Here is a 72,089-nt window from a genome sequence, read left to right as displayed (position 1 = left end):
AGAGGACAGAAATGTTGTGGTTCCTATCATAGTTAGCTCTAAGAAATACCTTGAGCAGATAACAACTGTTGCAAGCTCGAAACTGGCTGTCCTAGGTTCATTCTGGGAATCATAATGAAACCTGACCCATGCTGTCGCTCAAAAGCTAAGGCTTTGTCTTTTCACAATGGTGGCTCAGGTTCAATTTTACACCTAGGGAATGAATAATTTCTGTGTGACCTTTGCCATTTGTTGATTCTCTTCCCCTCCATAAACAACTTCTGACTTCCCTTCTTAAATTTTACTTTCTCTGAGCTACCATGGTAGACTTTAAATCTTCTAAAAACTGCTTACCACTTCTTTGAAAACACTTTGTGTACTGTGGTTAAGTCATAACTTTTGTTAAGGCTTATGGGTTTCACCTGGCAGATTACTTCTGGTAAAGTTCAAAGGCCAAAAATACTGGTTGTTTGGCCTGGCTACAGTCAGGTAATAAGAGACTTAATATACATATTATATATATATATAATACATATATAATATATAATATATATATTTTAAAGAGCCCATTGTTAAAAGTCAGCTTAATTAAAAAATAGATATCAAGCTACACACACACACATGCACACACACACGACATTTGTGCTTTTTCTCTTCTTGAATCTTGTTTTATTGAGAAAAGATTTTTGTTTGTTTTCTCCGTCAATTAATTATTTTCTCAGTTTATCTTCTTGCAACTCTCAATGCCCACATGAAAGGACCTGAGATAATTTCTAACAGCCTGGAACTCCTTGGGAAAAACAGGAGGCATCACAGACCTCATTTTAGGAAAAACCTGTTTTCCTCATGAAACCCCAGGAATTGAAGGAGGACATAACTCCTTTCAAAATCTAAGGCTCTGTTCTGTTTTACATTATGTTACCTGACATTTTTTACTTTTAGGGATATCAGAGAATACTTTGCATTATGAAAGAGGGTTTAGCCTCAATGTGTAATAACTAGGTAGGAAATATATCTTAAGGTATGGCTAATTGCAGTTATGTGGGGATACTTGGCGCTTTGCATGCTTGCAGGCTCTTGGGCCACGTGAGAGGTATGGAAACCTCCTCAACCCCAAGTGAGAGATCAGATTCCCATGGTGAATGGGCTGATTACAAAATGTGCTGACTGGCTTTGGATTGCCTTGCAATGAAATGGGCAGTAAAAGCATCGTGCTGTAGCATTTCTTTCTTTTGGGGGTATCTAGGATGTAATATAAAAATGGAACCTCTAATTTTGAGGATCTGTTTTTGCCTTCCAGATGTGCCTGCTTATTACGCCCTAGAAACTGCATACTCTCCTAGCCCTGTTCCTCCAAAGTCTCCACCCTGAGGCCAGTAATCCAATTAAGAATCTGGCAAATAAGAAATTCTTACAACTACTGGATCTTCTGTCTCTCTGTATTTATATGTGTGTGTGTGTGTGTGATGTTTATATTAAAGAGCTCGAATTCATTGGTTTAAAGAAAAATAAATGTTTAACTCAAATTTATTTTCAGAAAAATAGGACCTTTAATGCCTTTTAGTTCATGCGACTTTAGTAATCTCTTGGAAATCAAGACAATTTTAAAGATTATTGGTAAATGTATAATGTCTTCAAAATTTAGACAGCTGGCCTAAATTAGGCAGGTGAGATATTAGGTTTGCTAAATGCTTTAAGGTCATCAAATGCTTCTTTGACAATTGTTTGACTTATCTACTTTAAAGCCATTAGATTCTAGATAAGGCCTGGGGACATATGGAGTTAGCTGTGTCCCCTAATTATGCTGGAAACAGTCAGACTTTATTTGGACTTCTGTCCAATGTCCTAGGCTTCACACCTAGTACAGAATCAAAATATCTTTCAATATTGGGTTTTCACCAAAAATGAAAGTTGCTAAAATGTAACAGTGTGATATGTACTTGAAACTACTGGAAAAACAGTTTTACATGCAAGGTTGCAAGGTCTAGAAGGAAAGTAGAATGCGGTTTTGGTGGGAGATTATAAGAAGGCATGTGGGCCAGGCGCGGTGGCTCACGCCTGTAATCCCAGCACTTTGGGAGGCCGAGGCAGGTGGATCACGAGGTCAGGGGATCCAGACCATCCTGGCTAACATGGTGAAACCCCGTCTCTACTAAAAATACAAAAAATTCGCCGGGCGTGGTGGCGGGTGCCTGTAGTCCCAGCTACTGGGAGAGGCTGAGGCAGGAGAATGGCGTGAACCCGGGAGGCGGAGCTTGCAGTGAGCCGAGATCGCGCCACTGCACTCCAGCCTGGGCAACAGAGCGAGACTCCGTCTCAAAAAAAAAAAAGAAGGCATGGAAATACGGTTTTTGTTCACCAGAATGTAATTTTGTCTAGTTCAGAGGGTTTTGAAGATTGTCTTAACTAAAAGAGTAATGGATAATGCTAAAAGATTAAGATAGTTGAACAGGATTTGTGAAGGATTCATCTTGTGAGGAAAGTGATGTGGGTATGAGCAAGTTAGCTAAGATGTGAAGGGGATTATTTAGATTTTTTCTGTAGGTTGAACATCAAACAAAAGCACACTGATGCAGGGCCAAAATCTCGGCCCATGGGTCCAAATAATGGGGTTTTCTTAAAAAATTAATCTGCAGTTTAACAGAAGATTTCAAAGTGTCCTAAAAGTTTATGAAAATCTTACCTTATGGTCAAACTAATTAAAACTGAATGAATTTACAAAAGTTAATTAAAAACTAGCCTTAGCGTTAAAGTTGCACTAACACAAACATTCAATTTGATTTTCTTTTTTGAAAAACACTTTTATGTTATTTTGATAAACAATAAAAGGTTTTCGTTTGCCTTTTGAGTAAACTACAAAAAACAAGGAGGGGAGAGAGAAGAGACAGATTCAACTGGCCTCATGCTGCCTTCCTTGGGTCTTGTTATTTGGAAAGCTAAGTCTCCTATCACAGTAAAGTTTTTTTCCTTTTTAAAATTTTTGAGTTATCATTTTGGCTGAATGAATGACATATGGTAACCTGAGATTCTATTTTGTGATATCTAGTATTTTTTATTTATTTATTTATTTTGAGATGGAGTCTTGCTCTGTCACCAGGCTGGAGTGCAGTGGCGTGATCTCGGCTCACTGCAACCTCTGCCTCCCGGGTTCAAGTGATTCTCCTGCCTCAGCCTCCCAAGTAGCCGGGATTACCGGCGCATGCCACCATGCCCAGCTAATTTTTATATTTTTAGTAGAGACGGGGTTTCACCATGTTGGCCAGGATGGTCTCGATCTCCTGACCTCGTGATCCACCCTCTTCTGCTTCCCAAAGTGCTGGGATTACAGGCGTGAGCCACTGTGCCCAGTAAATGTCTAGTATTTTAAAACTTTCATATTTGACAAACCTTTTAAGATCAAATTCTAAGTTAAGTTTTAAAAAAAATTAGGTCCTCTAAAGTCCAAAAAAGACACACATTTGGCTTATGTGACATATTAAAATCATGCAGAAACAGTGTCAAATATAAAATTGTGTTTAACTTTCTTTGGGTTATATTGATATAAACATGTTATTAGTTTGTGTTACAATATTTTACAAGATTCCTATAAATTCTGATATGTCTCAGTATATCCTATCAGTAATACTTATAATTGTTATGGTAAATTGTTATGTGTCACAGAGATAATCATATTTCCTTGTTGATTGCATCTTCAACTATGACTGTCCTGAGATTTTGTCATCCACAGACAATTGTTATCTTGTTTTCATTCTTTTCAAAAGGCAGTTTATAATCAGCAATAAGACTCTGATGGGTCCTATCGAATTCAGGTCTCTTATAACTTCAGATACTGTGTGAATGAAATAGAGGAAAGAAACAAACTTCTAGGACTCTCACGGAGAGCTGATTTGTTAAAGATTGCTAATCCTTTTGTTTTACAGAGTCAAAGAAACATTTCTTTTAAACTATTAACAACTCTTAGCAAGTGAGTAAAGTATACTCCTGGGAGCAAAATTTGGAGCATATTGCTTTCTCTCTACCTGATTTCTCTAGAATTTAGAAAGTATTATGAGTATTGTCAAGTTATGGCAGTATAGTAATTTGCATAAATGCAATAAGAGTCTGTTTTCTTTCATAAAAGGACACGATCAGAGAAACTGGTTATTTTATGAAGGCTGTGACTGGAATGGCATGCTTTCTTTAAGGAATCAGCATTGACTTACTGAGTCAATAAAAGCTCCTCAGGAGGCTGGGCTTGTACCTTGTCTACACCGTTCCTGTACATGGTTCCTGACCTGTGGTAAGTTAAGAATGTCACTTTCTGACAGGCCCAGGAGCCTCTGGGACCAAGAGAGGAGGAAAATTTTCTTGGCACCTAGAGAGGACAAAAATTCATCAAACTCATACAGGTATTTGCAGGCATAGGTAAGTCCATGGCTGGGTTTTAAGTGTTTAAAAAGTAAATCTGAGATTTTTCTATAGAACAAAGTTTCAGCAATGCTATTTTTTTAAGCTCCTATATGGCAAATAATTATTCCTACTGCATTTTATGCAAAAAAATCAGGACTATTATAATAAGAATAAAACTTGTTTTGCAAGTAAACTTAACCTACTATGATTTATCTTTAATAAAACGGGGATGGAAGAGAGAAAAAAATATGTTTTTTTTTTTTTTTTAAAAACACTGCAGTACACCTGTTGTTCTTGAGGAGAGTTTTTCAGCAATTTGGACAAAATCTTAAATTCATTGTGCTGACAAGTCTTCAAACTAATGCTTTTAAATCTTTATTTTTAAAACTAGGAATTTCACTTTTTATCCTATTTTTATCCTATTTATTTATTTTATCCTATTGTTTATCCTATGCTATCCATTTTTTATCCTATGTATTTATTTTATCCTATTGTATCCACTATTTACCTTATAGCATGCCATCTGTTTAAATGCTGTACCTAAGCAATAGATGAGAATACTAATGCCTTTGTTATGAAAGCCTTGGAACCCCAGTCTGGCCTGCGTGAATATGTTCAGACAGCTCAGATAGCTGCAAAGTGATTCTACTCCTCTCACCTTGGGGTCAACATCTACCCCATTACCACCCCGTCAGCAGGAAGGTATTAGATCGGTTGTCAACCTTTTTCTATCTTTATTAGCCCACACCTTAAGATGAAAATGTTATAAAATGCAAAGGAAGGAATTACAACCACCTTTGCAAACATTATAACGAAAGTAATTATGACAGTGAAAGAGATCAGGCCTAGCCGATTCCATTTTGCTTCTAACCTTTAAGCTTTCCTTGTCCATTCCTAGGTGTTCCTTTGGGAGGGACATAGTTTATGGTGTAGCTTTGAAGCAGACAGTAATACCTGTTTCCCAAAACACACCCCCTTCTTGCCTGGGGACCAGTTTGCCATTGTAGGACTAACAAATTAGCTCCAAGACTTTAAATTACAATTTAGGGGCCATGCAGCCTCTGACTCCAAGAGTCTGAAACTCTCCAAAATGTCCATGGAAAAACATCATCATTGTAAAACCTAAAATCAGTGCTTGAGATATTTAGCAAACCTTGTGTTCCAATGTACCACCTGACACCACCCAGACCAGTAATCTGGCTCAACCAGTTCCACGATTCCAGTCAGGAACAGAAGACAGCAAGAAAAACTTACTTGGACCCACCGTGATTTCATCTCCAGCCCAAACAATCAGCACTCCCCACTTCCCGAGCACCTACCTGCAAAATTATCCTTAAAAACTCTGATCCCTGAATTCTCAGGGAGAGTAATTTGAGCAATAATAAAACTCTGGTCTCCTACACAGCGGTCTCTGAGTAAACTTCTCTTTCTCTATTGCAATTTCCTTTCCTTTTAAATGTGCCCTTTCTAGGCAGTGGGCAAGGTGAACCCATTGGGTGATCACAGAATTCCACATGAGCTCAAGCAATACTTCTGCAAAATTTCCAGGCAGCTCCTTGTGTTAGCCTGGAGTCTTGTGAGTGTTGAGGGCACCTCTATAACTAGAATTAGAAATTTTCATAATAGAAATGTGAAACTGTGGGCGTCTCACTCCATTCTTTTATCAGGAAGCTTCTCCCGGCGCCACACCAGTCCCAGTTCAGCAGGCTACCGAACTTCACTTTCTTTGCTTTCTATAAATCCTGTTGATTCTCTGATAAATTCCAGTGTGCTCTCTTACATGATCTATTTGAAGTGTAACTATTTACTTGCTATTTTGATTCCTCTCTGAGAAAGTGGCACTGACTAGCTGCTAGTCAGCCATCTGAAACCAGAAGCATTTTGTTTTTTAATGTCTTATTGCATATTTTTTAGTACAATGTTAAAAAATAGTAGTGAGGGAGGCACACTTGCCATGTTCCTGATATTAGTAGGTAAGTTTAGAATTTTTAACCAATAACATTGTTATCTGGCATTGTTTTGTAGTTATTCTTTATCAGGTTGATGAAGTTATTCTCTATTACTTGTTTTCTAAAATATTTTTATAAGAACTAGTGTTGGACTTTGTCAAATGCATTTAGTTGATCTATTGATACGATGATATTTTTTCTTATTTAGCCTGTTGATATAACAAATTGCATGAATTGATTTTCAAGTGTTGAAACAGCTTTGCATAAGTTGGATAAATCTCACTTCATGTGGTATATAATTTTTTATACATTGTTAGATTCAATTCGCTAATACTTCCTTGAGGATTTTTACCTCTATGTTTTAAAAATATTGCTTTGTAGTTTTGTTTTCTTGTCATCTTTTTCCTGATTTTCATATTTGTGTAATACGGACCTCATAGAATGAATTAAGAGGTATTTTGTCGTCTCTGTTTTCTGGGAGAGATTGTGGAGAACTGGCATACTTTATTCCTTAAAAGTTTGGTGAAATTTAATAGTGAACACATGTAAGTCTTGTATTTTCTGTTCCGAAAGGTTACTAATTATAAATTCAAATTTTTTAATATATATAGGCCTATTGAGATTATCTATTTCTTCTTGCATGAGTTTTAAAATATGATATCTTTCTATGACTTGGTCTATTTCATCTAAGTTATCAAACTTGTGGACATAGTGTTGTTCACAGCATTAATTTTTAATGTCTCTGTGATATTTAATGATACTCCCTCTTCCACTTCCAATATTAGTAATTTGTGTTCTGTCTCTTTTGTCTTGTTCTGGCAAGGCTTATTGATTTTATTTATGTTTTCAAAGAACTAGCTTTTAGTTACGTTGGTTTTCTCAATTGATTTGTTTAAAACTTCATTGACTTCTGCTATTATTTTTATTATTTTTTTCTGCTTAGTTTGGATTTAACTTTCTTTTCACGTTTGCTAAGATAGGAACCTAGATTATTGCTTTTGAAGCTTTCTTCTTTCCTAATGCATACATTCAATACCATAATTTCCCTTAAACACTGCTTTCACTGTATCCCTCAGATTTTTGGAAGTTGTGGTTTTGTTTATAATATTTTAAAATTTATTTTGAGGTTTTTTGGACTCATATTACTTAGAAGTATGTTTTTAAATCTCCAAGTATTTGGGTATTTTTTCAGCTGTGTTTTTGTTTAATTCCATCATACTCTGAAAGCAGACATTGTATGATTTCTAATCTTTCAAATTGTTCAGGTGTGTTTGTGACTTGGAATATGATGTATCTTGGTGAATGTTCCACATAAGCTTCAGAAGTATGTGTTCTGTTGTTGCTGGATGAAGTTTTGGATAGATATCAGTTATCTCCATTTGGTGACGTTGAGGCAAACAATGTGCCTACTAATTTTCTGCTTGCTGGATTTGTTCATTTCTAATAGAGAGATGTTACAGTTTCCAACTGTAATGATGGATTGTTTTATTTTTTCTAATGATTATATTAGTTTTTAATCTCACATATTCTAATGGCTTGTTGGTGATTGTGTACACATTAAAGATAGTCAGGTATTCTCGCAGAATTTCTATTTTTGTCATAATGTAATGCGTCACTGTACTCCTGACAACTTTTGTTACTCTGGTCTGCTCTATCTAAATGTTTAATAGAAAATTATAAAATGTTATAAATATTACAATTTATTTTTAAATGGCGCATATAGAACCCTGATGTTTAAGTTATCAACCATATTTGTTTGTTTTCTGTTTTTTGTTCTTGTTCTTTGTCTTGTTTCTGCTTTGTCTTATCCACTTTTTTGTCTTGTGGTTTTTAATTGAGCATTTTATATAATTTTTTTTCTTTCTTTGAATATCAATTACACTTCTCATTACTTCATTTAGTTTTTGCCCTAAAATCTTTAATATAGATTCACAAGCAATCCAAATCTACTTCAAAAAATACTATACCAATTTATAGGTGGCATAAGTACCTTAAAACAAATACTCCCAATTCTTTCCGCTTATCATTTGTATAGTTGTTGTCATTTATTTCACTTATAAATAAGAATATATGAGTAGTGCCGGGCGCGGTGGCTCATGCCTGTAATCCCAGCACTTTGGAAGGCCGAGGAGGGTGGGCGGATCACGAGGTCAGGAGATCGAGACCATCCTGGCTAACACGGTGAAACCCTGTCTCTACTAAAAATACAAAAAATTACCTGGGCATGGCGGTGGGCACCTGTAGTCCCAGCTACTCGGGAGGCTGAGGCAGGAGAATGCCATGAAATCAGGAAGCGGAGCTTTCAGTAAGCCGAGATCCCGCCACTGCACTCCGGCCTGGGCGACAGAGTGAGACTCCGTCTCCAAAAAAAAAAAAAAAAAAAAAAAAAAAAAATATATATATATATATATATATATATATAAGCATTAGATGTATTTGTATATTTATAGACAGATATGAATATATTTGTAAGCATATATAATTGAAAATATTATTGCTCTTATTTTAACAAATGTTAGATTAGTTGAGAATAAGAAAAATAAAAGTATTTTCTTTTTGATTACTTATAACTGATGATCTTTTTTGAATATACATTTATGTATCTGATCAACACCTTTTTTTTCCCTAAAAAAGTTTTGTTTGTTTTTTCAACATTTCTTGCAAGATAGGTCTTTTGGCAAAAAAATGTCCTCAATTCTTCTCTTTTCTAACTTACTGTTCTCTTTTCTAGGTGAAGAATAATTTTGCAGGGTGTAGAATTATAAGTTGACGTTTTTGTTCTTTCAATACTTCAAATATTTTACTTTTCTCTCTTCTGGATTGCATGATTTCTGATAAATTAGAAATAATTTTTATCCTTGCTCCTTTATAGTTAGTGACCCCTCTTCTACTCAGCCTTTTTTTTTATATATACTTTAAGTTTTAGGGTACATGTGCACAACGTGCAGGTTTGTTACATATGTATACATGTGCCATATTGGTGTGCTGTACCCATTAACTCGTCATTTAACTTTAGGTATATCTCCTAATGCTATCCTTCCCACCTCCCCCTACCCCACCACAGGCCCCAGTGTGTGATGTTCCCCTTCCTGTGTCCATGAGTTCTCATTGTTCAATTCCCACCTATGAGTGAGAACATGCAGTGTTTGGTTTTTTGTCGTTGCAATAGTTTACTGAGAATGGTGGTTTTCAGCTTCATCCATGTCCCTACAAAGGACATGAACTCATCAATTTTATGGCTGCATAGTATTCCATGGTGTATATGTGCCACATTTTCTTAATCCAGTCTATCATTGTGGGACATTTGGCTTGGTTCCAACTCTTTGCTATTGTGAATAGTGCCACAATAAACATACGTGTGCATGTGTCTTTATAGCAGCATGATTTATAATCCTTTGGGTATGTACCCAGTAATGGGATGACTGGGTCAAATGGTATTTCTAGTTCTAGATCCTTGAGGAATCGCCACACTGACTTCCACAATGGTTGAACTAGTTTACAGTCCCACCAGCAGTGTAAAAGTGTTCCTATTTCTCCACATCCTCTCCAGCACCTGTTGTTTCCTAACTTTTTAATGATCGCCATTCTAACTGGTGTGAGATGAAGGGATGTCTAATTTTATTGAAGGTCTTTTCTGCATCTATTGAGATAATCATGTGGTTTTTGTCATTGGTTCTGTTTATGTGGTGGACTATGTTTATTGTTGAACCAGTCTTGCATCCCAGCAATGAAGCCAACATGATCGTGTTGGATAAGCTTTTTAATGTGCTGCTGGATTAGGTGTGCCAGTATTTTATTGAGGATTTTTGCATCGATGTTCATCAGGGATACTGGCCTAAAATTTTCTTTTTCTTTGTTGTGTCTCTGCCAGGTTTCGGTATCAGGATGATGCTGGCCTCATAAAATGAGTTAGAGGGGTCCTTCTTTTTCTATTGTTTGGAATCATTTCAGAAGGAATTATACTAGTTCCTCCTTGTAACTCTGGTAGAATTCGGCTCTGAATCCATATGGTCCTGGACATTTTTTGGTTGGTATGCTATTAATTACTGCCTCAATTTCAGTTCTTGTTATTGGTCTATTCAGGGATTCGACTTCTTCCTAGTTTAGCCTTGGGAGCGTGTATGTGTCCAGGAAATTATCCATTTCCTCTAGATTTTCTAGTTTATTTTCATAGAGGTGTTTATAGTATTCTCTGATGGTAGTTTGTATTTCTGTGGGATCAGTGGTAATATCCCTTTTAACATTTTTTATTGTTTCTATTTGATTCTTCTCTCTTTTCTTCTTTATTAATCTGGCTAGTGGTCTATCTATATTGTTAATCTTTTCAAAAAACCAACACTTGGAATCACTGACCTTTTAAGGTGTTTTTCTTGTCTCTATCTCCTTCAGTTCTGCTCTGATCTTAGTTATTTCTTGTCTTCTGCTAGCTTCTGAATTTGTTTGCTCTTGCTTCTCCAGTTCTTTTAATTGTGATGGTAGGGTGTCGATTTTAGATCTTTCCTACTTTCTAATGTAGGCATTCAATGCTACAAATTTTCCTCTAAACAATGCTTTAGCTGTGTCCCAGAGATTCTGGTACATTGTGTCTTTGTTCTCATTGGTTTTACATAACTTATTTACTTCTGCCTTAATTTCGTTATTTACCCAGTAGTTATGCTGGAGCAGGTTGTTCAGTTTCCATGTAGTTGTGTGGTTTTGAGTGAGTTTTTAAATCCTGAGTTCTAATTTGATTGCACTGCGACCTGAGAGACTGTCATGATTTCCATTCTCTTGCACCTGCTGAGGAGTGTTTTACTTCCAATTATGTGGTCAATTTTAGTCTAAGTGCTATGTGGTGCTGAGAAATATGTATATTCTGTTGATTTGGGGTGGAGAGTTCTGTAGATGTCTATTAGGTCTGCTTGGTCCAGAGCTGAGTTCAATTCCTGAATATTCTTGTTAATATCCTGTCTAATTGATCTGTCTAATATTAACAATGGGGTGTTACAGTCTCCCACTATTATTGTGTGAGAGTCTAAGTCTCTTTTTAGGTATGCAAGAACTTGCTTTATGAATCTGGGTGCTCCTGTATTGGGTACGTATGTATTTTTGATAGTTCTTGTTGCAATGATCCCTTTACCACCTTTACCATTATGTAATGCCCTCCTTTTTTTTTTTTAATCTTTGTTGCTTTAAAGTGTGTTTTACCAGAGACTGGATTGCAACCTCTGCTTTTTTTTTTTCTTGGGAAACCTTTCTCTGTCCCTTTATTTTGAGCCTATGTGTGTCTTTGCATGTGAGATGGGTGTCCTGAATACAGCACACCAATGGATCTTGACTCTTTATCCAATTTGCCAGTCTGTGTCTTTTAATTGGGATGTTTAGCCAATTTACATTTAAGATTAATATTGTTATGTGTGAATTCGATCCTGTCATTATTATGCTAGCTGGTTATTTTACCCATTAGTTGATGGAGTTTCTTCATAGTGTCGATGGCCTTTGCAATTTGGTATGTTTTCGCAGTGGCTGGCACCAGTTTTTCCTTTCCATATTTAGTACTTCCTTCAGGAGCTCTTGTAAGGCAGGCCTGGTGGTGACAAAATCCCTCAGCATTTGCTTGTCTGTAAAGGATTTTATTTCTCTTTCACTTATGAAGCTTGGTTTGGCTGGATATGAAATGCTAGGTTGAAAACTATTTTCTTTAAGAATGTTGGATATTGGCACTAACTCTCCTCTGGCTTGTAAGGGTTCTACAGAGAGATACACTGTTAGTCTGGTGGGCTTCCCTTTGTGGGTAACCTGACCTTTTTCTCTGGCTGCCCTTAACATTTTTTCCTTCGTTTAAACCTTGGTGAATCTGACGAGTATGTGTCTTGGGGTTGAGGTTCTCGATGAATATCTTTGTGGTTTTCTCCGTATTTCCTGAATTTGAATGTTGGCCTGCCTTGCTAAGTTGGGGAAGTTCTCCTGGATAATATCCTGAAGTGTGTTTTCCAACTTGGTTCCATTCTTCCTGTCACTTTCGAGTACACCAATCAAATGTGAGTTTGGTCTTCTCACATAGTCCCATATTTCTTGGAGGCTTTGTTTGTTCCTTTTCATTCTCTTGTCTCTAATCTTGTCTTCATGCTTTATTTTATTATGTTGTTCTTCAATCTCTGATATCCTTTCTTCTGCTTGATCTATTTGGCTATTGATACTTGTGTATGCGTTACAAAGTTCTTGTGCTGTGTTTTTCAGCTCCATCAGGTCATTTATGTTCCTCTCTAAACTGGTTATTCTAATTACAGTTCCTGTAACCTTTTATCACGGTTCTTAGCTTCTTTGCTCCTTTAGCTCGGAGGAGTTTGTTATTACCCACCTTCTGAAGCCTACTTCTGTCAATTTGTGAAACTCATTCTCTGTCTAGTTTTGTTTCTTTGCTGGAGAGGAGTTGTGATCATTTGGAGGAGAAGAGGCATTCTGGTTTTTGGAATTTTCAGCCTTTCGGGTTAGTGTCTCCTCGTTTTCGTGGATTTATCTATCTTTGGTCTTTGATGTTGGTGACCTTTGTATGGGGTTTTTGCATGTTCGTCCTTTTTGTTGATGTTGATGTTACTGCTTTCTGTTTGTTAGTTTTTCTTCTAACAGTCAGGACCCTCTTCTGCAGTTCTGCCGGAGTTTGCTGGAGTTTCACTCCAGACCCTGTTTGCCTGGGTATTACCAGTGGAGGCTGCAAAACACCAAAGATTGCTGCCTGCTCCTTACTCTGGAAGCTTCATCCTAGAGAGGCACTGGCCAGATGCCAGCCAGAGCTCTCCTGTTTGAGGCGTCTGTCAACTCCTGCTAGGAGGTGTCTCCCCATCAGGAGGCACATGGGTCGGAGGCCCATTTGAGGAGGCAGCCTGTCCCTTAGCAGAACTTGAGATCTGTGCTGGGAGAACCACTGTTCTCTTCACAGCCGGCAGGCAGGAAGGTTTAAGTCTGCTGAAGCTGTGCCCAAAGCTGCCTCTTCCCCCAGGTCTCAGTCCCAGGGTTTTATCTATAAGCCCCTGACTGGGGCTGGTGCCTCTTTCAGAGGTGCACTGCCCTGAGAGGAGGAATCTAGAGAGGCAGTCTGGCTACAGTGGCTTTGCAGCACTGGGGTGGCCTCTAGTCAGTCCGAACTCCCTGAGAGTTTTGTTTACATGGTGAGGGGAAAACCACCTACTCAAGCCTCAGTAATTGTGGATGCCCCTCCCCACATCAAGCTCAAGGGTCTCAGGTCCACTTCAGACTGCTGTGTTGGCAGCAAAAATTTTAAGCCCCCTTTCCAGGGGAGTGAACCATTCTCCTGTCTCACTGGTTTTCTAGATGCCACTGGGGTATTAAAAAGAAAAACCTACAGCTAGCTAGATGTCAGCCCAAACGGCCGCCCAATTTTGTCCTTGAAACCCAGGGCCCTGGTGGTATAGGCACTTGAGGTAACTTCCTGGTCTGTGGGTTGTGAAGACCTTGGGAAATGTGTACTGTTTAGGCCAGCTAGCACTTTCCCTCACAGCACGGTCCCTCAGGGCTTTTCTTGGCTAGAGGAGGGAGTTCACCAACTCTTTGCGCTTCCCAGTTGAGGCAATGCCTCACCCTGCTTCTGCTGGCCCTCTGTGGGCTGCACCCACTGTCTAACCAGTCTCAATGAAATGAAATGGGTATCTCCGTTGGAAATGCAGAAATCACTTGCCTTCTGTGTTGGTCTCACTGGGAACTGCACACAGGAGCTGTTCCTGTTCAGCCATCTTGCCCAGGAAGCCCTTGGTTTTTTACTTAATGTTTAATATTATTTGGTGTAGTTCTGGCAGTTTCAAAAAATACAGATGATCTAAATTTAAATTTTCTGAATTTATATATATTATAAACATAAATGTGCTCTTGAATTATACAATTACTTTGAATACTTTGTTAGTTACAAACATAAATATCTTAAATAAAATTCTGAGGCTTTAGACAGGTAAACGGAAGCAAGAGTATAATTAGATAAAGATTTGTATATTTTCCAGAAATATTGCTTCCTAGTTATAATTATTGCTGATGGCATTTACATTATAACATAAATAACTCAACGCTCACTATTACTAACATCCTATTCTATGATACCATCTTAGGGAAAGTCTGTCATGCACCAGTGGAAAGTTTCTCAAATTTGGGGTCATCTTTTGTACCAAATGCACCTAAAGAACAATTATTTTTAAAAAGCTTTTCCGATTTATCATGTCATTCTTTGTGCCTTACTTGAAATAAATATCTGTGTATTTTTTCTAAGGTGATGAAAGGAAACCACAAAAAACAACTATAAAAATGAGCTATAAGACATCCTACAAGACACATGTCCAAAAATATTTATTCATTGCCCAGTAAGTCCACATTACAGAATATATTGAGCTTTTAGAATAATTTTGTCAGAAGTTAGTTTTCAATATTGACTGGATTCTATTAGATAGTTTGGTAGAAAAATAGCATGCATGTGATTTTGTTCTCAAGACTTTGCTCTGAAGGTGCTTATCTTTATAGAGATTTGAAAAAGTGATGCATGAAAGCATGCTATTAAATTACAAGTAATGTATTGATAGTATAAATAAGTAGTTTGAGAATTAAAGGGACATAATATGGTTATATCAAGGACAACATCTTAAATAAGGCCTTGGATGATCATTATGTCTCAGAATAATTGAAAGAAATAATGAGATTTTACAGACACATCGGGCACCAACTCTGTAACAGGTATTCTTGTCAGCACATTACATGCATCAACTATTTAATTCACGTAAAGATTTCATGCAGTAGAAATTATATCATTTTTACTAATAAACTGAAGTTCAACGAAGTTAAGTTCTTCTAAATCATGCTTAATAACCAGCAGTGTTAGTTTTACATTTCAAAGGTGTTTTAAAAATTGAATGAAATCATTTATATAAAAGCCATCTATAAATGTATAGTACCATTATTTTGAAAAGCCTGGCAGTTCTGTATACAACCTGTTTTAGAAATTGTGCATGGCTGAGATTTAACCATATTTGAAAGCTAACAAGTCATCTTTTCAGTTTTATAGATACTGGTAGAAGATATGAGACTCTCAGGTCAGAGACAAAGGACAGCTTATTATTCACAGCAGTAGCTAGAGTAAAATCATTGATTCTTTGAACCTCAATTCTCATAGTGTTATGCAATAATTGCCAGGTGATACTTACACATTCAGTAGAATATGTTACAGGAAAGGAACCGTAAAATTAAGAAACCTTGAGCTTATATATGGGGCTGCTGGCAAACATGACCAAACTGCTATAGAAGGAGGTATATCTGATTTTCCTGGACATTAAACAAATCTCTTTCAGAGAGAGACACTTTCTCTATATTATGTGAATGATTGTTATAAAACATTATTGAAAAGTTAATCCAGAGAAAAAAATCTCCTAATATTCTTATATAGGAATGTGTAGACATGTGAGGAAAGAATTGTCTCTAGGCTCCTGTATCTATAACCTTCTTATTTTTTAAAAAACAGGGTCTCAGTCCATTGCCAAAGCTGGAGTTCGGTGTTGCAATCATAACTCAATGTAACCTCCAACTCCTAGGCTCAAAGATCCTCCCATCTCAGCCTCCTGAATAGCCAGGACTACCACATTTGTCTGTTTTGTTTTTGGCTTTTCATAGTGACAAGGTCTTGCTATATTGCCACAGCTGATCTCAAACTCCTGGTCTCAACTGATCCTCCCATCTCTGCCTCCCAAAGTTCAGAGAAAACAGGCATGAGCAACTGTGCCTGAACCTTATAATCTTCTTTGTTATATAAAATAGATGAGAGAATGCTAATTAACAGTGTTCTCAGGGAAATAACAGAGCAATCAAAATGCAAAATAAAATGACAATAAAAATAATCATTGTATACTAATAAAATAAAACAATAAATTGTTTAGTATGACAGACTCAATATTTTAAATGTTTAAATGTTCAAAATATTTGCATGGCTAAACTAAGAAAATCATACAATCATTTCGATGAAAAATGCTCCATCTGGGCTGGAGGTATTAGAAAATAATATTCGGAATAGCCTGACTCATGGTAGTCTTCCTTGGAAAGGCGAGGGATAACAGAATGAGGTCAACTTTGATACAAACAGGACTCTATACCAGGAAGTACAAGGAGACGTAATTGTGGGACATCTGGAAAAAAGTAGTTCTGGTCCAATAATGGAATGTGAGGTCATGGATCAGTAAGCACACTCGAGTTAAGGTAATGGAACAGCAATCCATTTCTGGACTCCATATCTAGTGATGGTACTTTAAATATACAAACACATAAATTTAACATTAATTTAGTGTCTGGATAGAAATGAATCTTCAAATAGTACAACTTCTTACTGACAATTTGATAAGGAAGGAGATGGCAGGAATTGGTCTGAGAACAAGGAGTTATGTCCAAGCAAATCAAAAGATGGTTAAAAAAAATAGTTGAAGAAATAAATTAATCCTTCATTTACTTCCTGTAACTTCCCTAATTGTCATGTAGACAAAAATTTTTACTTTACATAAGTGTCAGAATAACATTCTGCTTGATACATTAGTAAGCGTTGGATTTAAAAAGTATTTTGTGGAAAAGAATTAAAGTGAGGTAGAGAGAGTAATTTGGATATGAAATTATTTTTAAAAATTTTCCTTGATTTAGAGACAGTATATAATCAAACCCATATTTACCTCTATTCTCCTAGATATTATGACTTTCAACTTATAAAATATTTAAAGGAGTTGGAATTCAGGGTTGTGGCATAAAGAAGCAAACCACATTTAATAATCACAATCAACAATGTGCTAATGAAAAACTATAAATAAAACGTACTTCAGTTAAAGAGAGTGAAGCACGAACAATTGACAAAAAAGTTAAAAATCTAACAATTGAAAAATAAGTTCATTCTCACTATTTATAATAGAAACTGAATTTTAATAAATGTTTTATAAAACCGTTACAAAGTTTAAAATAAAAGTTTTTGTGAGGGTACAATGGGAAAAAATGTATTCTCATAGACCGCTAGTGGAAATGTAAACTCATGCCAACTATCTGGAAGTAAATTTGTCAAGTCAATATATATTTACTGCCTTGAATAGGCTCATACGTTGTGAATAAGTATTCATTGTCCCAGAATTTATACTCATATACTCAAGTATTCTCAGTAAGTTCCTAAGCAGAATGTTTTAATCATGTGGAACAGAATAGGTTTTATATATATATATATATATATAATTTTTATCTATGCTGCTTCTGGAACATCAGCTCTTGTGATGAGTAGGTCATTTATCATAAAACATATGTTAAGTGTGTGCAGAGAAAATGGTTGGTATTGGCTAGGCTGTGATCTGATCTGAAGACTGAAGATTCAAGCAAAGTTGTACTGAGTTTGACCACAAAAGTAAATTAACTTGACATCAAGAGGCAATGACATGATGCAACCAACTTGCTAGTATGTGTCAGGGTAGGGTTAGTGCAAGAATAACAAGAGAAAAGAAGATGAAAAGAAAAACAGGAGCAAAGAAGTATGCACTTTGGTGCATATATAGTCAATCCATAATATTTGTGAATCTCATATTTATGATCCACCTAATTTACTAAAATGTATTTTTAATCCTAAAATCAGTAGTCATGGCACTTTCATGGTCATTGACAGGTATGTGCAGAGTAGCAAGACATTTGAGCTGACCAACCATGCAGATTTCCAGATGAGGCTGAACCAGGCAACGTTCTTTCTTTGTGTTTCAGCTTTCATACTACAAAAAAAGTGTTCTTTTTGTAGTTTATTTAGTGCTGCATTTGTCACATTTTTTGTGGTTTTTGTTGGTGATTTTGCTGTTTTAAATGACTTCCAAGCATAGTGTTAATGTGCTGTGTAGTGTTTCTAAATATGAGAAGGCTGTGACATATTTTGCTGAGAAAACATGTGTTAGATAATTTTCGTTCAGGCACGAGGTATAGTGCTGTTGGTCATGAGTGAATTGAATGTTCATAAATCAATAATATATACTATGTTTTCTTTAATGCAAAACAGATAAAACAATTGTATAAATTAATCAGTTAATAAAAATGTGATCAGAGGCTTACATGGTCCTAATTATTCCCAGGAATAGTGGTTCAGAATTCAATAATTCCGTGTTCATTGTGACTCCATGTATATTTATAAAACTGCTGTGTCTGTTTCTTTGTGTGTTTGTATACATACATATATACAGAAACATAGACATATACACATGTATAACAAATATATAAATAATCATTTAAATAAATATTGAATGGCCAGATTATAACTGATGTAGATGCTTTTTAAAATTTCAATAATTTCCAAATGTTCTACAGTTACCATTATTTTCACGTCCAAATAAATATACCTCACTTTTGAATTATAATCACCTGTCACCATTTAATCAGATTATTAAGAAGCCTAAGCCTTTTGACCTAAATGTATACTTTTAGAAAATTTTATTCAATATGAAATATAAAGAGGCATATGCAATTTATGAATGAGTGTATGCACTGCTATATCACTTATAAAAATAGTATAGTATTGGAAGCAATTTGAATATTGTTAAGTAGCATATGGAATATACATTTGATTAGATAATTATTTCACAGAACCTTTTACAATAAGAAAAGAGTAAGTATATATGGTTAATTGTATAAAGAAGGTCACAAAGCAGTTTTAACATAGAATACAGATACTGTTAATGTATGTAATATTAATATATTTCTGCATTTATTATATGGTATATAATGAATACTGTTAAAATGCATCCCGTAATACCATATATGTTAAATAATGTTATGAAAGTTACAGTAGGTTTCTCTTTATTGTGAGTTTTTATTCATTTATGTCTACATTATATTAATTTGTTTTTATTTCAAATGATATGTGTTTCTTTTATAATATAAATATGAATTTGTGACAACACTCAAAATGTTCTAGTGGTTAACTTTTATATTAGTTTTTAAAGACACTACAAAATATTTATTACAATTCTGTAATAATAATGCTTTCAGTGTTTTAAGGAATAATAAAATGTAACATGTTTGATCAGCAAGTTTACATAAGTGTGGTTTTGCTAATCCTGACAGTGCAACTCTAAAGTCAATGTACATTACTGCTATGGTTTAAATATCCCCTGGAAAGTCTATGTTGAAATTTAATTAACATTGTAACTGTATTAAAAGTTTGGACTTTTTAAGATGTGAGTAGGTTTTTAGGGCTCTGACCTCATAATCATGGGAGTAGGTTCATTATCATGGGAGGGGATTTTTTTTTTCAAGCTGAGTTCACACCTCTTTGCCCCGTCTCCATCCCTCTCTCATGCGCTCTTGCCCTTCTGCCTCCTGCTCTGAGAAGATGCAGTAAGGAAACCCTTATCTGATGCCAGTGCCATGATCTTAGACTTCTCAGTCTTCAGAATCCTGAGCCAATAAATTTCTGGTCATTATAAATTACTCAGTCTGTGGTATTCTGATACAACAGCATAAAACAGACTGAGACAATTAAGAAACATAGATATTATGAAAAAACATGAAAAAGAATGTTTATAGTCCCGTATTGATAGTGTAAAAGTGTATTGTATTGCAAATAAAAAGATATAATTATATAAATAAAATTTATGAACTATTGTTCTTTTCAATATTTTAAAAATAGAGATTTAAAGAGAAGTATGGAGTCTCTCATATAAGATACATCATTTCCCCAGGACATTATAAGAAATTGAAGCAAGGTTTAAATCAGCATTAACTAGGATTAAAGTAATGCCAGGTCCTGTTGCCCAGAAGAAAACAGGTAGGAATAAAGGAATTGCTTTTAACAAAGAAATGTGTAAGGAGCTTTCAAACCCAAGAGTCAACTTGTTGATTTATCTTTGATTGAAACTAGAATGCATTGAAAAGAAAGAAGTTGCATTAAAAGCCATGACTCAGATATAGGGGAGATTTATACTCAGAAAAAATGAAAATGAGAATATTTCACTGAGTTTTGGACTTTGCCAGTAATTTATCCTAAAAGCAAATTAGCAACATAGTTTACATTTCTCTAGTTTTGATTAATTGTATCTCTCTTTAGCTTCTTTACTTGCCTGTGCACGGGAAGTACATTTTACAAAAGTATACCCTTCCAAATTTGAAATGCCACTTTAGAACTTTTTATGAAAACACAAACAACTAAACGTAATGATACTTAGATGTCCAATTTTGAGAAGGACCCTCTTCTTTCTACTACCTGGGAATAGTAGCAGCTAATATGTATTGAGTATTTACTGTGTACCAGGCACTGTAAATGCTTTATATATGTTAATTCATTAGCTATTTTATAAATTTGGCACTTCTTTATTCTATTTGTTATTTTTTTAATTTTAATTGATACATAATATTTGTACTTATTGATGAGGTAAAATGGGAGGTTTAAATTCATGTGTACATAGGAAAATTATCAAACTGGGGTAATTACCATATCCATCACTTTAAACATTCATGATTTCTTTGTGCTGACAGCACAAATAAATCTTTTAGATTTCTTGAAATAGATACTACATTATTATTTGCTGTAGTAATTCCACCTTTTGTTAGAATATCAAAAGGTTTCTTCCTATCTAATTATAACTTTGTATCTGTTGGTTGACCAACCTTTCCTGGTCCCTGCTTCTTGCTATGCTCCTATACTCGCCAGCCTCTGGAATAGCCACTGTTTTATCCTATACTTCTATGGATTCTGCTTTTTAAAGTTCTACATATGAGTGAGATGATGCAAGGCTGTTGTCTTTCTTGGCCTGGCTTACATTTCACTTAACCATTTAATATAATGTCCTCCAAGTACATCCATGTTGCCACAAATGACAGGACTTCATTTTATTGTATGGCTGATTGAATCCATATCTCAACTATTGTGAACAGTGCTGCAATAAGCATGGATGTGCAGATGCATCTTCAACATCCTGATTTCATTTATTTTGGACACATATCTAGTAGTGGGATAGCTAAATGTGTTAGCTGTTTTTTCAAATGTTTGAGGAACCTCCATACTGTTTTCCATTCCTGTCAAGAGTGTATGAGTTCCCATTTGTCTGCCTCCTATCCAGCATTTGCTGTTTTTTGACTTTTTCTTAATAGCCATTTTAACTGGGATAAGGTGATTTCCCGTTGTAGTTTTGATTTGCTTTTCTCAGATGATAAGTGATATGGAGCATATTTACACATGTATGTTGGCCATTTGTATGTCTTCTTTTCAGAAACATCTATATACACCTTTTGCCTGATTTTCTTTTTGTTGTTATTGTTTGTTTGTTTGTTGTTTAATAGTCTTTCTCCCTAGCTGGCTTCTTGTATAGTCTAGATATTAACAATTTGTTAGATGCATAGTTTGCAAATACTTTCACTCATGCTACCTCTTCATGTTATTGATTGTTTCTTTTCCTGTGAAGAAGAATTTTGATTTGATGTAACGCTATTTGTCTATTCTTGCTTTTGTTGCCTGTGTTTTTGAGATCTTACTTAAAACATCTTTGCTCAGTCCAATTTCATGAAGTATTTTGCCTGTTTTCCTCTTGTAGTTTCATAGATTCAGATCTTACATTTCAATGTTTTATCTATTCAGAGTTGATTTTGTGTACATAGTGAGAAATGGGGATCTGGTTTCATTCTTCTACATGTAGATATTTAGTTTTCCCAGGACCATTTATTTAGGAAACTGTTCTTTCCCCAAAGAGTGTTCTCATTTGTCAAAAATCATTTCACAATGAAAAGATGTTTTTTGATTAAGAAAAACAAGAGAGAAAACTCAAATAAATAAAATGAGATGAAAAACGTGACATTTTGACGGATACATAGAAAGACAAAGAATCATAAGAGACTACTACAAACAACACTAGGCCAACAAATTGGAAAACCTAGAAAAAATAAATACATTCTTGAACACCTACCAAGATTGAATCATGAAGAAATATAAAACCTAATCAGACCAATAACAAATAAGGAGATTGAATCAGTAATAAAAAGTGTCCCATCAAAGAAAAGCCCAGGACCTGATGACTTCACTGCTGAATTCTAACAAACATTAAAAAAAGTAAATAATTTTATTCAAATTATTTTTAAAAATTGAAGGAGAAAGAATACTTTGAATCTCATTCTACAAATCCAGCATTATCCAAATACCCGAACCAGAAAAAGACATACAAAAAAAGAAAAAGAAAAAAGGAAACTATAGGCCAAGATCCCCAATCAACGTAGTTGAAAAAAAATCCTCAACAAAACACTAACTATTCAAATTTAACAACCATTAACAAGATGGTTAATCATGTTCAAGTAGGATTCATCCCAGAAATGTAAAGATGGTTTAACATATGAAAATCAATAAACGTGACACCCACATTAATAAGATCGAGGACAAAAACTATGATTTTTCAATAGATACTGAAAAAGCTTTCAATAAAATTTGAAATCCTTTTATGATCAAAACCCTCAAAAAGTTGGGTAGAGCAGGAACAAACCTCGGCACAATAAAGCCCATACATAGCAAATCCACAGCAAACATCATACTGAATAAGAAAAAAAGTTGAAATATTTTCCTCTAAGATCTAGAACAAGAAAAGGATGCCCACTTTCGACATTTTCATTTCAGTTTTTACCAAATTTGAGCTATAAAACTGTGCCACTACAATGTTGCATGGCTAGTAACTGGCTGAACAAATCTGGTTTCAGAATCCTAAATGATTCTGAATCCAAAATGATTACAGACAGCTGCAGTATCATGAAAGAAAATGACCAATAATATTTAATTACCTGAAGAATAAAATAAAGTTATTTAAACATACTATATGAGCAAGTAGTGCTCTTGGAATTCTAAGATATACAATAATAAAAAAAAAAGTGAGGTCCTTGTGTTCACCAATTAAATGTAAAAACTTCACATTTTGCGCTACAAAGAAATGTAGATACATCTAATTGATAGGTTAATTACATAATCACAAAGCATCATTGACCCAGTTCCAACTTAACATTTTACTCTAAAAATAAGTTGTTATAGGTATAAAAGAAAAACATAAGGCTATTTATTTTTTCCAAGGTAGTGTCTTTATCCATATTGCAGTTTATAAAACTACTTGATATTTTAATTACTTTACTCAATGTGGTATCTATTTTAATTTTCATCAAAATTATTACTATTGTCTCTAAAGAAGTCTTTTGAGGTTAGATCTTTAAGTGACCAGTGAAAGATGAGGAAACGAAAATGACAAATTCTTCCCCTTGCCAATGTTATCTCTTATGATATATCAAGCACCATCATTGCTATCAACTGAATAGTGAAAATATGATAATGTTTACAGATGTTGCCTCTGTTCTTACAGCAAACAAGATTATATTTCCTGTGTTCTATTTATACTGGTAATTCTGATTGCTCCTGTGTTCCAGTCTGAATACTTGTCTCTTTAACCTATCCTTACCATCCATTAAGAAAATTTCGTGACATTAAAGATCCTGTTCACCTTGTTCAATCTTGTTTTCCCGGTATAGATTATGTTACTTGAAATGTAACTATATTTATTCAGCAAAGAAAGTAATGAATGAATAAGTTTTCAGATTCGAATAAATATTTATAGCAAGGTTCAATGAACAAATAATAAAGTGTATGAAAAAGTTGCATAATATACAAGAGTAAATTATTCTAATCTTAAATATATTAATCTCATGATGTTTTTACGAAACATTAAGGACAAAATATGTGTTAGAATTATGAAAAAATTATACTGATTATTTTAACATGAAAATATATTCCAATGTAAATTAGAAATATTCATGAAAACATGTTTTTGTGCCAATATCACATAATCCTAATTTTTGTACCACTTTAAAGTATCAATATTTCTGTACCAAAAATTATTTCTATGTTATCATCCAGGTGTGTCAAGTTGCCACTGAGATTACTTTCAGATTACATCTAGAAACTGTATTTCAATTTTGGAAAAAGTAAAGAAATATGATTTTAATGAAAATATATATGAAGCTAAAACTCAATTATTTCATCCAAAAGCACAATATTTATTCAAAATCAATTTCACAAACATCAAACTGAAAATTAACAAAAGGTTTATAACAAACAAAAAACATATTCTTTCAAGAAAAACTACGCAATTTCAATAAGAAGAGTGGGTCGTTGGCATTTTAATTCAGGACATCTCTCAAACCCTATTCCGAGCTACATGGTATAATAGCCTCAAAACCAGCAGCCTCACAGCTACAAGAGAGGGCAAACATGTTTGGAGCTCTGTGAAAGTCTCATCACTAGAGTATTGCCAGTATTTAATCTAACATGAACCTCTGAGGAAAAGCCTCATTCCCAGGATATTATGGTTACTTGTGTTTTATTTTGAGACAGAGTCTCACTCTGCTGTCCAGGCTGGAGTGCAGTGGCGCGATCTTGGCTCACTGCAACCTCCGCCTCCCAGGTTCAAATGATTCTCGTGCCTTAGCCACCCTAGTAGCTGGGACTACAGGTGCCCGCCACCATCCCCACTCATTTTTATATTTTGAACTCAAACCCCTGCTCCAAGTGATCCCCCTGCCTCGGTTTCCCAAAGTGCTGGGATTATAGGCATGAGCCACTAAGTATTATGGTTATTTGAACTAACTCAGAACTCACTTCAGTAGGAAAAATCCTATCCCCAGGCATTGAAAATAAGCAGCTGCAGTCGGTTAACATAAGATTTCCTAAGGCTATGATACTAGTTGGGACAAACAAGAACACAGCCAAAAATTCAGGGTAATATCTGGGCAACAAGAAGTATACGAGGGCTTTGGAAGGCTCTGAGATGTTTCCAGTCCTGTGGAAAGCTGCACACATGTTTAGGAAAGGATAGGAAGGCCTTCACTTGTTGACTTCTGGCCAACTTTGAAGTACTGCACAAGCAGTAAGAGACGCCTAAGGAAGAATGACACACTCTCTCTCTCTCTCATTCTCTCTCTCTCTCTCTGTCTCTCCAAAAGAAAAGCTTACTGGCTGAAGAGATTTCAGGAAGTTATTGGCTGACAAAACAAAGAAACAAAATTGAGGGACACATTAGTAACTGTACACTGCAGAGAATATAGACTACAGAGAATTAATCTAGAAAAGTAAACAAACACCAATAACAACAGCAATAAATATCAATAACAACTGTTGGGAGATCTGATTCCAGAATTTTTACAATAAATTACACAAAATGTCTAGTTTTAATCCAAAAAAGATGAGAGACATGCAAACTAATTGGAAATTGGTCCATACCAAAAAAAAAAGATAGAAATAGAAACTGTCTGTGAGAGCCTAGAGATTGAACTTAGAAGACAAAGAATAAATCAGCCTTTATAACTGCTTAAAGAATTAAGAAAACCATGTTTAAAGGAACTAAGACAAAGTCTGACAACTGTATCTCACCAAATACAAATGACCAGTAAAGAGATAGAAATTATATTAAAAATTAGAAATTCTAGAGTTCAAAAGGATGATAATTAAAATGAATTTCACTAGAGGAGCTTAACAGATCTGAGTTGACGAAGACACTATCAGTGATTACTAAGAGTACTAAAAATAGTAACATTCAAGTAGCTTTGAGCACATCTAGTACTCAGCTACTGGTTTCTAATACCATTCTCCAATGGAAGAAACTAAAACTCTTTGTAGTAATGCCTGTTCTAGGACCAGTGCAAGGAAATACAAAATAAGCCTGAAATATCTTGTAGTACAAAAATGTTAAAGAACCGCTAAAACAATAAAAGGATAGAGGTGTGTCAAACAGACATAGGAACAAACCTGAAAGAACTTCCAATGACTATGAGTGGAATAGAATAAATAACATAAGTGTTGGATTACAACCTGAAGACTGAAATAAAATTCATAAATCTATGAACTTTAACATAAATTATTAAATAAATAAATGAGAAGGAATAAATTTACTTTCCCAAAATATAATAAATGTAGAAATAACCAAATCCGTAGAATAGAAAATCACCATCAGAACACCACATTAACAGTTGCTGAAAGTGAAATTCGTTGAAGGAAGTTAGTTACTAAAGAAAATTTATATATATGTGAATATATATATATATATATATATGCACATATGATATACCTGCCTCTAAGAAATGGAGATTGCTTATCCTCCAATGGAGTTTGGGCCCAACTTAGTGATTCCCTTTTAAAGCCATAGAGCATTGAAAGCAAAAAATAATAACTTATAATGGAGAAACCTGTAATTAAATTTATCATTCCCAATAACATCCTGTTTGTATCATGTGTCACCTGCCATACTGTAATGAAAACAGCCACACTTCTGTGGTATTCTCCAGAAAAATTCATAGCTTCAATGTAATTATGAGAATGCATCAAACAAATCCAAACAGAATGACATCCTACAAAATACTACCAGTTTTTTCATTGAAGTGACACTCTCTCTTTAATCATTTTTGAGAAAATTTTTATCAAATGTAAAAGTCTCAATATTAATTATCCATTTGACATTAGTTCAAGTGAAAAATGATGTTCTATAAAAAATATTGTCTATTTTAGTTCCCAACTAGAATAATCAAGGCAACCATTATAATTTTTAGACAGCAGGGTGCTCTATGTGAACTTCCCTATTGTCACATAGAACAGGAAAATGACTTGTACTCAAGAACCAAGACTAAATACATAATATTTTTACTGCTTTCTCAAGAATGTCTTTTAGCAAAACTTTTTTTTTCAGTTTGTTTGGTGGTGAAGTACGTATGGACTGAATAAAATTTGATACTCTGCTTAGATTTTGGTAAGATCCCATGATTGTATCTACTACCATTGGTTTTGCATCATTTTAGATAATATCAACAGAGAAAACATAAAAACGATGTCTTAGTATTATTGAAATATTTTTACCTTGTGTACTCCCTGAAATGATCTAGAGACCCACTTTGAGAACCTTTAATCCGGGGCAATGAGAAGGAATCCCAAAACCATTTAGATTACTAAAGAATAATACCAAAGAATAAAGAAGGCTGCTCCCTAGATTCTGTTACATGTGGGACTCTGACTGCATTTCCTTATTTCTCATTTCAATTATATAAATTTCATAAAAAGCAAAAAACAAAATTGATTTAAATATTTTTAATTTTCTACTCTTTGGTAGAGATAAAATGTAATAGATTTGTAGCAGCATTCTACAAAACTCAGAATATCAGATCTCATAAATTATTCTTGATTTCTAAAAAAAATTCATGGTATATACACTTTCAAGATTACATATTGCACTTATAAAAATGGCTACATGTATGCATGTGTGTTTGTGTGTGTCTGTGTGTGTATATATATATACATATATATATATAAAGAGAAAGAAAGACAGAGAGACAGTGTTTTAATCTCTAATGTCAGTAAGTATATAGGCAAATATAGTTTGAAATGAATATTGCATTAGGTCATTGAAAATAATTTTTATTCTAAATTTAAATTTCAAGATTATAGAATAATCCGTATTTACTCAAAAGCATTAATATATTGAATATACTGAATAAAGTAATATTTAATATTATCAGTATATAGTAAACTGTAAAATAAAATGGAGCTGATACATAGTTTTCCAAATTAAAAATCAAAATATGAAATATATGAAGCTGTGTCAATAAACTGTAAGGCCAACCTATTTCATTTATTGCATGAGAGACATAATTGGGCAGTGAGGCAATCTTAACAACTTGATTCAAACTCTGCTTCTTATTATATGATTATCAGAGGGATCTAACAAATTTACCTATGTTGAGGGAGGCTTCTGAGAACTAGCGATTCCTATCGTTTTCAATGTGCGCTGACATGCCATTTTAGATAAGTATATTATATGTCATAAAGCAGGATTGTCCAATCTTTTGGCTTCCCTGAGCCAATTTGGAAGAAGAAGAATTGTATTAGATCACACAGAAAATACAATAACACTAACAATAGCTGATGAGTTAAAAAAGAATCACAAAAAAACTACTGATGTTTTAAGAAAATTTGAGTTTGTTTTGAGCTGCATTTAAAGCCATCCTAGGCCACATGTGGCCTGTGGGCCATAGGTTGGACAAGTTTGTTAAAGAGACTATATATATATATTTATTATATATAGAGATTTATATAATATGTATTTTATGTATATATATTTATACACACACATATATACATTTTTTAGAAGGAAGAGCAACAAGCACCTTCTTTACAAGGCAGCAGGAGAGAGAGTGAGAGAGCAAAGGGGAAGTGCCACACTTTTAAATCATCAGAACTTCTGAGACCTCCCTGAGGAGAATATTAATAGCATGAGGGAAACAAACCCCATAATACAATCACTTCCCGTCAGGTCCCTCCCTCTATATGTGGGGACTACAATTCCAGATGAGATTTGGGTGGGGACACAGAGCCAAACCATATCACTTGGTAACTCCTTCCAGAATCAGTTAGGATAAATATTGTATGTAGTTTGGGGATTAGAGAGCACAGAATTGGTGACTTTTCCACTTCCTAGTTCTTTTGTTTAGAATAGTTATTTAAATTTCGTGACATTCAGTTTCCTTCATGCTTAAAATTATGAAGTAAGGTTTCTTCCCTACAAAAATAGCCTCCACTGCTTCTTCCTATGGTGTTACCACTTGTTTCCAGCTATTAGTACAGGCAGTATAGTTTACTTATAAAGAAAAATCACAAGTCCTAATTGTTTACAAAGTTATAAACAGCTTTTTGAGAATTTTGCTCCCTTTTTCCAAAATAAACCTTTCAACTTTAGTTTCAGGAGTACTCTCAGGGGCACTGTTAACTTAATACAAGTGTCTTGGCATGCTCTGAAGTAATATGAAAAGAGAATGAGAGAGGTTTGAGTATTAGCAAATCTTGAGACCAGAAAACATGATTTTTAGTGGGTTGGTTAGGATCTACTTATGAACAATGACTAGTTTACAAAAGATAGACTCTAGTAACTCAAATCATAATGCACTAAAAACAAAGATCTGAAAGAATCTATAAATGTAGAGGTTAACAGTTGGAACCTTGAAATATAGATTAGTCAATAAAGAAATCTGAATAGCTGTGTTTCAAATAACCTTCAGGGACAAAAGTTTTGAGTTCACTTTGTCTATGAATTTTTATCACATTCATAAAAATGTTATGAATACAAAACAAATCAACAAATAATAATTAGGCATACTGATTTCCATGAAACACCTAATTGAAGCAATTGAGGTTAAGACCTACCCCAAAGAAATTTATTTTTAAAATATAATTCTAGGATGATTTCTCATTGAAAATATATGTGTCTCATATTATGTTTCAGAAAATTGTCTATATTAATTAGTTTCAAATAGATTAATATGAAAATGATGACAGAAAAATTTGTAATTTTTATAGTTCATTCACAATCTTCAGATATGATTTGAATAAGCTACATTTAAAGCAAAAAAAGTTTGATAAAATAAATATAAAATAAGTTACATTAAAATGAAGTGTTTAGGCTAAGAAGACTGACAATATCCAAAATATTTTCTAAAATATTTACTCTAAATGATCATAAATGTTAGCTTTGTACTCCCTGGCAATATGTATAAGATGATAAAGAGCAGGTAAAGCCATGTATATTTCTGCCAGACATGTATTTTAGAAACATATGCCAAGATGGAGAAAATGAGCAACATTCACACACATGTCTAATCTATGCCTTAAATAAATTGTCTATCCTCAGGAATTTTAATAAATAGATTTAGAGCTTACATTTCTTTGCTTTTCGTATTAGTAATAATTCACCCTAGTCTCACAATATTATCAATAAACCCATAGCAATAGAATAGCAATGGTTATCATCCTGTGATTTTTCAACTTTCATAAGATTAAAAATTAAAAAGTTCATGTCCTTTGTAGGGACATGGATGAAACTGGAAACCATCATTCTCAGTAAACTATCGCAAGGACAAAAAACCAAACACCGCATGTTCTCACTCATAGGTGGGAATTGAACAATGAGAACTCATGGACACAGGAAGGGGAACATCACACTCCGGGGACTGTTGTGGGGTGGGAGGAGTGGGGAGGGACAGCATTAGGAGATATACCTAATGCTAAATGACGAGTTAATGGGTGCAGCACACCAACATGGCACGTGGATACATATGTGACAAACCTGCACATTGTGCACATGTACCCTAAAACCTAAAGTATAATAAAAAAAAAAGATCACTATGAAATGTTAATTGCTGAAGCTGAGTGATGCAACTTCCATTACTCAAATGATGGAAAATTTCCAAAGTAAAAAGGTTAAAAAATTGGCTGCTAAGAAAAATTGTAACAACATGAAAAAGTGCTTATGGCAGAATAAGTGACTAAACTATGATATGTATTTCTATGCACATTTTGAGTCTAACAATTAAAAATGCACTGGAAACAAACTTGGAAAGAAGTAACTTAAACATGTTGTTTAGAGTGGCATTTTTAAGATTTTTGTTCTGGATGCTTAACAGAGACTGGGAAGGGTAGACTTGTGGGGAGGTGGGGATGGTTAATGGGTACAAAAAATAGAAAGAATAAATAACACCGACTATTCAATAGCACAACAGGGTGACTGTAGTCAATAATAATTTAATTGGGCATTTTAAAATAAAGAGTGTAAAAGGATTGTTTCTAACTCAAAGGATAAATGCTTGAGGGGATGAATACCCCATTTTCCATGATGTGCTTATTACATATTACATGCCTGTATCAAAACATTTCATGTACCCCATAAATATAAACACCAACTATATAACTATAAAAAATAAAAACATTAAAAATTTAAAAAAATAAAAAAATAAAAAAAATAAAAAAATAAAAACCTTCCAAATCTTGTCACACTATAGATAGAATCATGTAGACAATTTATTTTCAAGTTTATTTAAATTTCTTCTTATATAAGCTTTTGATTGGAGAAGGCTCACAACTCTTTACCAATTTATTCTCAAGCACTAAATTCAACAAGAGGCAGAGTTACATTAATACTGTTCTATTTCAACTAATTTATTATTTCTTGTGACAGAAGTTATGTTAGCATAATAGTGAATATAGAAGCCAGCATAAATTATAGATGTATGAAATAACAGGAAGGCCAGTTTCTTTAAGACAAAGACAAGAGAGGCACTGTGTTCAGTATGCTACGTTTACAAGCACCCTTTGTTCATTCTCACTTCTTGATAGATACATTACAAATAGCCACAAATCTTTACTCTTATTTTTTTCTACTATATTCTTTTAATTTGATGTTGCAGTTTTTTCGTCATGAGATAGAGTTGACCCACTTATGTATAGACTGGATTTGTAATTTTTCTTTTAACTATAAAATGAAGTAGACATGATAGGGAACCAGTCTGAAATAGGCCTTAAGATGTGTTATATATTTCCCGTCTCTCTTTTGGAACTCAGCTACTACCATGTGAATAAGCCCAGGTACTTGCATGATGAGACACATGGCACAGTTGTCCTTGTCTCACAAACCTGGCCACTGTTATATATGTGAGTGAGACCACTCCAGACCTATCAACCTTGAGCTGACTATCCAGCTAACTGCAGGACATTAAGGAGCCCAACATAGACAGATAAAACTGGCTCAGCAAGAATAATGAGCTAAGTGAATATTTGTTTTTTAAAGCCATTATGTTTTGGGATAGTTTTCATATAGGTACAGCGCAATGAAGCATAGATCTTTTCCATATTTTTGTAAGAGTGGAAAGGCATAAAATATTTTATTTGTATTTAGAAGCTGTTTAGAATAATGATAACCACACTTGACTCTCTACTAAATTTGGTTAACTATGTTATAAAATAGTTTATTGAACCACAACTCAAGTTGGATGTTTCTCTCTAATGCCAGTAGTTAGCAAGTACTGATAATAGAATAACATCATCAACATCTGTGTAAGAACATTTTGTGTTTAATCACTGGAAGATGTTAAAGGGAAGTTTAGGAAAATACATTCTATTATGTGCATTCTACCAACTAAGTAATGTGTTGAACAACTGAAGTTTTTAGTAAACCACATTTTTTTAAAATACAGAGGCTAAAATCATCCACATATTATCCTTCATGTCTTCAGGCTAAATAGTTTTAATTATTTTTATTTTATATTTTAATTATAGATGTCAAATCATTAAGATCCTTGCTTTTATTTTTATCAATAAAAATGATGGTATTTGTTATTGATAATTCTAGCTATAAATTAAACATGACATGGTGTCTATCTTTAAAATCTGTTTCTTGTTACATATTACAATTAATATTCATTTAAAACATAGTTCTCAGATGTATTTTAGCTCTGAAGAGAAAGTGTAAACAGAAATATTATTATACACGTTTGGATGCTATATTTTCATAAATGAAACTTGTAATTATTTCTTTTCTGTCTCACTAAGCCCAAAACTTCCAGGAAAAAGTATTTCATCCCTATGTTTGAGAATCATTTTTTTCACAGTCATTTATTGTGTAAGGATTGAGAAAATCCTGAGATATCTAAGGAACCTTAGATACCCTTGGGCTTTAAGAAGAAATAAATTTCTTGTTCACCTTTTTAGAATAATTTTCATCTCTGTCATTCAGCTGAAGATAAGAACTTGCCACAGATATCAGCAATCCTAAATATCTAGAAACTATGGAGACCAGCCTGGCCAACATGGAGAAACCCTGTCTCTACTAAAAATACAAAAATCAGCCCAGCGTGGTGGTGCCTTCCTGTAATCCCAGCTACTGGGGAGGCTGAGGCAGGAGAATTGCTTGAACCCAGGACGCAGTGGTTGCAGTGAGCCGAGATCTGCACTCCAGCCTAGCCGACAGAGCAAGACTCTGTCCCCACCAAAAAATAAATGAATGAATAAATAATAAATAAATAAATAATATAACTAGCTGTAAAACGTAATAAAAAACTCTTCACAGTGGCAAAATCTATGTAAACAGTGATATTCTATATAATATGTAGAAAATATTTATTTAAAATATGTAAAATATATTTTTTAAAACAGAAGGATTTCAGTATGTAAATATATATAATCTCATGAAGATGGCAGTATCCACAATATAAGCTTACATTATAAATTGAACTATATACATTTAATTGGATTCTATTAATAATCATAAAAAATAGACCATAAAAAGTTCATTCTATATTTTGCATAAAAGAGAAATTCTCAAGAGTAGCTAAGACATTCTTGAAGTAAATGAAAATTTAAAAAAACAAGTTTTGGCAATTAAAGTTGACATGAATGAACTCAAATTTGCCAATTAAGATTATTAGAGGATCTTTATGACATTGTGTTCCACCAAGAGAAGTTTATTACTTTCAATATTAGAAGCCAGCTAGGAAAGGGGCAGACTACCTTATACAATCTAAAATTGAATTTATTCAAAGCTAGACATAAGTGTTTGTGAAAATATTAGTGTTTCCAATTTACCACTACTACATTTGTTTACCATTCTTGAATCCTAACTAAAAACCAGACTTTCACTCCTTAGTTGGCTATAAGAACCACTTTCTGTCCATCCTTTTAAAATTCAACTTGAGGACTATCAACCATATAAGTCAAAATTTGATTAGACATGTGTAACCACTAGTAATGGTATAAAATAATCATGTAAGAATCTTGACCTTATACAATTAATTTAATTGAAGGCTACAAATGTATCATCCATGGTTTGATTGTAAATGTTCAATTACTAAGAGTGAAATGAAATAATTTTGTGAGTGATTTGTTGCTGCACAATTTTGGGGGGTAATTAGTTTATACAAAGCTATTGGTTTAGATATGATTGTAGGTCTGCAGGCATAAAAGATGAATGTTAGCTGAAAAATAGAAAACTGAACTAGAACTTGTGAAGATCATCTGGAATCCACAAAGATGAACTTAAACTCACATTAGTCTCACTATTGCTATCCCTCCAGGAAAAGTTGGTAGCTTTCATTATTGAGCTGTGTATACAGCAGACCCAATAATTGGAGAAATGGAAGTAGTACATCCAGTAGCATATGAAGGAGCTGTGGGCCAAGTTGATCCCTCTTAACAGAAAGGTGAGTGAAAAAATCCATGATAAAGTGCATAAACAGCAACAGTGTTTAATGCCTCTTCTCAGATAACCCCATTTTTCTAATTTTTTAAATATCGCAATTGTTTTACAATCTCAATAGAAGCTACCTCTTTCTTAAATCACTGCAAAACTTCCTAACTCTTCACCTCACATCTTACTTTGCTCCCTTAGGTTCAGCCTTTTCCAAACAAACGCTGATTTTAAATCTAATTCTGTAGGTCTCTAGAAAGTCACAGTGTTTCAGCCTTGGCACTATTGACATTTTAATCCAGATAATTCTTTGTTTTGGAAGCTCTGTCTTGTGCAATGCAGCATATTTAGCAGCATCTCTGCCCTCTAGCCAGGGGATGCCAATGGCATCTTTCCCCATATAAGGTATTCAGTGTTTCTAGTTTTTGCCAAATCTTTTCTGGGGGCAAAATTGTCCTCACTGAGAACCACTATCCTAGGTCCAAATCATTCAATGTTTACATTATCGTTAGGGAAATAACCAGAATCCTTAACATACCTTAGAAGGCTGCATTACAAGCTGTTTACCTATCTCTTCTGCCTCTGTCACCATATTTAGACTCTTGGTTGACTCTAATGTAGTTTTACTTTCTTCTTTAGGTTCCCAGAATGCACCAATAACTTCCTTCTCAAGGAGTTTGCACATGCTGTAGTTTCTAAACATTGCCCTCCTCTTCACTTTGCTAACAGTCATGCTTCAGGTTCCAGCTTTAATGTCATATTTTTGTGGAAGAATTCTATTAATAGAAACACACAGATTAGAATAAGCCTTCCACTGAAGCTTTCGCTCACTCTATGCTTGTGTTTTGGATCATTAGTCACAACTAGACATGGTAAATTAAAAATATCTATTTTAATGGTTGTCTTACCTTATATTCTACTGACATCAGCTCCAAAGGAGCAAGGATGTCTTTCTTTTATTCCTAGAGCCTGGCATATGGCTGGTGATCAATGAATAATTTTTGAGTAAGTGTATTTAAAAAATATTCAGTTGAGAACACACCTGCATTCAACTGAGAAAAGTTCTCAAATAATTGTTGGAAACATATAACAGTGTAAACATTAAGCCATCTCTTCTCCCACTACAGATGAACCGTGCTTATATCTAGATCCTTGATGATGTAAATTATCCCTGTGTTTTAGTAACTTTTCTCATTGAGGTAATTACCACCATGGTTCTCAATTCCGTACATGTGCCAAATCCAACAAGTCTCTGGTATATGGAAAATATCCTGTGCAAAAAGATCATAGGCCAGTTTTTAAAAATAAAGATTTTTAGTTTTTTTATGCTTTTTGCCAGTTGAAAATCTTAATTCTCCATCTCTTCATCTCAGTCTTTCACATATTTATTGAAATGTCTATAGGCAGTACCTAATTCAATAGCCTGCCGGTGATCTTATGATGCTCTGATTTCTCCATACGTTATTCAAGTCCATTGGAATGTATCTATTTTATATCAGTCCCTAGACAGTTCATCATCTCTTGGCTCCTTCTGAGATATCTATGTCTTAATTTTGAAGCACCTGTTTCTTCAGAACCAAAACCATACAGCACACTTGCATAGATTACTTCCCCATCTTTCTCAGTGGTATCCTGCAGCCTGAATAACTATGTGGCAGTAGATGTGCAGTGTAGCATGAAAACACACCTGTTATTGTTCTTTCCAACCAATGCGGCTAAGCAACTTAGCCCCACTGTAAAAAAAAAAAAAAAAAAAAAAAAATGCTTCTTGAACTCTAACAGCAACTATTCTGGCATATGCTGATAGAACAGCATGCAGTAAAGGCAAGCAAACTTCCTACGCCTCACTGGGAGCTGTTAATGGAGTTCCCAGGAGACAGGACTTGAGATCATTGATGTGCATGTGCAATACATCAATAGAAATCTCTGCAGAATCGTGGAGAAATCCAGAATTAGCATTTTTTGCTCTAGTCTTAGTTGTGACTAAATATGCTGCTTTTATGTTTAAAAAGTAAAGGCACAGTCTTTTCTCCTATTAACGTGCTTATACACACGTAAAACTTATTATCTGGGCTCAACAGTGGAACATTAACATTTCATTGTTTTATTTTTAGAAAAAAATTATTGTTATAAAATGAATGGTTATGAAGTGAGAATACAACATAATGCTAATCCCTCCAGAATGTTTTAGTGCGTCTTCCTAGTGAGTACTCTATGAAAGTTTCCTTAAAGATAAGTGAATGACACCACAGAGTCAAGGAGTACACAGTGGCATGCATTATTTGTTCTCCACCCACCTCCAACACCTTTATGATTTTTGTATTTCTGTTAATGCTACAAACATGCTCTCAGGCATCAACTGAGCCATCATTTCAACAGATAGTTCTTAAGAATTTGATGTTGTACTCTATGAATAAACAGTCTTGTGTGGTAGAACTGCTTTAAAATCTACTTGGGTAGATGGATAATCCAAATCCTTTTCTGTTCCATGATAGTTATGGGCTAATTCTTTCTAGAATAGTGTGGGATCTTCAAAATTAAGAATTACTGGACATTATTCTTCACATCACTCCTTAATATCTCCTAACATATTTGCAAGATTTAAATAAATTCTGTCCTACAACAGCACTATTATAGTGTTACCTTTTCAAAACACATCATAGTTTTAGAAGGAATTATCAAGACGTACACAAATTCCCTTGGCCTTATGATATCTGTGAACACCAGTCTCACTCCCAAAGGCCAGTTTATTTATTTCTATGCCTGACAACTTTCTCTGCACTGAAGCCACTTTCTCACACGTGCATCAGAATAGAATGCTTGGGAATTAATGCTCAAATTCAGCCTCCAACTGATATTTGACAAGAGCTATTGTTTAAATATTCCTGCCTGTCACCTGTAGGTGACATAACTCTGGCAGGTTTTTCCTTGTAGTGTTAACCTTTGATAGCCTTCAGCATTATTGGATTGATAAAGCATTTATGTTAGTTTCTTTCTTTGACTTACTTTCCCATACCCCTGTGAGTTTATCCTTCACCTTCCAAATAACTACTTTCAGTGGAATCATTGTCTCAGAGCCTGTTTCTTGGGAACCCTGTAGTAATTTTTTTTCAGTTGGAGTTTAGAACCTGAATGCATTCAGAGCTGAAATGATTTTGGAAAGTTAGCAATTAATTCAATACTTTAGGAATGGAAGTGTTTCTGCTTATATCATTACTTTCTCACTTTCTCAGGGATAGAAATAGCATCCACTCTGACATTTTTAAATATGAATTACAATGATGCATATCTCAATCTTTCTAAATCAGGAAAGTTACAGTGTCAATCATTTGATCATATGTCTTCTTTAGTCCCATCCCTTGTGCTTTCATCAAGGAAGTATGATAATATTTTATTCTTTTTATAGAAAAAATGGTGGAAGATAAAACATTTATTTTCACATTTTCAAAATGAAGTATCTTGAGCTTGGCTTGTCTGCTTTCTGTCTTCAGAGGTAGTGAAATGCAATCACTCCAGAAACTACATGACAAAGGCTGAGGGAATGCTTATTTTCTAACTGGAGATTTATACATTATAATATGTGGAGCATTATTTAACTTAGTGAGAAAAAGTAATACAGGATTTCAAGAACTGTTTTACCTTGGCAAATGCAATTCCTTATTTAAAATTATGTGCATATATTTAGAAGTTTCACAACTTTTAAGCTATGGAATATTAGAAAGGATATATAATAAAATAGAAATCTGAGGAAACAGATTTTCTATTTTCTCATTTTTTATTTAACAGAGAAAGAAGTTGAAGCCAGTTAATTTAAATAAACTTCTCACAGGAACACAAAACCCCCAACCCCCAAAATATTTAAGAAGATGTTGTTGTATGCTTAATCCCAATATCCTAACTATTCGATTTTATTCTCAATTCTTTATTCATGCTTTTTCTTTTGTGACTTCCTTAATTTTCTTTCAAATATTTGTCTGTCTCTGGTATCTTTTATCTAACTCTCTCAAGGCTTATTTGTTCCACAAATGCTTCTAAATTCAGCTATTAACTATGCAAAGAATATCTTCTCTATTAATAGTCCCTCAATGCATTTTCCCTCTTCCTCACTCCCTTCCTTTTTCACCCCCTCTCTTTCTTGCACACATGCACACACACACATACACACACACACAGACACACACAGACTCTTCTGCATGGCTCTTGTTGAGTTCTCAATTATGACCTGTTAAACTTAAAATCTGTCCCATTTATAATGGAATCCCACTGTATTCTTAATTTTGAATATCATAGATTTTTAACAGCATACATCTTCCTCAAATTCTTTCCAGCACTTTTCATATGTTCATAAGTGATATGATGAAACTAACATTTCTCTTCTCTCTTTGGTTATCTCTCTCAGCAAATATTTGACTTCTTTCTTTCATTAGTACAAATTACAATACTTGATACAGTAATGCACTCTCAAAATCAGAGTTACTAAATACAAGTTTCTTCATTACTTATGGAAAAATCTAATGTAGATATTGCAATTTGTTAATGCTCAGAAACAATATTATAAAACGAACATCTCTCTTTGGTTACATCTTCCTGAAATTCCTCAACTTCTTTTATAGTGAAACTTACAGCACTTGAGGCTTAAATGCAACTTCAATTCATAGTTCTTCATTACTTGTGGAAAAATCTAATGGAGATGCTGGTTGAGTGTTTTTTCTGGGAAATTTTTCTTCAAGCTGTTACTCAGGTATCTAGACTCATTCCATTTTAGGACGCTGCCCTATTCAACATATTACCTCCTTGGTAACTAAAAAAGGTAAAAAGCAGTGGGGAATGTACACAAGATATTTAACCTCTTCACAGCAGTGTCATACACCATTTCTATTTTATTCTATTGTCTAGAAATAGTTATATTCTTTCATAATTCCCTCTTTCTAGAGTCAACACTACAATATGAAATAGAACAAAAATCTTTGAGGTCATCTGAGTTTCACTGCAAAAATCTCTTTTTCTTTTTTTTAATTAAAAAATTAGTTTAGCTGTGTAAACTTAAATAAGTTAAAATATTCAAATAAAATCTATTGCAACATTTAAGAAATTAATTTGTGCTCTAAGATATTGCATACAAAACTATATAAATCCTCTGTTGAAAAATATCCTTGGTTTATGGCGTAACTGGTTTTGTTTCTTATTGGAGGAAAAAGTGAGAAATGATCCTTGAGAAGAATTGTGGCACAGAGAAGAGAAGCCAAATTTAATTTGTTATTTTGTACGATGGTTGGAGAATTGTGTGTTCCAGTTCTTCGTACATAAATCTTCTAGTATTTTTAAAAATCTATTGGTTTTCAGTATCTGAATCAGTATATATATAACAATGTTTCAGCACTATACGCTCATTTAGAAAATGAGATTTAAGGATCCCAAATTGTTCAACACTACGAAAGACAAACACAGTGTGTGCCCTTGCATATCACTGGGGAACATCACAGTCTATTGATCTGGCAGATATTTCACCAGTTATGCCTCTTGTTCTCTTCTGAGATGCCACATCTACAATACAAATATGTGTGCCCATATTCAAGCTTATCTCCATCCTATAGTTTATTTTTCTTAATTCAGCATTACTCTATGCCTCTGATTTTAGGTGAGAAACACTTTCAGCTTTGGAACATATTTATTCCATTTAGATAATATTTATATTGTAAAAAATGGGTTTGACCTATGCTATCTATTCCCAAGGAGATGTGAGCATACTAGCAAGGAGTGGGGTCACATTTCGGATGAAACCATAGCATTTACATGGGCATTAGAAAAGTCAGTGATCATTAACGTGTTGATTTGGCAACAAAGTCAAGAAGAGTTGATAAGCTCTATAGAAATTACTCACATCCCTTCTAGAGAGAAATATTTAATAACATCTTAAAAACATGGAGAGCACCTTTCCTCCAACATGGTATCATTCTGAATGGACTAATCACACATAGACAGAAGCCCAGTTCACAGTGGGCAAGAACTCGTAAAGACATCAACTCCCAGATACTTTATAATCTATTGGCACAAACATCTCAGTGACACTTAGTTACTAATACAGAATTTAACTCTGTCCAAGGAAGCTCACAAAAGAATCACTGTGGAAGATCATTTTCTATAACATGAGCAAATGGTATTGAGGATCATTAAAATTAGAAGGGAGAGTAGGGACTACAGCATTCTGAGAAAGCAAAAGCTTGTATGAAATACTCACTTACTGAAAAAAGCCACTTTTATATTTGATTTAAATTATTTTTACAAGTATGGGTTGAAAAAGGCCTGTTGTAGTCGGTTTTAGCTGTGGTAACAACATACCATAGATGGAGTGACTAATAAAAAATAAATGTTGATTTCTCACAGTTCTGCAGGCCTGCAGTCTGAGATCAGGATGCAATCAAAGTTGTGTTCTAGGGTATGTTCTCTCTCCAGGTTGCAGACTGTTCACTGCTTGTTGTATATTTCAATAGCAGAAAAAGTAAGAACGCTTTCTGGGATTCCTTTTATAAGGGTGCTAGTCCCATTCATGAGGGCTCCACCTGGATGACTTAATTACCTCCCAAAGGCCCCATATCCTAATACTATCATCACATTGAAATTTAAGATTTAAATGCATGAATTCTATGAGGCACAAACATTCAATCCATTGTGAGTCCCAGCACTCAGACAACTGCCTTTCTGCATTAATTATTGAAATGCAAAGCATGGCTGGGAATTGGAAATGCTTCCAATATACCTGAAATATATATTTACATATGTAACATAAATTTAAAAGGTCCTTATACTGCATAAAAACTTCAACAGCATCTTTCTTCATTAAGTGTTTTTGTTTGTTTGTTTGTTTTGTTTCTGCAGTTCACATAAAAAATTAGAAAACAATTTTCCCCTATGCTCACCCAGCATATCTTTAAAAAGAAGTGATTTTAAATTTAAATTTATACCTAACAAGTAGAGAGATATTTATATTATTTACAAAGCCCCACAGTAGAAAATCCATTCAGGCCTCCCCAGTGATGGAGGAAAAGGATAGAAAATTTTGTGGAAGACAAAGGACAGAAAATCGGTTCCTTGATGTTGAGTCCAGCTAAGAGTACTCCAAAGTTGATCTGAATAACCGGCTCCTCCTTCCACCCTGGTTCCATGGTAATTACATAAACATCCAGCACACACAGAGGGTTCATGTTCTAAAACAGCAAGATATATGAAGGACCTGGTTGAGATCACAAAGTCATTGTGATCTATAAGGCAGACACACCAACAATAGTCACGGAATTCACCATTTGGTGTTCTCAGTGCTTGGTGATGGGACTTTTTATCTTGTCCTCGGTAATGTGTAATTTATGAATGGTATTCAAGTTGAGTAGCTGTTCTCAACCTAATGTTTTCATGTTAGTAAGAAATAATAAGCCAATTTTCATATGGCGTCAATGTCCCTACTCCTCTCCCACTGGGGAAATCATAGCATTCATTTGTTGCTTGAGGACCTTGGTTAGTTGGTTTTTTTTTTTTTTTCCTCCACTTCTTTAGCACTAAACCACCTCAACTATTCTGGCCTGGAGAAAAATTCCTGGATAAGTCTGACCACCAGTCTTTGGAAATCCATTCCAATAAGGCCATCAATAGTTTCTTCTAAAAGGCTTTCTATGTTTGTTCTTGGTATTATCACAGTCCTCTTTCAATTATTTGAGAAGAGAAGTTACCCAGTTGAGTTTCCTATCCAATCTTACACAAGAATAACAACGGCAACAAAAAGGTGAGAGGTAGCTACATGGCCATCTGCAAAGACCACCAGCCACTGATGTTCTTCATGGGCAAGGTCCTCTTGAAGGCATAACTGCAGTGAGGAACTTGCGCAGTCCCAGAATCTTTTGCAGCAGCATAAAGGAGGTCAGTTCAGTACCTGAAAATAAGCTCATCTTGATTTTCCTCATGATAAGTCCATGTTTGCTGTACACAACACTCACTTTCCTCTTGTAATGACCAATGTATCACTCCCTAATCTACCACTGTCCTTTCAATGTAATTGTCTTCTCACTGAGCAGAGCTAACACGTTGTCCTACTTGTACTACAGCCATTGGTTTTTACTCTGCCTCACCATAGTCCCAAGTAGCTTGCCAATCTTGTGGCTAGACACTTGGTGACCCCAAAAAGTTGGGCGCTTAGTTGTTAGAATAAATGGGAACAATTTTATTTTTTTCAATTTTATTCTTCTTAAGACTATTTATTTGCATAGATGGCTTGATAACACTTTCGGGTGATGGCTGAGGGATCTATATGCAAAATTAAGTCAAAAGGCCCCTTGGTTATTTTACATTTAAACCTCAGTGTGAATTCAGAGAGCTCATTGGTTATGATATGAGATGGGGATATTTGGCAGTTTACCTTGCTTTGCTTTACCTAGAATCCTCTCACAACTCTGTCTTATTCGTGGTTATTGACCTTTCAATTTGTCATATACCTCTATTACTTTTCTTTTTATATTGTCTTCTCTGATTTCTTTATTCATTTATTTGCTAAATAAATTTTACTCTTAGAAAAATTCCTTTATCTACATAGCTACTTTCAATTCTCTCATTCATTCTAGTGGTTTTTACTATTACTTATATGGATGGATCACAGATCAAAATACTAATCCTTAATGGTCTACCAAGTCTCAGTGCTGTAATCACAATTTGTCACTGGAAAATATTACCTGAATGCAAACCATGTTTCAAATAACAACCAAATTTATAATTTTTCAATAACAACCAAAATTATAATTGTTTTCAAAACAATCTTATTCACTGAAGTTTTATTAATATTCAAACAGAGTTTCAAATACTTCATCTTCTTTTTATATTTTTTAGTCTAAGGACTATAGATTTTTCTGTAAGAATAGCTATCCCACATGTCCTGTGATTTATCTTCTCATCATCACTATCCTAGATGATACCTTGAGAGCACCCTGAAAGAATGTTGCAACTGTTTTTAAACTTTTATTTTTCCACTGACAAACAGTAGATCATTGATATAGCTTGGCCCTGCTCAAATCTCACGTTGAATTATAATCCTCGATGCTGGAGATAGGGTCTGGTGTTTGGGTCATGGGGGTGGATCCCTCATGGTTTAGTGCTATCTTCTTGATAGTGAGTGAGTTCTTGCAAAATTTAGTTGTTTAAATGTGTGTTATCAGGCGGATATGGCCCCATTATTTCAACGTAGATTCTTTCTATTTTCCATAAATGTCAGCCAGCTGAGAAATAAACAGAAAGAGTACAAAGAGAGGAATTTTACAGCTGGGCCACCAGAGTGACATCACATATCGGTAAGACCATGATGCCCACCTGAGGCTCAAACCAGCAAGTTTTTTATTAAGCGTTTCAAAAGGGGAGGAGGTGTGAAACAGGGAGTAGGTACAAAGATCACATGTTTCAAAGGGCAAAAAGCAGAACAAAGATCACATGATTCTGAGGGAATAGGACAAAGGCAAAGCAGAACTACTGATAAGGGTCTATGTTCAGCTGTGCAGGTATTGTCTTGATAAACATCTTAAGCAACAGAAAACAGGGTTCGAGAGCAGAGAACCAGTCTGACTACAAATTTACCAGGGCAGAGTTTTTTCCCCACCCTAGTAATCCTGAGGGTACTGCAGGAGACCAGGGCATATCTCAGTCCTTATCTCAACTGCATAAGACAGACACTCCCAGCGCAGCTGTTTATAGATTTCCCCCAGGAATGCATTCCTTTCCCAGGGTATTAATATTAATATTCCTTGCTAGGAAAAGAGTTTAGTGGTATCTCTCCTACTTGCACTTCCGTTTATAGGCTCTCTGCAAGAAGAAAAATATGGCTCTTTTTGCCCAACCCCACAGGCAGTCAGAATTTATGGTTGTCTTCCCTTGTTCCCTAAAAATCGCTGTTATTCTGTTCTTTTTCAAGGTGTACAGATTTCATGTTGTTCAAACACACGTCTTACAATCAATTTGTACAGTTAACACAATTATCACAGTGGTCCTGAGGTGACGTACATCCTCAGTTTACGAAGATAACAGGATTAAGAGATTAAGACAGGCATAAGAAATTTAAAAAGTATTATTTGGGAACTGATAAAAGTCCATATTAAAATGAAATCTTTACAATTTATGTTCTTCTGCTGCGGCTCCAGCCAGTCCCCCCATTCAGGGTCCCTGACTTCCCGAAACATTGTGTGACACCTCACTCCCACCTCTCTCTCTCTCTCTCTCTCTCTCCCTCTCTCACTCCTGCTGTGTCCATGTGATGTGCCTACTCCCCCTTTGCCGTCTGCAATAATTGTAAGCTCTCTGAGGCCTCCCCAGAAGCCAAGCAGATGCTAGCACCATGCTTCCCTGAAGCCTGCAGAACCATAAGCCAAGTAAACCTCTTTTCTTTATAAATCACCCAGTATCAGTTATTTATTTATAGCAATGCAAGAACTGCCTAATACAATCATCAATGTGAATTCTCACATTATATAGCCCCAATCATATTTCTACTCAATTCAGAAAAGTGTCATAATTCTACTCCATACTGACCTGGTTATAATACTCTTTTTCAGCATTTAATATTTTCTTTTTTACATCTATTATTTCAAACAGCACAGACTCATACTTGTATAATATTCTGTATATTATTCCTTAATTTGAACTCTTTATTCTACACATAATAATATTCCTATCTGCCAAATATATCTATTACCTAAGGCCCATCACTTCCATTAATCTTGCCTGATAGTCATTCTGGCAAGCATTCTTTCCTTACACATTATGAGAAAATATTAGGAAAATATTTTCTTCCATTAAATTATATTAGTTACAAATTTTATCAAAATTTGTTTCAGTCTTTTCTTCATTTGTGTAGTTTAAAGATAATATGTACCTGAATCGTAGTTGTGCAACTATTAAAGAAAACAGGTTGGTGCAGGTAGAGGTGAGGATTAGGTGACTAAGCATTGCTTTTTTTCTCTATTCAACTTCAGGTTTTCAGGTACTACAGATAAATGTAGGTTTAAAACTCATTGTTTTACAAGACACTTAATAAGAGAAAAATTTCCCCATCTTGTTAGATTTGGAAAAGCTGTCTTCCTTTGCCTAATGGGGATTCCTAATGTAGGACACCAAGACTCTGAGAAGTAATAGAGTAAGAGAACCATTACAACTTTGTGGGACCCAGAATGCCAAAATATACCAAACGCATTGGTAATATAGACTCTTTTCATGAAACAACTATGGATATTCCATGAACTTAGTATGTCTTTGTGTACAGATTAGAAACAGTTAGTTTAGAACAATGTAAACATACAGGAAAGATTTCTAATTTTTTATTGTTTTTAATTTTAAAATTCAGAATCTTGATTTATAAAATGGTTATCTCACACTTTTCAAAGATTGCATCACACATCTACTTGACCTCAGCTCAAGACATGCTCACTTATTTAGTATCAGTGACAATACCAATCTGTTGCATAATGGTTTGTGATGCATATCCTGATTATCCTGAATTTCTAGAATGCATTTTCATATCCTGATTTTCTAGAATGCATTTTCTCTGTTGTCTGTATTTAGAAGTTTCTGCTTATCATTTCTTCAGTGAACACTTAAGTCACTTAAAATAAGTTCCTCTACTGAGGGCCTCATACGTGCCAATATCTGCTAGCAGGTGTATAAATTGGTGCACCTGTTTTATAAAATTGTTTGGTAATATCTACTAAAGCTAAACATATATAAACTCATGACCTATCAATACTAAAATTGAATATACTCTTAACAGAAATGAGTGCCTATGGCTCTAAAAGACAAGAGAAAGAATAGAGCAGCAGGAACTCAGCACTATCTGCCTAGACATAGTGACCTATTTATTGGTGGCCATGGCCCACAATCACCAGTAGCTTTGCACATAGCTATCTTCTGGAATGAACATAGCTTCTTCTTTGCACATAGCTATCTTCTGGAATGAACAGGCATCCCTATATAGGCCAGAGTTTTCCTGCACAGGCACAGGGCCCTAAGGCTGCACAGGTGCCTGTGTTCCAGTCTGCAGTTGTGTTAAAATCAAGCCATTGAGTGTGCTTTTGCTAAGGCAGTGGTTCCCATAATTTGCGCAGACATCGATATCACTTGAAGAGCTTGTTAAACTGCAGATCAATGGATCCTACAACCAGCAGCCCTGATATTTACATTGGAGGCATACATGCTGCTGATTCAGGAGCCACACTTTGGGAATTATGGCATTAAACAGTGTGGTTACCTACTTATTGCTTACATTTAATTATAAATGGTGATCAATCCATCTTCCCAATTTAGTTCCAGAAGAACAGTATTTATCCATTAAATATTGTAGTGCATGATTTATGACAGTTGAAGAATGAACAAATAACATGGTTCTGTCACAGATTCCTGCAAGCTGGTTACTGATGTGCTTTTAGCAATCCCCTCCACCATCCCCATGGCTGGGGCTACCAGACTACATAACTCTGGCTGCAAGCACCACTTCCGTTTACCCACTGTACCATAGAAATACTGCCATTTTCCATGTGTGTCATAGTGGGGAAAATTTAGAAAGATTGTGTTAAATAATCAACATTGTTATAATGAGGGGCAAACTCGATCGTACGCCTTGCTAACCCATAAGATATCATGACATAACACTAAACCATACTGTTTTTTACAAACATTGATGCAAAGTTAAAAACAAAAAATAAACTTTACCTATCACCTATAACAATCTCAAATTGAAAATAAGATTTATATATATATATGAAAATAGATATCTAAACAATCAGATATTTCATAACACTGATGAGAAATGAAATATTGCCTCATGTGCAAACATGATGGCTCTCACACAGATGATGTAAAAATGAAACATTCCATGCTCACGGATAGGAAAAATCAATATTGTGAAAATGGCCATATTGCCCAAAGTAATTTGTAGATTAAATGCTATTCCCATCAAGCTACCATTGACTTTCTTCACATAATTAGAAAAAACTACCTTAATTTTCATATGAAACCAAAAAAGAGCCCGCATAGCCAAGACAATGCTAAGCAAAAAGAACAAAGCTGGAGGCATCACACTAACTGACTTCAAACTATACTACTAGGCTACAGTAACCAAAACTGCATGGTACTGGTACCAAAAGAGATATATAGACCAATGGAACAGGAAAGAGGACTTAGAAATAATGTCACTACCACAATCTGACCCTTGACAAACCTGATAAAAACAAACAATGGGGAAAGGATTCCCTATTTAATAAATGGTGTTGGGAAAAGTGGCTAGCCATATGCAGAAAACTGAAACTGGACCCCTTCCTTACACTTTCTACAAAAACTAACTCAAGATAGATTAAAGATTTAAATGTAAGACCTAAAAACATAAAAACCCTAGAAGAAAACCTAGGCAATACCACTCAGGACATAGGCATGGGCAAAGACTTCATGACTAAAACACCAAAAACAATGGCAACGAAAGCCAAAATGGACAAATTGGATCTAATTAAACTAAAGAGCTTCTGCGTAGCAAAAGAAGCTATCATCAAAATTAACAGGCAACCTACAGAATGGGAGAAAATTTTTGCAATCTATCCATCTGACAAAGGGCTAATATCCAGAATCTATAAGGAACTTATACAAATGTACAAGAAAAACACAAACAACCCCATCAAAAAGTGGGCTAAGGATATGCACAGGTACTTTTCAAAAGAAGACATTTATGTGGCAAAAAAAAAACATGAAAAAAGAGTCATCATCACTAGTCATTAGACAAATGCAAATCAAAACCACAATGAAATACCATTTCACACCAGTTAGCATGGTCAGGAAACAACAGATGCTGGAGAGGATGTGGAGAAATAGGAACGCTTTTACACCATTGGTGGGAGGGGAAATTAGTTCAGCCATTGTGGAAGACAGTGTGGTGATTCCTCAAGGATCTAGAACTAGATATACCATTTGACCCAGCAATCTCGTTACTAGGTATATACTCAAAGGATTGTAAATCATTCTACCATAAAGACACATGCACATGTATGTTTACTGCAGCACTATTCACAATAGCAAAGACTTGAAACCAAACCAAATGCCTATCAATGTTAGACTGGATAAAGAAAATGTGTCACATACATGCCATGGAATACTATGCAGCCATAAAAAAAGGATGAGGTCGTGTCCTTTGCAGGGACATGGATGAAGCTGGAAACCATCATTCTCAGCAAACTAACATAGGAACAGAAAACCAAATACCACATGTTGTCACTTGTAAGTGGGAGTTTAACAATAAGAACATATGGGCACAGGCAGGGAAACACGATACACTAGGGCCTATCGGAGGGTGAGGGTCAGGGAGAAGGATAGCGTTAGGAGAAATATCTAATGTAGATGACGGGTTGATGGGTGCAGCAAACCACCATGGCCCATTTATACCTATGTAACAAACCTGCATATTCTGCCCATGTATCCCAGAACTTAACGTATTAAAAAAAAAAAAAGAAACAAAGATTGCATACTATATAATGGCATTTACATGAATTATTCGAGCAGAAAAATGTAGTGATTGTCTTTGGAAAGTATTGCGTGAAGAATGCACAAGAGTTTTCTAGGATGTTGGAAATTTACATTTTGATCTGGTTGGTGGTTGCACAAGTATATTGATTTTTTGGTTAAAAATGAATTGTATAGTAAACAATTTCTCCTCTCCAAGACTTTAGAGAATATGAGCGAGAGAAACATATTTATGTTTTTCTTTTTGCCAGTGACTGAGTAAGAATTGACAAACATTTTCTCACAAGTCCTTATCTATCTATGGGGAAGGTATTACTGGTCACATTTTTAAGGTAGGGAATTGAGATGTCTAGTACTTTACATGAAGTAGTAAGGCTAAGGTAGAAATTCAGGATTTTCTTCCTCCAAAAACCGTATATTTTAATCATTTTGCTGTATTATTTCTTTGCAGATCGTTTTACGTTTATTATTGTAATTAATAATTTTAAAAGGGGGCCATTATAAAAGGCAGAGTTTCTGTCACATTCATCTTTGTATTCCTATTGTCCAGCACAGTTTTCAGCACAGAATAACCACTTAGTATTACTTGGATAATGGTTGAATGGCTGTAAACCTATGAAGTAATTTGTAAATGAATATTATACATTTTTAAAATTATTACTTATATAATATTATTTTCATTATATTGTTATTAATTTTATTTTGATTATTTTATTCCAAATTCTTTTAAAGATTCCAATTTAATGTGTTTTGACTCCTATGTTATGCTGAAAAATATTAAAATACATTTAATTGAAAATAATTACATCTATATGAAGAATTGTATAAGATCAATACGCATTAAGCAAACACATTTATGAAAGAAACCATTATGTTCTGAGGAAGTACTAACTCTTTTACTCTTACAGATTTATGAGAATGTTTAAATCATTGTATTTTGGAAAATAATAATTTACCTAAATATTTTATATCTAAATACTTTCTCTTTGAAATGGATGGCAGCTGGAATCCAGCTGTCAAAAAAAATTAATGCCAGTTACTGAGAAGGCAGAAGAACTATATTTTAAATAGAAAATATACTTTCCTCTCTGCTAAAAAAAATGATTATTGCTGCATTGAAGTTTGATTCACCTGACATTGGACAATTTTGCAGCAGGACACTCATCATCAGAATGTGGGTACCTAATACAAAAGTCTGCATATTGGAATGTAAAAACCTATCACCATATTGTTTGGTACATGCATTATCACTAGTAATAAATAGCTACATTCCTCTTCAAGCTTATTTTCAATTTAAGAATTTCCTAATGAAACACCAAGAAACACCAATCCAAATTATTTCTCATTTGGATGTATTTTGTGCAAATTCATTGAAGAATAATTTCTGCACAATTAGCTGTACATATTTAAAGTGAACAATTTGATGGATTTTCACATACGCATATATTCATGGAACCAAAATTCCAATAAAAATACATTTTTATCACACCAAACATATTAATATTCCTCATGTCTTTAGAGTCTGTCCATGCACAACCATTGAATGGCTTTCTGTTATAGAGAGAACTCTATTGTGTATACATCTATATAAAGGATATTACACAGTACATACATATTTTGTCTAGATATTTTGCTCATCATGGTGATTCAATACTCATCCGTGTTGTTGCATGTCAATAATTCATTGCTTTTATTAATAAATAAGTTTCCATTGTATAGCTATGTAATAACTTATCCATTCATTTGTAAATAAAAATTTAGTTTTAGTTAAAACAATACTCATAATATAGCTAATGAAATAATTATTAAATCTTTTATACATTATTTTAGTGTTTACTAGGCATTTATAAATTTAAGCAGATGAAATCAATATTTTATTCATTTTATAACTTGACATTTTCAGAGTATCTGTCCTGTGTGAGAAAGTGTTCAACAACCTAAGTATACAACAGGAAGCATAATACAAAATTCTCACTGTCATGGAACAAACTTTGGTGAGAGGAGGGACTATCCAGATCTGTGCATACAAATCCGAATGAGCAATATTAACATAGGTGCTAAGAAGGAAATAAGAGATAAGTATGTGCCAGAGACTAACTAAAATAGAAAGATGTGAGGAGGCTTTTAAGTAATATGGGTGGGGCAGATGTCTCAGTATCTGCTTTGAGATGTGACATAGTTGACGAGAAGGAACCAGTCATGGGAAAAACCAGTGGAAGAGTGTTCCTAACACAGGTCATAGTGAATATGGCAAGCAAATGATACAAAGACAAATAAGCAGGGAGAAGGAGTGGTCTCTTGCAGTTGGAATATATTGAACAAGAGACATATTTAAAGGGAGAGTTTGGAAATGTGGACTGCACACAGATATGTTTAGCCATGAAAGCCATGGGTAATAATTTTGGTTTGATGTGTTTATTTGTTTTAAAACTAAAAAATTATGTGATCGGGCTTGTAAAATAGCATTTTGGCTACTAAGTGGATAATGAGAGTAAAATTTGGATCAAAATTGCGTGTTACACTGTTATTGTAGTGCCACCGGTGAGAGTTGAGGTTGCTTTAAAAAATCTGGAGACATACCAGAGTGGGAGAATTTAAAATTTGCCGCAGTACTCATCAATGTATTCAATGTAAATGGGGTGAAGTTGTTGAGAAAAAAAGGTTGAATCAGGAATGATTCATAGTTATTTGGCCTCAGAATGAGCTAAGACCCACTGAGAGCAAGAATAGACAAGAAAGATTTTGGAATGGGAAAATAGAAAATGCAAATTTGAATATATTATATTTAACATTATTTTTGACATGCAAACAATAATCTTTTTTATGTTGGATAATGGATATAAGAAACCCAAGATTATAAAAGTGACCAACACTAAAGATGCAAATGTAACATTTATCAGCAAATATATATATATGTATATTTATGCACACACATATACATATATGCAAAGCTAGGTCTGCTTTCAGAAATTCCAATATTCTAAGGTTTGTCAGAGAAAGAAGAAAAGTCAAATGAGAATGTAAATAGTGGCAGTTAAGAACAATACACAGCCAAGTACAACGCTGTGCAAGATTGGTGATCCTGACAAAAGCAATTTGAGTAGTAGATTTGAAAGATGACCTGAAGATTCAAAAGTAAATGTAATGAAGATATTCTTTTCAAGAAGATTCATGCAAAGTACACTTACATGCTAATAAAAATGAGCCAGAGGAAAGGAGAAGTCAACATCAGAGATGAAGGAGGGCAGAGCTGTAGAAAAGCATTTCTTGAGAAAGCAAGATCGAATGGGTTCCAAGACACAAGTAGAAGGATTTGTCTTTGGTAGGACAGGGTCACATTTCCATTGTAATAGAAGCAAAGGAGATTATATAATTTATAATATTAATTTTATAATTAATACACCATGGAATTTTTCCCATATCCTTCCATGTTGAATAACATCCGTTGTAAACCCTGGTTTTATTCTTAATTGATTTTCAAGATCTAAGGGAAGAACATTTTGGAAAGTTTAAGAAATAAAAAAGAAAGAATAGTGGGCCGGGCACGTGGCTCACGCCTGTAATCCCGGCACTTTGGGAGGCCAAGGCGGGAGGATCACTTGAGGTCGGGAGTTTGAGACCTCGTGGTCTCATGACCATGACCAACATGGAGAAACCCCATCTCTACTAAAAATACAAAATTAGCAGAGTGTGGTGGCGTATGCTTGTAATCCCAGCTACTCGGCTGAGGCAGGAGAAGCGCTTAAACCCGGGAGGCGGAGGTTGCGGTGAGCGGAGATTGTGCCAGTGCACACCAGCCTGGGCAACAAGAGCGAAACTCTAAAAAAAAAACAAAAAAAACAAAAAGGAGACATTAGTAAAAAAATAATAAATACTGAATGTTTCTACTGAAAGATTTCTTTCTTGTTTTTTTTTTTTTTTTTTTTTTTGACTGAAAGATTTCTTAATGCATCTCAGGGGAATCTGTATGATGTTTTGATCACAGTTCTCCCATCCAAGCACTCACCAGACCCGACCCTGATTAGCCCACAAGATCGGAGGAGATCGGGCACATTCAGGGTAGTATGCCCTTAGCGTTGATTACACTTCTCTAATCAATTTAAAACATTTCTTAGTAATATATTAACCAAATTGAAAATAATTCAAGTCAACATTTAGCTTTCTAATCATACGTCCAAGGTGACCTTATATGACAAGATTAGTGAAAGTCGGAGCTGCCTTTCTGTTTGTTCCCCTGGAATCCCCTCAGTTTTGCAAAGCCAGTGTTCTTTATTTATTGCTCAGTGTCCTTTGCTGACAATAATACACTCAACTGTCTGCTCCCAGAAACCACAGGAAATTGCTACAAGCAGAAGTCACTTCGACTTTGGGTAACTTATTTTACCCTCTTTCCTTCAAATCCTAACATAGGTGTACATGCATAAATACATGCACACACACAAACTTCTTAGATTCCTGCAAGTATAAATAATAAATGTTGTACATGTGACTCATTTAAAAATATATCCATGAGCTTTTAATACTACTCTGCTTGTTTTTAAGAAAAGTTTTGTTCCATGTATTATGCTTTATATTTTTTATTTATTTTATTTATTTATTTTTGAGATGGAGTCTGTCTCTGTTGCCCTGGCTGGAGTGCAGTGGCGCTATCTGGGTTCACTGCAACCTCTGCCTCCTGGGTTCAAGAGATTCACCTGCGTCAGCGTACTGAGTAGCTGGTACCATAGGTGCGCGCCATTACACACAGCTAATTTTTTTTATTTTTGGTAGAGACGAGGTTTCACCATGTTGATCAGGCTGATTTCAAACTGCTTTGACATCAAGTGATTTGCCTGCCTTGGCCTCCAAGAGTGCTGGGATTACAGGTGTGAGCCACTGTGCCCTGCCGAAATTCTGTGTCTTAATTAAACTAAGAATTACTAATTTTAGACTACTAAATTTTATAGTGTGTATATGTACATTAAGACATAGGCTGGACACAGTGGCTCATGCCTGTATTCAGTGAACATTGAGAGGCCAAGGTGGAAGGATTACTTAAAATCAGAAGTTCAAGAAGCCTGGGCAACATAGCGAGACTGTGTCTCTACAGGTGGCATGCACCTGTAGTCACAGCTACTCAGGAGGTTGAGGTGGGGGGATCACTTCAGCTGTGATCCAGCCATTGTATTCCAGCCTGGGTGACAGAATAAGACCATGTCTCAAAAAAAAAATCAATATAAAAGATTTTAGCCTAGAAATGTGCCATATCATGTTTTCCAATTAAGTACTGCTGGGAAATTGTAAGACCATCTTTTTCAAATTGCATGAATTTATTGGGCAAAATTATTAATGGAGACTTTTTATTATCAAATTTGATTGTTTTAATTTGATATCTAACTTATTATACACCTAGAGTTGTGCAAGTTATATAATTTAAAATTAAAATATATTGCATAAATTTACATATTACAATATCTATGTTTATATCTCTATTGATGGCTACAAATATTCTATAGGTTTTATATAAAATAATGGGAGATAGGGCCCTAAATTTTGATAATAAAATGATATACTTAATAAAATATCACTAATAGTTGAGGTTGTCATCAAAAAGCCATGACATGGATTTTAAACAGGTCATATTCTATATCCCAAACTAGCTAGATAATTAGTCTAACTATGCATGGTATTCCTATATTCTCCTGTATAATTTGCTTCAGAAAACATTTTAATGATCATGAAAATACATTTATTTTGCAAAATAAGTACAATTTTATTTTTTAGGGTTGATTTGAAACAAGCTATTTGATAAGTAAATAAAAATAATTATATATTTTATATGCATGCATTTCTCATCTTAAGAGCACTGATTCACTTAAAAATACAAACTGATTCACTGAAAGAGGAAGTCAAATTGTCCCTGTTTGCAGATGACATGATTGTATATTTAGAAAACCCCATCGCCTCAACCCCAAATCTCCTTAAGCTGATAAGCAACTTCAGCAAAGTCTCAGGACACAAAATCAATGTGCAAAAATCACAAGCATTCTTATACACCAATAACAGACAAACAGAGAGCCAAATCATGAGTAAACTCCCATTCACAATTGCTTCAAAGAGAATAAAATACCTAGGAATCCAACTTACAAGGAATGTGAAGGACTTCTTCAAGGAGAACTACAAACCACTGCTCAACAAAATAAAAGAGGACACAAACAAATGGAAGAACATTCCATGCTCATGGGTAGGCAGAATCAATATCTTGAATATGGCCATACTTCCCAAGGTAATTTATAGATTCAATGCCATCCCCATCAAGCTACCAATGACTTTCTTCACAGAATTGGAAAAAAAATACTTTAAAGTTCATATGGAACCAAAAAAGAGCCCGCATCGCCAAGTCAATCCTAAGCCAAAAGAACAAAGCTGGAGGCATCACACTACCTGACTTCAAACTATACTACAAGGCTATAGTAACCAAACAGCATGGTACTCTTACCAAAACAAAGACATAGACCAATGGAACAGAATAGAGCCCTCAGAAATAATGCCGCATATCTACAATTATCTGATCTTTGACAAACCTGACAAAAACAAGCAATGGGGAAAGGATTCTCTATCTAACAAATGGTGCTGGGAAAACTGGCTAGCCATATGTAGAAAGCTGACACTGGATCCTGGATCTCTTCCTTACACCTTATACAAAAATTAATTCAAGATGGATTAAATACTTACAAGTTAGACCTAAAACCATAAAAACCCTAGAAGAAAACCTAGGCAATACCATTCAGGACATAGGCATGGGCAAGGACTTCATGTCTAAAACACCAAAAGCAATGGCAACAAAAGCCAACATTGACAAATGGGATCTAATTAAACTAAAGAGCTTCTGCACAGCAAAAGAAACCACCATCAGAGTGAACAGGCAACCTACAGAATGGGAAAAAATTTTTGCAATCTACTCATCTGACAAAGGGCTAATATCCAGAATCTACAAAGAACTCAAACAAATTTACAAGAAAAAAACAAACAACCCCATCAAAAACTGGGCAAAGGATATGAACAGACACTTCTCAAAAGAAGATATTTATGCAGCCAAAAGACACATAAAAAAATGCTCATCATCACTGGCCATCAGAGAAATGCAAATCAAAACCACAATGAGATACCATCTCACACCAGTTAGAATGGCCATCATTAAAAAGTCAGGAAACAACAGGTGCTGGAGAGGATGTGGAGAAATAGGAACACTTTTACACTGTCGGTGGGACTGTAAAGTAGTTCAACCATTGTGGAAGACAGTGTGGTGATACCTCAAGGGTCTAGAACTAGAAATACCATTTGACCCAGCCATCCCATTACTGGGTATATACCCAGAGGATTATAAATCATGCTGCTATAAAGACACATGCACATGTGTGTTTATTGTGGCACTATTCACAATAGCAAAGACTTGGAACCAACCAAAATGTCCATCAGTGATAGACTGGATTAAGAAAATGTGGCACATATACACCATGGAATACTATGCAGCCATAAAAAACGATGAGTTCATGTCCTTTGTAGGACTTGGATGAAGCTGGAAACCATAATTCTGAACAAACTATCACAAGAACAGAAAACCAAACTCCACGTGTTCTCACTCATAGGTGGGAATTGAACAATGAGAACACTTGGACACAGGAACGGGAACATCACACACCGGGGACTGTCATGGGGTAGGGGGAGGTTGGAGGGATAGCATTAGGAGATATACCTAATGTAAATGACGAGTTAATGGGTGCAGCACACCAACATGGCACATGTATACGTATGTAACAAACCTGCACGTTGTGCACGTGTACCCTAGAATTGAAAGTATAATAAAATAATAATAATAATAAATACAAACTGATTTTAATAATGTAAAGACACGGCTATAGTATTAATACTTTTTAAAAACATAACTTGAAATTGTTCTTCTTTAATTCATATGTTCATGTTTCACAGAATGGAGCTGTTGAAGACATAATATTTTATTTTTTTATTATCAGCATTCACTTAAGCTTGCTTTCCAAGCTTTCCAGTATCAAAACTTTCCAATCAGACTTAACTTTCAAAATAAAACAACTATCCATTCATATGCCTCATTTTTGCATAAATATTTTAGTAAAATTTGAATTTATCTTTTTATATTTGTAAACAATATTTATTTCAAAGTTACTTGATAAATTCCTGAAGAGAGAAATAACGAACTATGCCTTTTAATCATTTCCCTAATGAGGTAGTAGCTTGATAAACCAACTTGGCAGTTACTCAACTTTTTTTTCTTAAGTAGTTAAAAATCACTCAGTGAATAGTTAAAGGAATTGAATATATTACATGTTTTCAAACCAGGAGCATAATTTTAACATGAGTTTACAAAAATAGTTCTCTATAAGGAATATAATTTTTCTGATTTTGACATTTTGATTACCTTGACAAAATTACTGGTGTGCATATCTATGACTTTGAAATCATGGCAACTAGGTTATTTTCTATTCCACCATTGCACCCATAGATTAAAACTATCTCTGTTAGCATTTGGTGGTTAATTCATAGGATATATACCAGCATATATACCACATATATTGAGTAATAATTATACTATATATGTAAATTTTCGTATATATGCTGGTATTACACGTACTCACACACAAGCACACATACAGTGACTGAGAAAATTGGCTTCAAATTCACAGAGAATATGGTTTCACCACTTTGCCTTGGCTTCCATCATTGTGGTTAATGAAGATAATATCCAACAGGTGGAGAGATCCATGGACAAAATATTTATAAACCCCTAGTATAAATTTCAGTTTATTGTCAGAACCACACCCATAGTTTGTGTAGCCTAGGCATCTCTATTCAGATTTGTTTGTATGAGTTTTAAAAAACAGGATAAAAAACAATGCTTATTATATCTCCTTTAAAGTTTTTTTGAATTTAATAAGCATCATTATTTACCTTATTGTTTATTAGCCTAGACTTTCTAAGCAAATTCCCACAATTCATCATTACTAATCCAATGTAAATATTACCTTCAAATAAATCTTTGTTTCACCAACTCTTCCCACGTTATGGCCCTTATGCCCAGGCCGAATTTTCTTTTCTTTGGGGTTCCACATTGCTTTGTTCATAGCCATGTAGAGCAGCAATTACTTGCTCTCAGATCTGTCTCTTATAATAGGCCAAATTCTTCTACAGCAGGGAGCATATGCTATTTCCTCTGATTATTCCCAAGTCTCTGTCAATGTTTATTGACTATGCAAGAATACTAAATTGTTTGTAACCATAACTGGAAGGGGAATGGCAATTTTCAAACTTAATCATAGCTGATCCTCACTATAAAGATAAGCAGATTTACCAAAAACCACAAAATTAATTGTACTGTTTTCTAAAACATTATTAGTAACCACATTAAAACCTTCAAAATACTCCTGACAAAAATGCCAAAATAGCACAATTTATTATGCAGTTTATTGCATAATATGCAAAGCCATATTAGTAAATATGAATACAAGTGCCTGTCTCATTTCATCATTTCAAATGAATTATCACTTTGCATTTCAAATTTGTGTTCATCAAGTAATGCAATAATGACAAACACTTGGAATTTGAACATGAGTACTAATCAGTGGATTTTTTTTCAAAGACACAACATCATTTGAATTTGCCACATTTCAACACATTCAGTAAAAACAGAACAATGTCCAATAATGAAAAATTTACTGTGAATAATATTCAATTGCTACGATTCTTTGTCAGAAGTCACACATCTAAAATCACCATAATCTAATAATGTTACAAAGAACATTATTAAAAAGAATGTTAATATTTATATTTAAAAAGAATGTTCTTTGCAATATAATTAGGTTATGGTGATTTTAGAAACATGAGAAAAAACAGATTTTAGAAGTATGAGAAAAAAACTGATTTTAGAAGTATGAGAAAATATCTTCTGTTTGTAAATGTTTTGCAAAGCTGGTAAATTGGACATTTTATATGTTGATTCAGAAGTGTATATTACATGCAGATGCATACTAGCATTCAGACAAACTGCTTATACACATATATTATGCATGCATTTCAAAGTGGTATATATAATTATATAACGTGTCTGAGAAATCTTTCCTCAAAGGAATTTCAACAATTCTTATTCACAGAACTGTAATTACTTTAAAGGAACTACAATTAATATTAATAATGTATGTTGGAAAACTCCAGGATTGTGGGCACATTCAGAGACAAACATCAGCCTGAAAAAGTACAATTGACAAAAAGTAAAAGATAAAGTTTAACTGTTGTCTAAAGGTGCCCTTATTCCATAAATCATAGACTTTTAACACATCTTATGGAACTGCAAATTATTCAAAAATAAGCACCAATATCTTTAAATATAAATAAATTCTCTGAGCCACTTACAACAATTGGATACAGCTAACATATTTAAGTATTTTCCTATATTCAAAAAATAGTGAGATAAGTAAACAAGATTCACTTAATTCGAAAACAAGCAAGGAAAATTATGAATTATTACTCTTTAAAATCTTTCCACCTGTGCCATCTTTCTCCATCTTTTCACAACAGGTAAGCTTATTTTAAGATTGGTTTATATTAAACATCTTCATTACCTTATCCCATTCACTCGACAATCTACACAATCTAATTTTGTCCATTAACATTCCACTGGAATCACTTGAATTAGTGACTCCTAATACCCTAATCCATGGTCTCTTGTCAATCATCATTTCCCTTATTTAACCTTTTTAAGTACCTGTACTGTTTTCTAGTCCTTTAGTTGAAGAAGTCCTGGTCTGTGTGCTACCTCTGGGTCCTTTTTGTTTTCTTTTTACCTACTTGTTCTCTGCTTCCTGCTTGGTCTGGAGAACTGGAGAACCGCAAAACTCACCCAATGATTGGGACAATGAATATGTTTTTCCAGTGTCATAACTGTAAGGCCTGAGAAATTTAAAATTTGGGTAATAATCAGGAGTCAAATATGACCACATAAAGAAGCAAATTTTTGGCAGGAGAAAAAGTACAATTTTACAATGAAAAATGTTGAGTTATTGTTCTTAAAAATTCATTTTGGAAAATAAATTTTTAAAAAATATGTTTATAAAAGGGTATAGTCTCTAAAGAACTTCTGCACAGCAAAAGAAACTACCATCAGAGTGAACAGGCAACCTACAAAATGGGAGAATATTTTTGCAAACTACACATCTGACAAAGGGCTAATATCAAGAATATACAATGAACTCAAACAAATTTACAAGAAAAAAACAAACAACCCCATCAAAAAGTGGGCAAAGAACATGAACAGATACTTCTCAAAAGAAGACATTTATGCAGCCAAAAAACACATGCAAAAATGCTCATCATCACTGGCCATCAGAGAAATGCTAATCAAAACCACAATGAGATACCATCTCACACCAGTTAGAGTGACCATCATTAAAAAGTCAGGAAACAACAGGTGCTGGAGAGGATGTGGAGAAATAGGAACACTTTTACACTGTTGGTGGGACTGTAAACTAGTTCAACCATTGTGGAAGTCAGTGTGGCAATTCCTCAGGGATCTACAACTAGAAATACCATTTGACCCAGCCATCGCATTACTGGGTATATACCCAAAGGACTATAAATCATGCTGCTATAAAGATACATGCACACGTATGTTTATTGAGGCACTATTCACAATGGCAAAGACTTGGAACCAACCCAAATGTCCAACAACGATAGACTGGATTAAGAAAATGTGGCACATATACACCATGGAATACTATGCAGCCATAAAAAATGATGAGTTCATGTCCTTTGTAGGGACATGGATGAAACTGGAAAACATCATTCTCAGTAAACTATCGCAAGGACAAAAAACCAAACACTGCATGTTCTCACTCATAGGTGGGAATTGAACAATGAGAACACATGGACACAGGAAGGGGAACATCACCCTCCGGGGACTGTTGTGGGCTTGGGGGAGGGAGGAGGGATAGCATTAGGAGATACACCTAATGCTAAATGACGAGTTAATGGGTGCAGCACACCAACATGGCATATGGATACATATGTAACAAACCTGCACATTGCGCACATGTACCCTAAAACTTAAAGTACAATAATAAAAGAGAAAGGATACAGTCTCTTTGTAGTATCAAATAAGAAAGCCAGAAATTACGCAAAAGTGTGAATAAGCTGTTGGACAAAATTTTGGATTTTATGCTATGGAACAATGGGGCATGATATTGATTTTCCCAAAATTTATGCTGCCAATCTTTTTAAAAATCTCCTTAAGCACTTTAGAATACAAGTTTATGGATATCCATAGTTTCAATAGAGCAATATACTAGTGAATAGTAAACATACATCATTAGTCCAGACTTCAGCTCCAGAGCCATACATTCAATTACCTTTTGCACCTGTCTCCTTTGATATTCCAAGGCATCTTAAAATGAATATGCCTGACTAAACTCCACAAAGTGTCATTTCCCTACACAAATTTATTCAAAAACTTAGTACTTAAACCTTGACTATAAATAAAAACACATTAGAATAACATGTAAGTACCCTTTATGCCCAATTCCCACCTACGTTTTAGTTTCATACCCTAACACTCACAGACCAGCTACTTTGTATTCTGAATCAATCACGCTTTTACTCTTTTCTGAGATTTTCCTGATTTCATTTCCTACTTGCATGTCCATTCCTCACCTATGTAGTCTGTACTTTTTCAAGTTTCAGATTTTCTCCATCATAGTTTCAGCTATCCTATAATTTAGCTTTTCTCCAGATTAGGTTTTCTCTAGAAAATCTCCCTTGATTCTTCACCTAATGCATTCAATCCAGATGGATTTGGGCAAGTTCTCACAGACTATATATGATTAATTGATAGAGCAACTCTTCACTGATTTTAAAATTGCTCATTTACTATTAGACTTTAAAAATAGTCTGTAAACCCCTTGGAGAAAGAGATTGTGCATTCCTCTTATTTATTCTAGTACCTTGTATAATACTCAAAATATTATAAATAAAGATATCTTATGAATTCTCCAAAACTTAGAATTTAAGACAAAGTGTCAAAACAGATTTTCAAAATAAAAGTAAAGCAGAAAATGAATTGATAAAATTATAAAATCTAAGACCTGACAAAATGCAATATAGATTAAAGGAAAGTATATGAGAGGGGAAAGGAATGAACAAAGGAATCAGCTGGGCAGAGCGTTGGTGACTTGGGAAGAGAAGAGTGTAATCCACAGTGACCAAACCGGAGAAAACCAGTGAATCAGAGAAACTGACAATAGCCATTCTGACAACAGAAAAGCAGTGGATCTAAAGCATAATTTTATTACTATTTGTGTAGATATGGAGATTCATACAAACTATCCTATCCTGTATTGCTGCAGTTTCTAATATAAGCAAAAGTGGAGTCATTTTTACAGCCAGTAACGGCCAGCATTGGGGCAGAGAGTGCTATGAATGTTGTATCCCACAAATTCTTGTTAAAGCCCCACCCCACAACATGATGCTATTTGGAGGTGGGGTCTTTGGAAGGTAATATGAGTTAAATAAGGTCGTGATGGGATTAACATCCCTGTAAGAGGTGAAAGAAGGACCAAAATTCACTCATGCTCACTCTCTCCATGTGAGAGCACAGTGACAACGTGGCTATCTGCAAACCAGGAAGAGGGCCCTTTCCAGGAATTGAATCTGCTGTCACCCTGCTGTTGAACTTCCCAGCCTCCTGAACTGTGAAACTGAATTCCTATTCTTTAAGCTAACCAGCCTATGGTATGTTATAAAAGCCTGAGATGATGGATATGAGAACTGCATACAGCATTATTGTGACAATCAAAGCCTTTGGCTCCAGAGTGGACCACCTTATGTTAGACATATACCCCAACCCATTGATTATGGAAGGAAAGGGAGAGCACCCTTGAATAAAACCCATTTAAAATCCTTACAATTATAAGATTTAAATATATGTATTAGAAAACTATCCATGAAAACGTATCACATGAGGTTTCTGGCAGAGATGAGAACAAGACAAGTGTTTACCCTATGTGGAATAACATTTGCATAAATAATACAGGGTGATGAACATATAAATTTCCAAAAATTTTTATTTGGTAGCGTTAGATTATTTCTATACGTATATCTCAATAAAAGCATCTTACAATAGATTGTATAAAAGGTACATGCAGAATGGCATAGCCGTCCTGATACAGAGGTCAGTGAATTTAATGTGCATAAGGGTCTTTACATGTTTATGGTTCAAGATTTTGAGTTCATAAGGAAATATTGCAAGATTATCAGTGTTATGTATTTATTTCTCTAAAGTCAGTTCATCTACACTTTGAGGATGCTATGAACAGAGAGTTGAAAATGCAGATTTCAAGGCCTCATGATCCAATCTTTTAGGTTTCACCATAGGTGTAGTTAATTAAATCTAAAACAAACAATGTATAACGATGTAGCTTTAGGGCCCCAGGAACAAAGGGCTATCCATGTTTGTTAAATATCTATGGGTACTTGGCAGTTTGGGATAGGGCTGATAAAGGAAGTAGTTGGGATGGGGACTTAGCATACTGCCTGTGAAGTCGAATTGGGAGGTTTTAGCCATGTCATCAAAACTGGGTCAAAACAACAGTTGTGAAATATTATACTACTTGTGATACAAGGAATCAGTGCAAGATGCTTCCCCAGTTTCTGTTTTTGCTGTAATAAATAGTGTGTGTCTCTAGTTCAGAAGCATCATATTCTTCTGTTTGTATATGTATGTGAAAGTGTGATAGCCTAATGTGTTGACTTGCCAGTAGGTGTACAATATTAGATTCTTTGTGGTTTCCGACTATGTGTGTCCATGATCTCTTTGCATGACACCTATTTCCTTATTTATAGAATGTCATCTACGTATTTGTTCATTTATGCATTCATTCAAGAAATATATTTATGTTAGATGCAATATACATTTTTATAAGTTGATTTGTATCTGATCTTCGAGGAACTGGAAATAAGTTAAGTATAATATAATACATAAATATTGAAAATACGAAGTGTGATCAAGTAAATACTGTATGAAAAGCAGAGGTTAAGTATTATTGGATGTTCACAGTACAATTGTTAATTTTAGTTAGGATAAGGGATATTTAATGAATGAAATAACCCATGAATTGAGCCCTGAAAAAAATTATACATTTGTCAAAAGGAAGCAAGGGATTTTTAAGCTAAGGGAATAGGCACAGAAAGTTTGCAACACCATGCAGCTCTTTACCATGGAACATCTTGAAGTACATTCTGAATTACATGTCCAGAGCAGTGAGAATAGCCTTTCAATGTAAATAGGATTCCAGATGCCACTCTGAAAGTTGAATTTCTTTGAAAATTACTTATTAAAGGGCATTTAAATAAAATTACTGTATGGAGAAAATCCTGGATTTTGAAAAGCCTGTAAGGATGCTTTTATGACAGTATGAGACTAATTTCAAAATGACTTAAAGAGAATAAATAGTAGAAATGGAAGAAATTGATAGACACATTAAAAATGATAAGAGAAAAATGTGTAGAATTCAATGCCTTATATGACAGAATAGTATAGCAAGTAAAGTAAGCAATCACACATGATTCTAACACTGAAATAAGAAGAACTTTGATGGATACTGTAGATTGGCTTACTCAACTTTCATTCCAAATTCTTATTAGTATTCTTTCTCCACAGTAGCTCCCAGAAAGGTATAAACTGCATATTCCAGCTTGTCCTATAGCTGAATTTCTAAATATTGTTTAGGTACTACTAATCAAATTTCTTCATATAAGACTTACACTCAGAACTGGATTAAGTAGAAAAAAAAAGTTAAATGCATTGGGTATCTATTCTCCTGGTATAGAAAGCAGCAGATACAATGCATTAACTACTCATTAAGCCATCCGTGGCTGGCTATGTGATGCTGTGGTTTCCTGCATCAGCAATGGTAATATTCATATTTTTTTGCTTAGCCAATATGGCCAGGTTTGTGCCTCATGTTTTAATGCAATGAGTAGTTATCACAATCTCAACAGAGGAAATGTAATTTAGGGGGAAGAGGGTTATTTTAGAAGCTTTGCCTAAAACCTACTATTTTAATATTTTGAATTATATTATAAGAAAAGTAATGTCAGGTAAGAACTGATTTTCTACTAAAATTAGTTATTGTTTATAAAGGAAACTTAGCCAATATAATGATTAAGAGGATTTCGATTGCAATAAAAAAAGGAAGATTCTATAAGAATGAATGTTTAAAAGAGAGCAAAGACAAATTCGCAATTGTAGTACATGAAAATTTGTAAAAAGGTATAAAGAGACAAGAACTATTATTTAAATATAGAGATAAAAAGGAAAATAAAAATTTGAGGAAAAAATGCAGAAGTGACATTGGCAATAGGGTTACATTAAAAAAATAAAACTAAAGTAGAAGAAAGTAAAAAAAAAGATATAGGGAAAGAACAGAGACTATAGAGTACAGTTTATTATAATTATATCCCAGACCAAAAACTAAATTGGTGATAGCTTCCCATGTATATTACAATATGTATTACTAGTATTGGTTAATCAAATAGTAGTATCTTCAGTAACATTTTCATCGTCATTTTTCTGTAAGATTAAGTTGTTGAAACAACCAAAGTAATAAGCACATGACATATTCTGACTACACTAATCCCTTGAAAATGACTTTTCTTTATATTTAAAGAGACAAAGTGAATAAAGACTGTTTCAATAAACATACACAACTTGTGATTTTAAAAATGATTCTATGTGGCTTTGGCTTGAATTATTGCTATTGCTTTTTTCTCAGATTAATGATATAATTACTTTGAATAAATACAATTAAAGAACAATTATATAAATGAAATACCACATAGGCTATGCAAAAAAAAAATTAATACTCGATGTTCCTCTTTAAATTCTGTAATTAGTAATAGTTTGACCATGAGCTGTCTAACCTCTCTAGGCTACAGCCATGTTTCTCAACTGTAAAATGAGGAGTTGTATAATACCAACTTTCCTACACTGTTGTGACTCTTAAAGAAACTGTAGAAAGTAGTTAAGAATTCATACTGTAAAATTTTGTAGACTTGAGTTCATTTTTAGCTTTAACATTTTGGCGATGTGGCTTTGGGAATTTATTTCAGGCCATTACATCTCACATTTTTCATCTCTAAAAGGATTTTACAATTCTGACCCTATACCATTGCTATGAGAATTAAATGAGACAATATATTGAGTATATATGTCTCATTTATGTATACATCACATAGGTGCCGAACATTATTTTAAATGATGTAACATTGAAAAGTTGAACTTATACATTCAATATTTATTAATTATATTAATTTGAAAATATAAATTGTAAAGTTATACAATGTCCATAACTTGAAAATATAGAGTAATAAATAATAAACCATATTATAATATTTGTTCAAATTGTCATATTTTACAAATAAATTAATGTGTAATGTTTTATAAAATGGTCATACCATATCACAACAATAAAGATAATGGGATACTTAATGGCCTTTATGTCTACGAAATTAAAAAATTACAAATGGAAAAATATATTTTTAAAAGTTTCATCCGTTATCCAATTTTATATGTTCAAGAAAATTTATATAAAATCAAGGAAAACAAAACAAAGAAGGGCCAAAAATAATTTATGGAATATTAATTACTGATATTGTTTATTTTAATAGAAGCTTGACCTTTTATTTTTTTTTTAAAGCAGGAGTGGCTGAAAGCTAAAAATCAATAGATAATTGTCAGATGAGAAAGTTTTTATAGTTTTGATAAAAGTCACGCCCTATATAGGATAAAACCAATTTCTGCAGGTGGCTAGAGTTTATATCACAGATCGCTTGATAATTTCACATTTTTATATGAGAAAACTGAGGTTCAGCGTTCCTGATCAATTTGCCAAGAGAAACAAAGCAAGTCTATGGCATCAGAGTGAATCATAACTGGTATACAACTGGAAGCCATTATCAGCAATATAGACTTCCTCTAGGAAGACTCAGTCACTTGCTCATTCAGTGGTATAAGCCATGGCAACTACGGGGTAGAGTGTCACTTACAATGAGTCTCATTTGAGAGGAGGTAGACAGTTATTGCTAGTGAAACATATTTTCGAACTTGTCCAGGACAATCTCAGGAGTATATACCTAATTTCCCAACATTATTGATAGCACCACTTTCACTACATGAAGTGTACTGGTTTGGATATAAAATTATATAATCACTTTATTCATAGCCTACATAAACTTTATCTCATCCATTCTTGTCGAGTTTTAAAAGACGGCTTACCGGCCGGGCACGGTGGCTCACGCCTGTAATCCCAGCACTTTGGGAGGCCGAGGCAGGTGGATCACGAGGTCAGGAGATCGAGACCATCCTGGCTAACACGGTGAAACCCCGTTTCTACGAAAAATTAAAAAAAAAAAAATTAGCCGGGCATGGTGGTGGGCGCCTGCAGTCCCAGCTACTAGGGAGGCTGAGGCAGGAGAATGGTGTGAACCCGGGAGGTGGAGCTTGGGCAGTGAGCTGAGATCACACCACTGCACTCCAGCCTGGGCAACAGAGCAAGACTCCGTCTTGAAAATAGCAAAGACTTGGAACCAACCCAAATGTCCAACAATGATAGACTGGATTAAGAAAATGTGGCACATATACACCATGGAATACTATGCAGCCATAAAAAATGATGAGTTCATGTCCTTTGTAGGGACATAGTTGAAACTGGAAACCATCATTTTCAGCAAACTATCGCAAGGACAAAAAACCAAGCACTGCATGTTCTCACTCATAGGTGGGAATTGAACAATGAGAACACATGGACACAGGAAGGGGAACATCACACACTGGGGACCGTTGTGGGGTGGTGGGAGAGGGGAGGGATAGCACTAGGAGATATAACTAATGCTAAATGACGAGTTAATGGGTGCAGCACACCAACATGGCACATGTATACATATGTAACAAACCTGCATACTGTGCACATGTACCCTGAAACTTAAAGTATAATAATAATAAAAGAAAGGGAAAAAAAAAGACGTCTTACCCTCTACAGTGAGAAGAATCTCTGCTTCATAGTTGTGATATTATATATTATTTGACCTCTGCTATTTCTTCTCAAGTAAACTTAATGAATACACACTTTTGTATTGCCACATTTAGTATTTTTAAACCTATATCATATGTAGAGAATTTCATTATTTCTAGATAATCTCTTCCTTTCATAAACACCTTCTAAAAGTTTACTTTTGTAAAACATATTCTTTTCTGTACTTTTCACAGCTCCCCTCTAAAACAATACAGTCAATGTTACCTTCTAAATTTCCACAGTACAATTGTACATTATTTTTGAAACTATGATATAAAGCAGCTATTGTATATAGAAATCTAATTTAAATGTCCATAATTTCCCTCTCAGGGATTAATTGTTTAATTGCTGTTTACATACAATGTTTATTTCACTTGTCTTAAGTGGAAATCTTCTCTGTTGTTTAATATAAGCAAATGCACACCCATTGTAAACATATATATTTTCAGTAATGATAGTTGCAAACCTATACAGCCATTTCACTAGCTGCTAAGGGATTAACAGTAAACAAATATATACGTTCCTACTATTTAGGATGCCCATGGTATCTAAAAGAAAATTTTAGAGAAAATTAAAAATATCAGTTTTCTGTGCATCTGAGAAAAACTAAAGTATCTGAGAAAGCCTAAACAAGCTGAACTCCAGAGAATAAACAAGCACTTTCTAGGTAGCAGAAAGCTAAGATAGCTTTATTTTATAGAAGGGTTTGCACTCATTAAAACTATCAAAGAAATCCAGACAAATAAAAAAGAATAAAACAGTATAATTCAGACACATAAACACATGTCTCCTCCTCCTCCTCCTCCTCCTCCTCCTCCCCCTCCCCCTCCCCCTCCTTCTCCTCCCCCTCCTCCTCCTCCCCCTCCTCCTCCTCCTCATCCTCCCCCCCCTCCTCCTCCTCCTCCTCCTCCTCCTCCTCTTCTTCTTTTTTCCAGGCTGGGGGGCAGTGGCGTGATCTCAGCTCACTACATCCTCCACCTCCCAGGTTCAAGCAACTCTCCTGCCTCAGCCTCCTGAATAGCTGGGACTACAGGCATATGTCACAATGCCCAACTAATTTTTTTTTTTTTTTTTTTGAGACAGAATCTCGCTCTTTTGCCCAGGCGGGAGTGCAGTGGCGCTATCTCGGCTCACTGCAAGCTCTGCCTCCCGGGTTCACGCCATTTTCCTGCCTAAGCCTCCCGGGTTCACGTCATTTTCCTGCCTCAGCCTCCCGAGTAGCTGGGACTACAGGCACCCGCCACTGCTCCTGGCTAATTTTTTGTATTTTTTTAGTAGAGACGGGGTTTCACCGTGTTAGCCAGGATGGTCTCGATCTCCTGACCTCGTGATCCGCCCTCCTCAGCCTCCCAAAGTGCTAGGATTACAGGCGTGAGCCACCGCGCCCGGCCCAGCTAATTTTTGTATTTTTAGTAGAGACAGCGTTTCAACATGTTGGCCAGGCTGGTCTCGAACTCCTGACCTCAAATGACCCACCACCTAGGCCTCCCGAAGTACTGGGATTACAGGCGTGAGCCACCAATCTACCATGAACAATTCAATATAATGTTCAATATAGTAAACAGGATAATAGCCACAGTTGAACTAGTGATTACATATTATAACAAAACAAAAATTGTAAATCAATTCTCATAAATAAGTTAAAAATTTACAAGAAAATTTGGTTATTATAGGTGCAAAGAATATATATTTCAGGATAAAAAGAGAAACTAAAAAATGAAATATGAGAACTAAAAAATATAAAACAAATTAAGATTAGCGAATGTGCTTCTGATTAGCATGTAAAATGAAAGAAAAATGAGGGAAAACAAAACATACAAAAAGGATTAAAATAAAAAGAGAAATAAGGGGAAATGTTACAGAAGACTTCACGTTAACAACTAAGTAAAGAAAGCCTGATAAAACAAAAATCACATTTATATAAAGGATTTTTTAAGTCTAAAATAATAATGCTTTTTCCCTGAGTATAGAGAAAAATGTCCCCTCTCACTATATCCATTCAACATCTAGCTCAATGTCCTAACTTTCTGTAAAAACTAAACAAAACATGGATTGGAAATTAAGATGTTAAACTATTTTTGTTTGGAGAGGGTCTAATCAGCCATATAGAAACCCCTAATGAATCTACAAGAAAAGCTCATAACAGTAATAAATAATTTTACCTAAGTTGTAGAATACAAAGTCAAGATTAAAAAATTGTAAAAAACAATATTAAACAGCATAAGAATTTTATTCCAGCAAGAGATCTGGAATTGATATTTTAAAAATATGATTTACAATAACATTAAAAATTTAAATGCATAAGGTTAAATTGAAAGTGTAATCTGCAAATTGTACACTAAAAACAATAAAAAATCACTGAAAGAAATAAGAGAAAATTTGAATACAATAAATATATTAAATCAATTGATCAGAAGACATTACTTTCTGAATAACCTATAGATTGAATATAATCCCAATCAAAAATATCAGGAGGATTTTTTGTATATATTTTAAAATCAGATTTTGCGTTTACATTAAAATTTAAATACCCTAGAATAGCCAATCATTTTTTAAAGACAACAATTAAAGAACCTAACACTACTTCATATCATTATCACTCAAAAGTGTTATTAATCAATATAATGTCTTCCTGGCAAAAGCAAAAGAAATATAGAACAATAGAAAACAATAGATAGTTAAAAATGGACTCTCACATGTACAGTCAAATGATATCGATAAAAGTGCTAACTAATATAATAGGGAAAGCATGGCCCTTTCGAAAATAGATGCTATGAAAATCAACTATCTAGAGGCACATAATAATAATTACAACAATAATAATAACAACTCATACCTTATGCAAGTATTTATTCAAAATGCACCCTATATCTAAATATAAGGAATGCAAATAAACATTTTAATAAGAAAAAAATACACTCTCTCCTAGTATTTAGCTTTTTGGAATGAACATCACTCTCACCCTTTTAACAATAATACAACAGATAATCTGCAAATGTACAACTTTTCTGAAAACCCTAAGAAATCTGTGGTCACAGGATGACTGGTTAAACTGAAATGTAAGAAAAGACTAAAACATCCAAGCAAAACTTTCTTATTGGGGCATACACTGCTGGAGATCAGTAAGAATTCACCTAAAATTTTTAATGAATTGCTAGTGGCCAATTATAATGGGCTAGTGAACCAGTCAAGGCCATAGACACAAAGTAATTGATATCCATCCACAGTCTTATCTCCACAGTTGTCATTACAAGGTTCTGAAAGAGACTGACAAGAGTGCTGAGAATGAATCCTTCATGATATATGTCTGGGAAAAGAACGGCTGCTTTATGCAGGAATGCATGCTGGGCACAGAATACAGCAGATGTGGGGGCAGGCTCATTGACAATGCACCAATCTGAAGGCCCATGTTGAATAATTCTGAATGAGATTCAGTATTAGGTAGATATTACATCTACCTAACACTGAGCTTTAATCACAATAGCAAAGAATATTCTACTTCTTTCTACCAGGCTAACATCAAATAAAAAGTAAGATGTGCATAGAAAATGGACAAGAATGTCGAGACAAATCTGAGCTACATCACAATATGGAAAATCTAAAACTGAAGACGAAACATATATTGACACAAAATCTCTGGTAAAATAGTCCAAATGCTAAACATAAGGTAATTCTACAGGAATATGAAGCCTGTTTGAACTGAGAAAAACCATACAAACATATCCAAAACCCAGTTTAATTTCTAGATATATTGATATAAACTCTCATATTAAGGGCCTTTTAAGAATAAAAAGTGTGTTTATTTTAAGCAATAAAACCTACTTACCACCGTCTCCATTTTTGTACACAAGATGTATAGCTTTCGGCAAAGTGGCACAAGGTTTTTTAAAAAAACAATACAATCAACACATTCTGAAGATGCAAAGTAATCAAAAGAATTAGACTTTACTATAATACATGTGTTAGGAATATCAGATGTAGCTCTTTTGCTCTGATTGACATATTAAATGTTCTAGTGTTCACCAGGGATATTGGTCTAAAATTCTCTTTTTTTGTTGTGTCTCTGCCAGGCTTTGGTATCAGGATGATGC

This window comes from Symphalangus syndactylus, chromosome 2, assembly GCF_028878055.3.
Source record: "Symphalangus syndactylus isolate Jambi chromosome 2, NHGRI_mSymSyn1-v2.1_pri, whole genome shotgun sequence".
Lineage (NCBI taxonomy): Eukaryota > Metazoa > Chordata > Mammalia > Primates > Hylobatidae > Symphalangus > Symphalangus syndactylus.
Note: the sequence above shows the minus strand (reverse complement) of the source record.